Here is a 72089-nt window from a genome sequence, read left to right as displayed (position 1 = left end):
TTCCTGTAACTTTATTTAAATAGTCGAGACCAATAGCGTTTTAAGGAGAGATGTTTTAAACCGATCAAATATTGCCAGTTTGCGTAATTTAAAAGCTATTTTAATCTATGAAAAACAATTACTTATCTTGACAAATAGGCCTAATCAACCATCTACATAACTTTTCAGTGCATGTTTTTATTTATCTTATAAGACCAAACAATGCTAACTGGCTGAGGGAAAAGTGAAGTTTCATAACTTTATATATTTAACTGGCTATTTAACTTTAACTTTGTATCCCATTAGAGAGCTGACTTATATGTTTAACTGAATTGTTTACTTTATTTCTCATTGTATAGCTTATTATAGCCTGGCTACTTATACTTTTGAATGGGATATTATCAATAAAACTGACATTTAACAAAAGAGACAGGGTTGTAATTTTATATATTCTAAAATATATAAAATATTCTTTATGTTTTTACTATACATTCTCTTCACTGTGTGTAATACAATAAAACGATACATGTCTGTTTGTTAAATGTCAGTTTTAATGATCAATAATGTTTCACATTTTTAAAATGAAAACAAAAAGAAGCAGGGTTGTGTTTTATATTTCGTGTTATAAATATATGCAGTGAAGATAGTCAATGTGAGTACCTGAACCACATTTTTGTGGCCATTAATCTGTTCATGATAATATGTCCATTTATAAATTAAATGAGGCAGAGTGCTGTTTTATATGTATTTCGTTTTATTGTTGATGAAAAGAAGCAAAGTTGTGTTTTATACCATATAAGAGATAACCGGAGTAGCCGCGTGCTGAGTGACGCGATCAAGAACGCGCTATTCCATTAGCAGAATGACCGGACTCGCGTCCTCTCGTCCTCGGGAGTTCGTTCTCCGAAGTTTGCGTTCTTGGTATTGAGAAACGACCAATATTGACCCGCGTTCTGTTTTCTATCATACGACCGCAGCAAACGAGCGAGCAGTAGCCTGACATGCACTTCTCAAAATCTAAGACTAATTGAGTGAACATGGAGCAGTTTTTCCGTGAGCGGGAATTGAAAAACCGGAGTGGACCATGAGCGAAGTGATTACAGAATGCTTAGAGTGGAGAGAGGAACGTGCTTTCGCTCCACTCCAGGCTTTATCACATTCCCCTCAGCAGGGTGAATACACATCGTCTTTCCTTAAAAAATAATAAGCTGTTTAAAATATATCAACTTACCGTGTGGTTTTGAGAAGCATCGCGCGACGCGGAATCATGAATTATTCTACTACAAGCTGAAAGATTATGATTTGAATTTTTGAGTGACAGACAATTAGAAGGGTGGGGGCACACTGGGGGGCCAATCAGTTTTCAGGAGGGGCCAGTGCCCCCATGGCCCCTCCCCTGGCTACGCCACTGAATTCAGCAATAATAAAAGCAATGCATTACATACTGCAATACAAATTTAGCAATGTAGCAGACAAATTCTCCATTCCTACCTTTCTTATACTGTCTGTTCCTACCATCTCATTAGCTCCAGAGTCGTCTCCACGCACGTTGTTGTTGGTCAAAGTCGTCTTTGTCAACGACAAAACTTTAAACCACTTTTTACTAGCATAAGCTTTGCTGTAGCCAGGCCTACAAAACCGTCAGAATTTGATTCTCGGATCTCATACTGTATGCTTATTGTAATTTGAAGAAATAAAAATACTAACACAAAAATAACAAATTGAAAGGTCTGCTGCTGGAGACTTGCCATTGGCTGTTGAATGTGAATAATTAATGAGGCAGGTCTTTGCAAGGTTTGGGTGCTGTTTCGGGATGTTTTAACAGTCATTTATGAAAACAATTATATTTCAAGTTACGTTCTGTGTAATAATGTGTTGAATAATGAATTTCTAAATAATTTCTGAAGATAATGTATTATACATTCCTACCGTTGTAGAGCTTACCGTTCCTGTGAGATAAGTTCTGCATAAACAACTAATCTCTATTTGATAATTGTTAATATAAACGTTAAAATGTAGTATCAAACTGATATATGGGTGGGCACAGTGAGTCAATTGGGAGAGCATTGATCCCCCTTGAGGACGGGCCTGGGCTCTGATCCGGCAGGCGTGACTTAGGCTGAGAGGATACTGTGGGTTTGTGTTGTTCCTCTTCAGTAAAACCTACAGTAAAATTTGAGCCACTTAACGAAAGGACATAGTCAGTGTATTCCTGTAGGGAAAAATGAATTTTCCCCCCATGCAGTTTATAGCACAACAATTCATTTAATCCATGATGGAAAATGTCCTTTAACGCTACTTCATTAAAAGTCCACTTGGTTGGAGATTTCCAGAAATTCAAACACATTGTTCTCAATAGTTCTGTTACCTTGACGTAGGCAAAGTAGGGCAACTGCTGGGTTCATAGTTGCGGGTCAAGTATTCTGTAAAGGATCCACTAGAGGCAAGTCTAGATGAGAACCCAAGTGCAGTTTATTCAAAATAACAGGTAACAAGATCAAAACATAAACCAAAGCATGACATGGCATGAAACCGTGTGTAACCCACACAAGGTTACTGATGTGCAATACCTTTTTTAAGCCACCAGGGGGTGGGGCGTACACTCCAGGGAGTTTAAAAAAAAAAGCAACGACACATCTTTCTTTTATTAAAGACATTGTCCGAACGCATCAACTGGTATGGAAATATCCTTTGAGAAATAGAAATTCTAAGAGAAAACTTGTACTAAATTGTAATGTTATGTGTCCATAAGGTTGAAAGCTGTGAGAGAGAAAGTTAGATCGTACGACTTTGCAAACTCCTCAAGATATATCTCCGGTAAGAATATTAATGTTGATTTGAGTGTTATGCTGGCCGTGTTAGCTTCAGCATAGAAAAAAATACTGTTCTTATAAAACCAATCGGAGTTCTGATCCTGATTCTTACTATCTGATATCATATAGACGCAGATTCTGATTGTTTTATGCTGTTCGAGATGTGACCCATGTGCTCGTAAAAGATCGCAAATCGCGCTAGCCAAGTGCTAATGATTAGCATTTACAATGTGGATTCGTCCTGATTTTAGCTCTGTTGTTAGCTCAGCTAAACTGGTAACTATTAAAGCAGATCTTTTATAGTTTTCCCAATGTTAAGTGTGTTAACTGTTGATTTAAAATTCATTTGATTGAGTGAGTATTCATTTTATTACTTGTTATCTGTAAGATAAGGGTGATTTAGTTCATTTAATTGCCAACCTACATATTTGCACTCTATATGAGGAACATAAGATCATATTAACTGTTAAAAAGAGTGAATATATTAAAATGTGCTGTTAAAATGTTATTAAGATGCATAAATAGATTTAATAGAAGTTAAAAACAGAAATATCTGGGTTCAGAGATGTCAATATAATATTTCATACTGTGAGATGGAAGTACAAGATTGAATTATTGATTGTTTATTGTAACTGACCTATTTTATATGGTGTGTTGTGTATCTATTCATTTCATATAATGATTAGAGTATTTATATCCTGTACTAGGGCTGGGCGATATATCGCACGATATTGTTATGCGCATCTAATCAGTAAAAGCCGGTTCCTTGATTAGCAGTAAATCACCTTCACATGCTTTCAAATGGACGATATGAGTGTTAAAGTTAATGAGATAATTAAGTGATTAATTTAGTGATGATTGAGCATTATTGAAGACACCTGATGATCACAAGCAGAATCGCTGGGACAAAATCACAAATTGTTAGTCACCGTTATGGAGATCAGTGTCTGCTTTAGTTGGGCTCTTGACACTTATACTTTCACTTTAAATTTTGTGTCTTTGCTTTATTATTGATTAATAGCAGTCAAATAAGACATCTTTGATCTTATAGTGTTGGTTATGTTTTGACATAATCATGCTGTGATCTGTAAAATGAAACTTTTCAGATGGTTTGGCTTAACTTGTTAGCAAGATTTTAGTGATTGTACTGCATATCTGTACTTTTCTTTAAACATAAATTAATTAATAAACATTATTCTGATCCAATCACTTTCATGCTTATTTAGAAACACAGAGATGAATAATCAGCCTGTCTATCTCAACTGTGGTGGCGAAATTAATCATTGTTGCCACCAATCACAACTCATTAATGGCTCCCATCATGCATTGCGGTTTGAATAAATTATGATCTGAATTGTCGATGTAATTAACTTTTCCTACTTGAATATTCTACTCGTCACCGTTGTAGAGAAGCATTGACTGAATCTTGAGGTCTGTGTGTGCCTAAAGGAAAGGTTTTTTTCTTTTAAGCAACTTTTGAGAAAACTGTCTATTATAGCCTATTTAACATTCTGGACATTTATTCAGAATCTAAGTCATACACTAAGCATCAGAATAAATTATGTTATAAATATACTTTATTATACATTATATATATATATATATATATATATAATTATATAATTTCAAATGATAAATGTCATTATATGACCAAAATCATTTTATTATTGTTTATTTTTGTTCATCTGATAGATATAACTCAGATGCAACAGCAAATTAAAATATAAAGTTAATTATATAAGGGTGAAGAGCCCAACTAAAGCAAACACTCATCTCCATAACGGTGGCTTAAAATTTTAGATTTTTTCCTTGTGATTCTGCTTTAGGTGTCTTCAATAATGCTCAATCATCACTCATTTAATCACTTAATTATCTCATTAACTTTAACACTCTTGAGTGTGGACTCATATACACTCCCAGGTGTGTTAGTTTAACACGGGAGGTTTTGTCCTGACGAAGAGCCGTAGTTCACTGACCAGCTGAGCCATATCGCATTAAATATCGATATCGATATGTCCTCGATATTAACGCGATTTGGCTCAGCTTGTCAGTGATCTACGGCTCTTTGTAGTGAATGCCACTCCATCTGAAAGCAGGTGAAGGTGATTTACTGCTAATCAAGGAACCGGCTTTACTGATTAGATGCGCATAACAATATCGTGCGATATATCGCCCAGCCCTATCCTGTACCATTTGGATATATATTGATTTGAGTTGAATGGATTTAAGTTGAATTGAATTTGAGTAGAAATGAGTTAACAGTAACTAATGTATTGTGTACTGTATGCATAGATTGGTTTTTTGAGAGGATTGAATCATCTGAATCTGACCTGCGGTCAGTGGCGAGCCAACCAAAGAGACTACTGAGTGAACCGAGAGCCTGGTGTGGCCAGCCGTGGCATCTTCGGAACCATCTTCATCTTTTTCCTCCATTATACACAGATAAGAGCATACATAAACCTACCCGGGTAGTGAAACGAACATACGTCGATACTTTGAGGAACACACATACACACCAAATACTGTTACGGACTCTTTATTTTATTTGAGTTTTATTTTGGGTTCAGTGTGCGGATGTGCACTCAGGAAGCCGGCTTAGATAGGCAGGGAATGTAAATAATTGTCACCAATTTGTACGATACATCTCTTGAGCTTCATATGTATTGTTTCTTTTATCTATTGAACTAACTGTTATTAATTTGTTCAATACATCTCTTGAGCTCATCTGGGTTGTGTTCTCTCTTTCCTGCTAACGTTCCAGGCTCCGTAGTCGTATACCTAGAACTCTGATATTGGCCAGTTTGACCTATAGCTGATTAGATTGGTCGTCAGGTCTACTCAAAACCCAAGAGAGGGTTACACGTGGCCATAAACTTACACAAGCAGTGATTACAGGAAACAATACTTGACAGAGACACATGGAAAACATGAGGGTTTAAATACACAGACTAATGACAAGACAAGGGACACCTTTGAACAATGAACAGACAATTAACCAATGACAAGACACTTGGCAGGATCACATGACAAACAGGTAATCACACAATCAGACATGAAACATGACATGAACAAACCAAAACATGACAGAGACCAGACTAAATTGTGACATTATAGACTCCTGGGGTATTATGGACACATAAAATAATGAAAATATGTAATGGTTAAAAATTCACTAATTTGTTAAAACTCATTTACAATAATACATTTGTTTTTATAAAGGTATATCATGAATTGAGAATAAAAAAAAAACAGTTATAATATGGCCATTTTGTAAAAAGTTATAAGAAATAAATCTTTAGGTAATTAGACAAAAAGGGTCCTCCACATTCAAGTATCATAGGATGCAGAAATAATGTAAAGTAAAAGCTATGTATGTTGGTAGTTGGCAAAACTGTCAAACTGTTATGTGACTGTCAAACATAGTAAATTACTTTTGCAGATATTGCAGTTCAACCTTTTTTTGTCATTGTTTATTTACATTACAAGTCATGAACCTTAATGTCCTTTAAAGCAGTGGTTCCCAACCTTATTTTGTCTGAGACCCCCTTCTCCCCAAGAAAACATTTTAGGGCCCCCCTTCACATTTGATCTCATTATCGCTCTTGTAAGCTTGCAGTAAGGATGACGATTTTTTTTTTTTTTTTCAAACAAACGGTATGTTTATTACTGTAACCATATATATTTATGGAACAATTAAAGACATACTATTGTAACTACAATAACAAAAACATCAGTAGGCCATTTTCAATTATTTATTTACTCCTATAGCCTATAAATTGGCCCTATTTGAAATAGAAAAAAAAAATGAATATAGGCTATTACAAAATGAATGCTGTCTGGGACCACAATACTTGTATGTTTACTGCATGTTATTTGTGAAGCTTTGTCAATCAGTGTGAGTAATAATTTGGTCAATACGTGGAGAGATCTTTGACAAAGCAAGACGCATATCATCCTCAAGGGTCAGTCTGGCCCTGTGTTTGGTTTTAAGGGCTGTCATGGTTGAAAACCCAGCTTCACAAAGGTAGGTGGTGCTGAAGGGAATCAACACCTTCATTGCAGCTGTGTGACAGACTGGGTGTTCTTCTGCAATTTTAGACCAGAATGATTGCAATGGGACCTCACTGAAACGGGCTCTCAGGCTGGCATCAGAGGATATTTCTATAAGCTTTTTCAGAAGTCTTGATGGCAGAGTAGCTGGAAGCTTTGCTTCAATTTTCTCAGTGAAGGGGTTTCTGATCCACAGAAAATCAGCTGCTTGTTTCTCAGTTAGAGCGGGGAAAGAAGGATCAAATTTCTCCAGGACCTTTGAGAGATGCACTGTTATTTGATGTTGAATGGTTTTAAAATTAAAATGTTTTTCTGCAATAAATGCATGGGTGTGCTCGAACATGTCACTGATTCCAGAGGAGACACAGGTTTTCCACTTGTGTAGTTTTCTTTTGAAAGCCTCTACTCGTTCATACTGCACCACAGTGTTTATTTTGAACCTTGCATATCCCTACGTATGGGTGAGTTCATATGGATGAAGGCCTGTTGTGTTCGGTCTCTTGGTTTGTGATAGTGGCAGCTATTGTGAAACTCACCTTTGTCATGTACTGAGTGTGGATGGCATCGTTCCTGAAGAATCACAGGGTCAAATGATATCTCATCTGGTGACAAGAGCATAGTAACTTTAAAAACTCCAATGATATCTTTACCCCCTGATAATGTATTGCGGATATACATTCAAACATTTAAAGGCTAAGAGTATGAGCATGAGTAAACTAGACAGATATCTGTGAAAAATAACTTGTGTGCCTAAAGTTGTCGACCCCCTGAATTCAGCATTTAAAAGTAAAAAGAATTTCAGTATTTATCTGTAAAAAAAAATACATATAAATAAATGATTAACTTATTGTTGGACAGTATGGTGTCTGTCTCATCATGGGCCAACATAATTAAAAACACACCTAGAGAAAAATAAATACCGGTCAAAAGTTTTAGATCGTAAGATTTTTTATGTTTTTAAAAGAAGTCTCTTCTGCTCACCAAGGCTGCAATTATTTGATTAAAAAAACATGATCCTTCAGAAATTATTATAATATGATGCTCAAGAAACATTTATGATTATTATCCATGTTGAAAACATTAATCTCTACATAACAGTCACTAATTCAAAAGTTTGGGGTCAGTAAGAATTTATTTTTTTTATTTTTGGGGGAAAGAAATTAGAAAATACTTTTATTCATCAAGGATGAGTTAAATTGATCAAAAGTTACAGTAAAGACATTTATTATGTTAGAAAAGATTATATTTTAAATAAATGCTGTCCTTTTTAACTTTCTATTCATCATAGATTTTTGGGGGAAAAAATGGTACACAACTGTTTTCAACATTGAAAATAATAATTTATGTTTTTTGAGCATAAAATCAGCATATTAGAATGATTTCTGAAGGTAATCAGCAACAGTAATGATGTTGAAAATTCAGCTTTCAAAATACATTTTAAAATATATTAAAATAGAAAACAGTCATTTTAAATTGTCATAATATTTCACAATATTACTGTTTGTCATTTCTTTTCTTCATCAAATAAAGCAGCCTTGGTGAGCAGAAGAGACTATATTTAAAAACATAAAAAAATCTTACTGATCTAAAACTTTTGACCGGTAGTGTATATACCAATGACCATGATATTGTCACCGGGGCGGAAGAATGATGACGGAGAAGCAGGTAGAAAAATACTTTCTTTAATCTAGCGAAACTCAGGAACAGGTAACAGGTGCGACAGCGTGTTGAACACAAACAATAGCGGACAAAGAAGTGAAGACAGGCAGGAACTTAAATACGCGGGAGGTGATGAGTGTCCATGGCAACAGATGAGGACGGAAAACTCAGACGAGGGGCACACGTGGCAAATCAAAACACACAGACAGTCCAAGGATGGTGACAGATATCCTGTTATCATTATAACGATGACCGTTATAACATTATATTTGCCAGATATTATTTAGCCTACAGGCTTCTCAAGGACAATATCACTGAAAAAAATGGGGTTAATGAATTTAAAGTGAGAGACGTCATTCAAAATACATATACATAGCTTTTTCATATGCAAGCGTGTCAGCCAATCACAGCAGAGGCCGGATTACACACAGCAGACACGCCCCTTCAAACAGAGCGTTCAAAGCAGAGGCTAAAATCAGGCTAGGAAAAATGCCTTTTATTTCTAAATTATGACTATTTTTGATCTAAAAAACATAACATTGCAGGAAATATTATAAAATGATTTTAAAAAACATTCTGGGGCACCTTTAACATTTAAACAAACAATAAGCATCAAATGTTAAAGAAAAGCAGACTTCAGTTTGTCACCAGCGCAGAGAAAGCCTGTAGCTTCAATAGGATCAAATCAATGTACTTTCATTAACTGCTAGAACTGGTTATTATGAAGTGATGATTGACTGGGCGACACTGAAATAAAACAGTGATTATAACAGTTTATCTGATCTAATAACCAGTAAAAACACTACTCACTGTTACCTCTGGCTGGTTTAGTGAAGTGATGATGGTTCTGTCACGTGGTTTGCGTGAGATGTGCAACCTCTGATCCAATAACCAGAATCACAGAGGACATAAGTTAAAAGGAAGATTACACCACTTTATATATTATTAATTATATATTGTCCCACATGACTCTGTGCTTTGGCAATAAGAGAAATCTTTTTTTCTGATGTATTGACTCATTTGCTCCATGAAGTGATTCATTGATTCACTGATTCTCATCGCCACTCTGGCGACTCCTGCTGGTCAGAACTTTTACTAACAACTGATAATGTTTCATTGAAACTGTAATCCGTTTTTTGCAATTTACAAATCATACAACATCATTAAATATGAGGGATCTTTATAATACGTGATATTATATTAAATTGTAGGGTTTGTATTGTTTCTTTTATGGAGAGCTTGATTAATCAGTCCAACAAGAGACTTTTAGGGGGCTTAGAAAACAGAACGTGGGTAAATAAGCAGAAGTGTGTGTTTTTTTTAATAATTCGCTGCTATTGTGTGCAGTTGAGTGAACAATACATGTTTACTGTGCGTGTGTCACATAAGGTGGACTTCTGCTGCTTGCAAACGGACTCTTTTGAGGAGACGTGGATTTCCAAATGTGGTGCCCTGATTTCACACACAATGCACGAATACACCGCAGGCTCACTCTCACTCGTACCCAAGGTAAATCAACAACACTATCATCCCTTACAAGTGTTTTATTTAACTGAATACATCACAATAAGCTAAAACACATGCGCAGGATACTTTACTTCCTGATAAAGTGCGCGCCCGGATTAATCCGTGCTGCTTTCACATTCACGCGAACCGCGGCACGGTTCAGGAGCAACCGAACTCCAGGCAGTCTCGGGTTCGGTACCGCAGTGCGCACCCGGGTCCCATGACAGCGTTCACATTAGCGAACCGTGCCCCGTTACCAACTAAACTGCCCCCTTAAATACAACTCTTGCTTTTTATTTCACAAGCGTCATGAAATGTGTTTTGGAGAAAAACAACCTTTTACTCTCACAAGACTGTATTATCCAGATCATTTAAACGTTACTCTCAGGAAACTTTAAAAAACACTGGCTGATGAGGTTGTTGTGAATTGTTCATGTGTTAATATGGTCACAGTTTAAAGAGACATCGGGAACACTTTATAATATCTGCATGCTATTAATCATTAGTTAAGCATTAGAAAACAGATCATTCATTCATAAAGCATTCATAGACATTAATAAGCTGTTGTTTATAAATACAGCTATAAATGATTTATTCTTGATTTATAAGCAGATTTATGTGTTTAATAATTGTATTTTCATACTTTATTAATGATCAAATAATAATTTGTAAATGAAGTATAGCATTATTTACAAACCAGTTATTTAAGAGTTGTCAGTCACTTAGAAAGTGTAAGTGAATGTAGTTTAGTACTGGGTCTTATATTTTTCAATGCACAGCAATATTGACTATGCATGTCTATATTGCATAATAATACATATTACATAATTATAAATAAAGACAAAAATACAATTACATGTAAGGTTTATCCTTTATTGTCTACAGATGCCACATACAGTACATGTGCTACAGTTTGACTCTTTGTTTCCCCCTTTTTCTTAGTGTTTTGGTTTAGTCCTATTCAGTTTTCCCGCTCCTCGTTTGTCCTCAGTTTATTCACCTGTGTTTAGTTAATTATCTTCATCCATTTCACCTGTCTCCTATTCATTATTGTCATCAGTACTCTGTATTTAGTTTCCCTCAGTTCATTCAGTCTTTGTCGGTTCTTGTAAATGTTTTGGTGTTGTTGCAAGTGTTCCTGCCCGTCTTCCTGCCAATCTGTACCTGTGAGAGTTTTCTGAAGTAAACTATATGAACTCATTGGAGCTTTTGACTTTGCCGTTCTTCAAACATGAAAAGAGTTACCACAGATTTTCAGTTCCCAGCATGCTTTGCTTCTGACTGTTTTAGGAGAGCAAATGTTAAAATGAGTTATTTGATGTGTTTTGCTCAATATTAATATACAGGAAGATCTGGTAGTGTTTAATGGTCTAGTATTTAGGAATATAAAAGGTTTTGTGGTATATTTCTGGAGTTTTTGGGGTTACCACTGTGCTGAAGAGTTGAGCCTGTGGTTCGGTTGAAGAGTTTTTGAGGTCAAAGTCTGTATCCATTACTTTATTAAATACATCTGTGAATTATTTTACACAGGTATATTCACTTTGTCTCATACTTTTATCTATTCTAGTGTGCTTTAGTGATGGGAAGCTTGGATCATTTTTACTGACTCAGATCTTTGAGTTTCGATCAGTAAAATGAATGAATCATTTATCTAGTCGTTTCATTCATTTCGGTCATTTCATAATTATATAATTAAAATGTTACGTTAAAGGACAACTCCGGCGCAAAATGAACCTTTGGTCTAATTACACATTGCTACCTAGTCAACTGTTATCTGAGTTTTGTTTTCATGATTGCCGAATGTAATTAGTTTTATCTCTAAAAACAGTTTAGCCTATAATGCTAGTATAATGCTAGTATATAGGGCATAGAGTAATGACAAATAAAAATCGCTTGTTATTGCCACTAACAAGGCTCAAAATAGCCCCACACCAACACGGCAGCATAATAAGGGTCCCTACATTCAAACCGAAGCATTGAGAACTTTGTCAGTGTCCATACAGTTTAATAAGAAGATATTTTATACACACAGTCAACTTCGAGAATACAGGAAGAAGCCATCTTTGAAAAATAGTCTCTACCAATCGATCTACGAACGCCGATCCAAGTGCGCTGAACTGTGCAGAATCTCATATGGTCCGTTGTTTCCAGAAGAAACACAAACACAAACCGTTTTCTTCTCTTCAATATGTACACGTAGTATTAAGGAATGTAATGTTTGAATAGGTAGGTGAATGCTCATCCACTACGGGGCTCCGACAAGAAGCGTGACAGGAGACAGGGAACCGTTAAACTCTTTATAGGTTTGAATATTCACACACAATGACATCATCCAGCTGTACTGAGTTCCGAATTGGTACAAGGTATTGAATGTGGTTTTTCTAGAATAAACAGAATACAAAGATACATCAGTGTGTGTCTAATAACTTTAAGTTACACAAACATAAACAGTCACTCACTACTGACACGTTATTTATATATATATATAACAACGTCACATCGGATTACAGCTGCAACCATATACACGTGAATCACTGCATATAACTAAACTAAAGTTCGGTTGCACTAGCTAAATACTTGAATACAACAATTTAACAAACATTCATCAGTTGTAACTGCGTATGAATAAATAAACTTACATTCAATCACGCACATTAACACCTGAGGAAAATGACGGAGCAAACGGCTGCTGAAAGTGAAAGTAAACACAAAGGAATAACGGAAACTAATGTTACCCAGCAGCGCGCACAGCAAAACATGTCATAATAAAAGTCCTTCTCGAATACTCTTAGAGGGAATTTAGAACAGCCGCCCCCAGATTAGCATAGCTAATATGTGTAAAGATGAATTCCCTAGTCCTTGGAATCGGTAACATCTCCACCTGGAAGTGCAGGAAGTCTGACAAGTTTGGCCACGGGTCGTAAGTATAGGCGGTCATTGACCTTGATTTGAGCTGACCGAATGTGTCCATCATCACTGGTAATCAACTTGACGATCCTACCAGTTGGCCATTGAGCTCTGGGCAGCTGCGGGTCCATAATCATTACCACCATGTCCTCAGTTATATCCGGAGTTTCTCGCTGCCACTTTTGGCGAGTCTGGAGGCTTGGGAGGTAATGTCGAATGTAGTATGACCAGAAGTGATCCACAATGGTCTGGGAGTGTCGCCAGCGGCGCTTAGAAAGAGGTTCGGGAGTGTAAATCACCTGGGGAAGTGAGGCATCTCGCCGCCCCATAAGCAGCATATTAGGGGTTACCGGGTCTATGTCCGCAACATCGGACGAGACGTATCCCAGTGGCTTGCTGTTGAGGATGCCCTCTACTTCGATCAGTACTGTACGTAGTACTTCCTCTGGAACTGACTGGCTCCCGATAACTACACGCAGGGCAGACTTTACTGATCTAATCTCCCTTTCCCATGCGCCTCCGAAGTGTGGTGCGGCGGGAGGATTCATTTTAAAGTTGATCTGATGACCAGCCAACAGCTCTTGCAATTTAGGTTCCATCACTTTGAAGGCTTCCCTTAGCTCGGTCTCAGCTCCTCGGAAATTGGTCCCTTGATCCGAGAGGATCTCAGATGGGGTACCTCTGCGGGCTATAAAGCGTCTGAGTGCCAACAAAAATGAATCCGCATCAATGCTGTTAAGGAGATCGAGGTGAATGCATCTGGTCGTCAAGCACTTGAAGATGACTCCCCATCGCTTTTCAGTGCGACGACCAATCTTCACAATGAAGGGCCCAAAGCAGTCAACTCCAGTAGAGAAAAAAGGCGGTTGGAACAGTCGCAGGCGAGCTTGAGGTAAGTCAGCCATGATTGGCACGATCGGCTTAGCTCTCCACTTCTGGCACTCCAGACACTCTCTCTGATGTTGCCTGACTGCTTGTCTACCTCTCAGGATCCAGTAGTGGCGACGGAGTTCAGCAAAAACCCTGTCAGATTCTGGATGGAGAAGGCGTTCATCATAATGCTTAATGAGAAGTTTAGTCACTTTATGGTTTGGGTGTAAAACCACTGGGTGGATCTCTGTTTGACTTAAGCCATCCAGTTTCCTCAGCCTTCCTCCCACACGAATCAATCCTAGCGTGCAATCCAACTCTGGTGCAAGTGTGTTCAAACGGCTGGACGCAGGCACAGGTTTTGCTGCCTTCAAGGCCTTAAGTTCCTCTGAAAAGGTCTCCTCCTGACATCGACTCAATATTAGTGTTTCCGCACTCTGGTAATCAGGGTGTTGCATACTTATGTCTTGGGCAGCCGCCCCGTGAAGAAACTGGTAAGCAGCATCAATTAGGTCCTTCCAGGAAGTGTACTGGGATGCATCTGGAATGCCAGAACCTTCATCACTTACAACTAACCCACAAAGGACAACTTTCTTCGTCTCTGATAGATCATCTTGGGCCTCTATCAAGGGTGTGATTGGCCAGTGATCTGGTGGTTCACAAAGAAAATCTGGACCCTGGCTCCACCTGCTTGGGTTCGCCAACTCTCTAAGTGTCTTCCCTCTAGTAATATCATCCGCTGAGTTGTTGAGAGAATCCACATACCTCCATGAGTGAAGCTCCGTCAACTCTTGGATTTCCGCCACTCTTGTCCCAACAAAGACTTTATACCTACAAGACTCGGACTGTATCCAAGTCAGGACAGTAGTAGAGTCAGTCCATAATGTCACTTCTTCTATGGGGATAGTTAATTCCTGGCGGAGTAAATTGGCGAGCTGTGCACTGGTCAGAGCTGCACAGAGTTCGAGACGTGGGATTGACAGCTGTCGTTTGGGGGCTACACTAGAGGGGGCCATGACAAAGGAGGTATGAATCTCTCCATGCTGCTCAACAAGGAGGTAAGCAACTGATCCATAGGCCACCTCTGATGCATCACCAAACACATGCAATCTAAATTGTGATGTCTCCACATCAAAGTTGGAAGGGATGTAGCATCTGTTAAGCTTGATCTTGCTGAGGTCAGTCAACTCCTCCTCCCATATTTTCCACTGCTCTAACAAATCCGCGGGAAGGTTCGGATCATCCCAGTTCCTCGGTTTGGCCCAAAGCTTCTGGACAAGAACCTTGGCCCGTGTGGTAAAGGGAATGAGAAACCCTAGAGGGTCGTATTGTGACGCCAAAACCTTGTAAATGTGTCTCATCGTTGGAGGGTGCTCTACCATGGCACGATGCCGGTAGCCCAGTTGATCCTCTAGACAGCGCCACATCAAACCCAGAGCTGGTTCCATGGGATCCGAATTATACTGCTGCAACCACAGCTCAATGCTTTCTGAACGAGCTGTTGATGGTAAATGTTGAATGACGGAAGGCACATTAGAAGCCCACTGTCTTATCTCGAAGCCCCCAGAAGATAGAAGAGGTCTCATCTTATCGATCAATTGCTTAGGTTCCGTAGCAGTGGGAAGACTTTGAAGACAATTGTCAACGTAGAAGCTTCGCTCTATAGACTGCAGTACTTCTTCGTTTCCGGGCTGCTGGCTGCGCACATGTGTCTGTAACGCAAAAGTAGCGCAACAGGGACTACAGGTCGTCCCAAAAGGCAAGACTTGCCATTTGTAGACGTCAGGCGGATCCTCCTTTCGCATGTTTCTCCAAATAAACCTCAGCAGGGGTTTATCTTTGGGTAGGAGTCTCACCTGGTGAAACATGCCGCGTATGTCACCACTAATGGCAACGGGATACTGCCGAAACCGAAGGAGAACTCCCATCAATGAGGCACCGAGGCTGGGACCAGGAAGCAGCTGCGGATTAAGGGAGACACCCAGATGCATGATGCCTTGCCATTGTGGTGCACAAGGTGGTGTGGTATGAACCATGACTCCTCATCGGACCGCAGATTCTCCGGTAGTACCTTCACAACATACCCTGAATCAAGGAGTTTCTGTATTTCACCTTCATACACCTGAGCTTTCCCTGCGTCTTTGCTGAGATGCTTCTCAGTATTCCTGAGGCGGGATAAGACTGCCTCCTTTGTTCCTCTCAAAGCTGGGCCATCCCGTGCACGAAGGAGTGGAGTAGCGTAACGCCAGATGCCATCAACCTCTACACGTTGTGTTCCAGTCTCTAGCATATTCACAGCCTCTTGATCCTGTTTTGACCGTGTTACCAGCTTTTCACTGCGGTATGGGAGGACGTCCAATTGCCACAGTCGCTCGACATGTTGGTAAACAGGATCTCGAATTGGAGACAGGGAAGTGAATAAGCACTGTGTTGAAGGTACCTGATGTGGGAGGAGTCCATCTGGTCCCTGGAGAACCCAACCGAGCTGTGTACGTACAGCTGCCGGTCCACCAACTGATCCTAGTCTGATGGGCTCCTTAGCTGTTATCAGGTTCGGATAGTCAGACCCGATTAAGAGAAGGGGCTGCACCTTATCAAAGGATGGAAGATGAATTCCTCTGAGGTGGCAATAGCATCGTTGAAGCCTCTTAATGGGATAGGTTTGCTCAGCTAACGTAAGGAGAGGAGCTGTAAACACGTTTGTGAGGGTGTACTTCACCTTTGGACTTGACTGTGTAGAAATCAGCAGATCAATTGTCTGTCCCCTCAAATGTGTGACATCATGTCGGATGGTGCGAAGGGCCATAGTCTCTTCCCTACCCGCAAGTCCTAGCTGCTGAACTGCTGCTGGAAGAACAATACTCCGTTGGGCCCCATCATCCAGGATAGCATATGTTGATACAGACCTCTTGCCTTTCCACAGCAGTACTGGCACAACTTTCAGGTACACACGTCCTGTGGAGCTAGGGGAAGTCAGATATGCTCGATCGGCAGACATCGTAAGTAACACAAGGTTGGGACCCTCTTTGGCGATAGAATGCAGGACACTGAGGTGTACGCTGCCACATTCCTTGCAAGGTTTCTTCAGCGTGCATTCCTCACATCTATGACTGGTGCGGCCACATTTCCAACATCTCTTGCCGTCCTTTATCCACTTGAGAATCTGTTCAGTTGAGCGCTCAGTGATTTGGCTACACTGTGACAAGTAGTGCTCTTGACTTTTACAGAACAGACACAGACGTTTCAGCTTCTTGACTAATTGCTGGCCATATGCGGGCTCTGAATGGGCATAGTGTACTGTACTGACCTCTTTGGCTTGATCGCTGCCATGATAAATTGCAGTGAGTTGAGTTTGGGCCTTCGGCATGGATTGACGTTCTCTCTGTGGGGCTTGAACTCTCTCCATCTGGTAGCGCTGTACCATTTTAGATGACAGACGCTGAGCCTCTGCCTTCACTTTCAACCAGTCAGCGAGGTCATGGAGGTTATACGGATTGAGGCTGTCGGTGCTCAGTCGGCCTCGTAACTGGAGGTGCTCGATGAAACTATCTCTGTACTGCTTGGGTAGCTTACTGAGTAGTCTGTCGACATGGCCCGTGCAAGTGAGTTCTCGTCCCTGAGGCCCCTCAATAGACATCAACATGCCTACTAACAAGTCAACCTTGAGCGCAAAACTTTGGAAAGCCTTTGCATCCCCTGCTCTGATATCAGGCGAATTTAACAGAGATGCAATTTCACTTTGTGCCAGCTGATGAGGTTGGCCATACTGTCGTTGCAATGCTGTCATAGCTGCTGCATAGGGCGCAGGATAATGTCGACATGATTGGGCTATTAGCCTGGCTTCCTCCAGAACTAACTGTTCCATTAGTACTCTGTATTTATAATGTTCAGTAAGCTCAGTGTGAGGATTGAGGAGATTGTCCAAAGCCATCTTCAGATCCGTAAACTCTCTCTCACTATCATTCACAAGCTTCGGTAATTTGGGGATTGGAACTGGCTGGAGTGGAAGTGCTGGAGGCATTGGCTGATAAACAGGAGTTGGAGGTGGTGACGGGTACATCACTGGAGTGTCATACCAGCTCTGTCTTGGAATATGTGTAGAAGGCTGAGTGACATAATACCCTGGGACCGATGATGGAGGACGATTAGGGTCTGGCATGGTGAATGGCTGCCGTTGTGGTTGGCATGGCGCAGCAGTCTGTAACTGATAGACAGGTGGCACACCAGTTGTGTTGGCAGCTGTAACTAGAGGCAACTTCACTGAGGTAACAGTACGTGGCAATGATGAGGTAAGCTGATATGAAGAACGGAAATCTGGCGTACTGAATAATGTCTGCTGGTGCAAAGTTACACATGGTGCAGGTAAATGCGAGGCACTCAAGTATGACGGAGTCGTACCATATGTGGTATTTGTCATTATTTGTGTAATGTGCCATGGGGCTGACTGTTGAGAAATGTCTCTGTTGACAATAGCAGCTGGGAATGTCTGGTTTGTATACTGAATTGGGATAGATGGCGCTGCAGTAGCTTTCAGTCTGACCACAGGCGGTGACATAGCTCTAGCCTGTTCTTCATCTCGAAGTGAAGGCGAAATAGAACCACTGCTGAGTAATTCACTTGCGGATTGACTGTAATATTCTCTTTGGCCTACCGGTGAACTAGAATGCATAAAGGATCTCTCAGCATCTAACTGTCTAGCAAGAACGGATCCATTATCAACACTGCCCAGGTGACATGTGGCTGGAACTGCTCCATTCTGCACCAGAGATAACTCACCCATAGGAAGCTGATCCACAGTCGAGATAGGCTCAGCCCGTCCACTGAGGTTTAGCTGTGCTGTTTGGTGATCCATCCTTGGCTGGTGGTATGAAGTGTCATGCAGCGCATGGTCTGGTATGAGGGATTTAGGTAATGCAATGTCATAAGCTTGCAGACGTAATGGAAGTTGACGCGCTCTGGCCTGTGGACGTACAGGATATGTGGTATCAGGAGAGTTATGTTGACTCTGTTGCTCCATGTCACCGTAATGAGTGTAGCAATCCGGCTCGAAGGACCAAATATTAAGGAATGTAATGTTTGAATAGGTAGGTGAATGCTCATCCACTACGGGGCTCCGACAAGAAGCGTGACAGGAGACAGGGAACCGTTAAACTCTTTATAGGTTTGAATATTCACACACAATGACATCATCCAGCTGTACTGAGTTCCGAATTGGTACAAGGTATTGAATGTGGTTTTTCTAGAATAAACAGAATACAAAGATACATCAGTGTGTGTCTAATAACTTTAAGTTACACAAACATAAACAGTCACTCACTACTGACACGTTATTTATATATATATAACAACGTCACATCGGATTACAGCTGCAACCATATACACGTGAATCACTGCATATAACTAAACTAAAGTTCGGTTGCACTAGCTAAATACTTGAATACAACAATTTAACAAACATTCATCAGTTGTAACTGCGTATGAATAAATAAACTTACATTCAATCACGCACATTAACACCTGAGGAAAATGACGGAGCAAACGGCTGCTGAAAGTGAAAGTAAACACAAAGGAATAACGGAAACTAACGTTACCCAGCAGCGCGCACAGCAAAACATGTCATAATAAAAGTCCTTCTCGAATACTCTTAGAGGGAATTTAGAACACGTAGCCTACTGTTCGCGCTCACCTTATCACCTTATTCACATCTCACCAGCGCACTTAGATCTGCGTTCTTAGATCGACTGGTAGAGACTATTTTTCAAAGATGGCTTCTTCCTGAATTCGCGAAATTTACTGTGTGTATAAAATATCTTCTTATTAAACTGTTTGGACACTGACAAAGTTCTCAATGCTTCGGTTTGAATGTAGAGACCCTTTTTATGCTGCCGTGTTAGTGTGGGGCTATTTTGAGCCTTTTTAGGGGTAATAACAAGCGATTTTTATTTGTCATTACTCTATGCCCTATATACTAGCATTATACTAGCGTTATAGGCTAAACTGTTTTTAGAGATAAAAGTCTTTACATTCAGCAATCATGAAAACAAATCTCAGATAACGGTCAACTACGTAACAATGTGTAATTAGACTAAAGGTTCATTTTGCGCCGGAGTTGTCCTTTAAATATCCCAAAACATCTAGTACTTACGAAAATCTTAATTACATTTGTAAAAATAACATAAATAATAGGGTAATGCAGCCAAAGCCAAATTAAAAGCAACTGAAATAACTGTATTAATAGAGGGAATGTGCATGACGTCACCGTCGGCCGGCGTGCCTGCAGTTCCTCACAGTGAGTGGCAAAAAGACTGAGCGGCTGTATATGTGTTCAGCGTGAATACCGCGAAAAACAAACACAACACACACAAATAAAGTGGGAAAGAGCTTTGCGATTGACTGTAGGCCTACAACTAGATTTGACAAAACATCGGAGGTATATTTTTACAGACTGCTATAGAAAGAGGAGCAAATGGATTGCTGCAATTCACAGAAACAACTGGACTCCAGTCAGCCAAAGGTGGATTTGCAGTTATCATTTTGTGTCAATATGCTGAATTTAGCTGTAAAACCATACCCGTATATTTTGTATTGTTATATACATTAACAGCTCATCAATTAAATATTTATCATTGCATATTCTGCATTATTGGATGTTTTTTTAATAAACACTGACCAAAAAACGTATAAAGTTTTAGAGCTGGACGATATGATATATATAGGATATAACACTGATATAAGTGATCACCCGGATTTAGACCTACCTATATTATATTTAAAGCGTTCACAGGCACATTTGCTTTATGTTTAGGTCTTGCTTTTATTTCCCCGGTGTCGAAATCAGGCAATAAATGTCAGGCAACACGATTCCTGGCTGCATGTCAATATCCATGGATCGTTGGATCTTTAGTAAGTTGTAAGGAACACTATATTGAGTCCAACATTTAGTTTAAATTGATCAAATTGTTCGATTTAGTCGCATTTCCGCAGTTTTCCCCTATTGAATCCAGTCACGCAGCAGATCTTTTGCCACTCGGTCAGGCTGAGGGGGGTTGTCACGCGGGAAAGTCACGTGTCAATGCATTCCCTCTATTAGTTGCTGGGTCTCAAGTTCAGGCTATTGCCGTCTGATTCTGTTAGTTCACCTCACCTCCTGATCCGAGATCAGGTTTGTTCTCCTCCTCTCGTGTCGTTAGTTGTTGACTCATCAGTGTCTGACTCTGATCTGTGCTGTCTGCTGGGCCGTGCCGTGCGATATAGCAGGACTGGAAAGATTAAAGATTAGTTCATCTCTCGAGTCTCGAGTTCGGGTTCGGTCGGGTCCGAGTCTTTCGTTCTCCCTGTCAGTTCCATTAAAGGTGCCATCTGTAAAAATTGAGGTTCAAATTTCCCATAAATGAGCTACACGCATCAAAAGAATGAGAAGAAATAAGGTTGATGATGTCATTAAAAAAATGACAAGTTATAGTGCTGCCGAGATATTAACCTGAATTAGCATGCTAAATTACTAGCCCCGGCCCGGCAGGTGTCGTAATACCAGTTTCGGCCATGGGAGGCGGTATGCGGACGGGCAACATTACCACCAGCCAAACTGCAATAGACGAGTAAGTCACGCGGCTTGTGTGTCCTTGAACCTGATGTCAGTCGTGTGGAAATACAGCCCACTACTACATTTCAGTTCAGGGAAGAGTTAAATAAATGATTGATGGATATTATGCATGAGGAAGACATTTTGGTAAGTTGTAACATACTGTATCTTTCAACAGTGTTCGTGTTCTTTTACCATTAGCTAGTAGAGATGATCGGTTCACGTGCGTTAGGGATCTATCGTGTGAAGCGCCAAAACTGTATTTATTGTTTGAATTGTGTAATAAAATGAACAGAATCTGAGCTGACATCGGTCTCCGTGTCCTTTTCTGTGCATGACAATATTGATGTGTGGCGTGAGAGTGTGTGAAAAGTGTTGTGAGAGTTGGCCGCTCTGAAAGACGCTAGCTTGGTCCACATCAGGGAATGCTGTCTGTCAAATTAATTAAAACTCATGATAAAAACGTAATATGAACAAAACGAATATTATAAAACTAGAAATAATAGCCTGGGCTTTAATTTTCCCATATCGTCGAAATGCACCGGCTTGTCTATGAGACGGCCTTTATAATTTAGTAAAAATCTCCAAATGCTCCTCGTGAAACTGCGGCCTTCCAACCTTTTACTATCGTGTCAATTGATTTGATTAATATGCGCGAGGGAGACAGAGCAACTCAGCGCTCGCCCGTGTTGTTTGAAGACATGAGAGTGTGTGTGGCCGTGGAGGTATTTCTGGAGGTATACTGCCCCCATCTGGTATGGAATATGGTGTATGATTTGATTTTTTTATCCCAGAGGGCACCTTTAAGTCTATGCTGTCAGTACCGGAAAGGGGAATGATTAGTTCATTTGAGTCTTCAGGTTTGAGTCCGTCGTTCTTTTCTCACGTGGCCACTGGTCTCGCATCAAATACAACATTATATTCATATTATTGACTGCGTCTGAATGTATATTGTGTTATATAGGCATTCAAATACAAAATATGTTCAATAAACATTATAAACAAAGGTTCCATTATTATTATTATTCCTTATTCCTTATTATTGTCCCTGTCAATCTCTTTTCTATATTATGCATCTGTGGTGTGTTTTATTATATTTTGTACATTAATTAACTACTATTATATTATACATCATCTACGTGCTTGTTTGTAAAAGGTTTGTGAATTAGTTTGTAAAAAGTTTGTGAATTTGGCTATTCAATACGGTGACAACTCACGTGACTAAAGAACGAAGGACTCAAACCCGAAGACTCAAATGAACTAATCATTCCTCTTTCCGGTACTGACAGCATAGTCTCTATGGGACTGACAGGAAGAACGAAAGACTCGGACCCGACCAAACCCGAACTCGAGAGATGAACTAATCATTTCTCTTTCCGGTACTGACAGCATAGTCTCTATGGGACTGACAGGAAGAACGAAAGACTCGGACCCGACCGAACCCGAACTCGAGAGATGAACTAATCATTTCTCTTTCCGGTACTGACAGCATAGACTCTATGGGACTGACAGGAAGAACGAAAGACTCGGACCCGCCGAACCTGAACTCGAGAGATGAACTAATCATTTCTGTTTCCAGTACAGATTCAGAATCCATATGTTGCGCATGCGCGGGTAACACAACATGAACGAATCACTCCCTGAGGCAACTCGGTAGTCCCGAGTCATTTTAAAGATTCGTTCAAAATGAACGAATCGTTCATGAACGACACATCACTAGTGTGCTTGTGCTACTGTTGTCTAGCTTGTAAATACGGATATAATGTTTAAAATTATAAAATATTAATCTATAGGTGTGTTTATAATTTATGTAAAAATATATGCAATATATTACACATGCAGTACTGATCACATATGAATCTATATATTATGAAGTGTATTTTTGAATATAAAATGACATACATTAGTAAATATATTGTCACATATTTTTCAATATATGAAAAGAGCAAATTCATTATCTTTATTGTGGTCCCGAGAGTCTTAACATTCAATATATTGTAATACTGTATATTAAGACTATATTTTCAAACATACTGTTATTTCACTTAATATAATGATCATTCAGATATTGGGAAAATAAAATATATTTTCTTTCCGTAAGGGCAGTCCTCTGCCATAAACCAGTGTGCAATGATGGTTATAAATGTGCTGCAGGAGTGAACGTGATTTTAAGCTGATAATAGGTGCGTGACTCTCAATTCCTGGCCTATTATCTCATATAGATTGAAATTGCTCACTGAGGTTGAAAATGACCCATTAATTAGCACATAAGATGAGGGATCTCTGTATAATCCGTAATTCGTTTGTAATTATGAAATGAAAATACTGTTTTTCTGTTTTTTGTTTCAAATAGAAAAACCAAATAACCGTTTTTGGTGTCAGAATCAAAAAACGCAAAAACAATTAAAAACTGCCCTTTTGGTCAGGGGATCTCTGGATTATCCGTAATCCGTTTGTAATTATAAAACGAAAATACCGTTTTTCTGTTTTTTGTTTCAAATAGAAAAAACAAATAAACGTTTTTGGTGTCAGAATCAAAAAACGAAAAACAAAAACTGCCCGATTTTCATTTTTTGGCGATCATTTTATCGTTATTCATTTTTGAACAAAGAATGAATTGAGTCTTGAGCTTCTGTCAATTCGTTTTTCGTTTATAAACCAAAAACGGAAGTCACGTGGTCCATTCCTTATTTGGAAGCGAATGTAACCGGAAACACTTTCAAAATAAAAGTTACTACAGTTAGCGAGGTAATGGTAGACTAAAACTGAACTAATATAACTTTTTTTAGTACAACTAAAGTACCACTGGGTGTGAGTAAGACTTTAGTTAACTGAAATAAAAATTCAAACAAATAAAATAATAACTCTGGCTGTTAGGGAGAATTAAACATTTGTAAAACCATTGGTGAATAGCTTTTGCCAAGCGTGCCAGAGGTTCTGGGTTCTAATTTGTTCTAATGACATTTTTTTTTCATCAAAACTGATTATGTTTATCAGTGGTTGTATATCAGGCAGAGACGAAACATCTTCAGAACATTTTGTGTTTTAATTTCACCGTAATGAATAGAGTCTCTCCACAACGGATTGCACGTCCGAGTGAAGACTGTGCGCACCACATTTGGAAATCCACTGTCTCCTCAAAAGAGTCCGTTTGCAAGCAGCAGAAGTCCACCTTATGTGACACACGCACAGTAAACATGTATTGTTCACTCAACTGCACACAATAGCAGCGAATTATTAAAAACACACACTTCTGCTTATTTACCCACGTTCTGTTTTCTAAGCCCCCTAAAAGTCTCTTGTTGGACTGATTAATCAAGCTCTCCATAAAAGAAACAATACAAACCCTACAATTTAATATAATATCACGTATTATAAAGATCCCTCATATTTAATGATGTTGTATGATTTGTAAATTGCAAAAAACGGATTACAGTTTCAATGAAACATTATCAGTTGTTAGTAAAAGTTCTGACCAGCAGGAGTCGCCAGAGTGGCGATGAGAATCAGTGAATCAATGAATCACTTCATGGAGCAAATGAGTCAATACATCAGAAAAAAAGATTTCTCTTATTGCCAAAGCACAGAGTCATGTGGGACAATATATAATTAATAATATATAAAGTGGTGTAATCTTCCTTTTAACTTATGTCCTCTGTGATTCTGGTTATTGGATCAGAGGTTGCACATCTCACGCAAACCACGTGACAGAACCATCATCACTTCACTAAACCAGCCAGAGGTAACAGTGAGTAGTGTTTTTACTGGTTATTAGATCAGATAAACTGTTATAATCACTGTTTTATTTCAGTGTCGCCCAGTCAATCATCACTTCATAATAACCAGTTCTAGCAGTTAATGAAAGTACATTGATTTGATCCTATTGAAGCTACAGGCTTTCTCTGCGCTGGTGACAAACTGAAGTCTGCTTTTCTTTAACATTTGATGCTTATTGTTTGTTCAAATGTTAAAGGTGCCCCAGAATGTTTTTTAAAATTATTTTATAATATTTCTTGCAATGTTAGTATGTTTTTTATATCAAAAATAGTCATAATTTAGAAATAAAAGGCATTTTTCCTAGCCTGATTTTAGCCTCTGCTTTGAACGCTCTGTTTGAAGGGGCGTGTCTGCTGTGTGTAATCCGGCCTCTGCCGTGATTGGCTGACACGCTTGCATATGAAATAGCTATGTATTACATGTGAAACTCTCCCGAATAATTTTACCACAGCTTATACGTTTTTACTATTACAGCTATCGAGATGAACTAATCGTGAGATGTTTTTGAAGATCTATTCCCATCAAAGTGTTGCTGCGATGATCATTGAGCAGCAGAGGACAGTCTGTCGATCGCGAGGAGGATATTATCATGATTGTAACGCAGTTTCTCTCTGCTTTCACCAATGCAGACACGATCATGTAAATACAGTAAGAGCTCGTTGTGCAGTGTAACCCCTAGTGAAAAAAAAGTATGCTAAGTATACTTGCAGCCAGACTAATTGTCAGTATACTTCAAGTGTGTTTATAATTAGTTAACTTGAAGTGTGCTATTTTGGATAATTTTTTTTATACAAAGTGTATTTAAGTTATAATTAAATTATATTAAAGTATAAATTTAAGTGTATTTAGTGTACTTTTTGATGCTAAATTGAGACAATTTCAAGTATACTTAGTACACTTTAAGTACATGCATATTTTCATGCTTGAGTAGTGATATTAAAGTGTACTTTTTGTATTACAAGTACATTTCAAATTAATTAAGAGTGTATTCCAAACAAACTAGAAATATACCATAAATATATTGTTTTTGACTAAAAATATACTTTCTTCCCCAAAGCTGAATGCACTTGTCCGGGTCATTACAATAAATAACAATACCACAGATACACATAATGAACTCAAACTGTGTTTATTAAAGACTCACATGGTAAGCATTGAAAAACAGAACAAAATGCACCATGTTAAAAAAAAGAAAGCAGAAAAATAATAAATAATAATAAATTAAACATTAAATAATAATTTAATAAATAATAAAATAATAATAAATAAAATAATAAATAATAAAAAATTAAACATTGTGAAACAGCAAGCAAACTTCAATTTTTCTTGCTAAATTACTCATTGTTGCACTTGCGCCTTATGGTCGCTCGCACTTCAGACGGAGTTGTGTTCGGAAACTCCAGAAGAACAGTGTCTGTTAACAAAGTAAAATAGGGAAGGTCAGAGGGCATGTTCATACAACTTTTACTTTCCACTACATCAGACAGTAAACATAATGTATTACACCCAAAATACTTAATAAAAGTACATTCAGTACAGTAATCCTTAAGTTAAATGTACTACTTTTTAATACCTTTTTTACTACCTTCAGAATTTTTTTTAAAACCATCATGACACTGAATTGCAAGTGTTAACCAACGACCTTTCTATTACACAGATTTTGACATTTATAACATACAAAAATGAATAGATTTAGAGCACGCATTCCATTTTTATGTTTAGTGGATTGCATTTGCGACGGAAGTGCATTTGCTCCCATCCAGCTGACATTGATGTTTTTTTACACACCAAACAATAGAGGGAATGCATTGACATCACTTTCCCGCCGGTACAACCCCCCTCAACCTGACTGAGGGGCAAAAGATCTGCTGCGTGACTGGATTTAATAGGGGAAGCTATTAAACGAAAATGCGACTAATACTAACAATTTGATCAATTTAAACTAAATGTTGGACTCAATATAGTTGGACTCCTAACAACTTACTAAAGATCCAGTGATCCATGGATATTGACATGCAGCCAGCAATCGTGTTGCCTGACATTTACGTTTGCCTGATTTCAATAAAAGGGAAATAAAAGCAATATATAGATCTACATAGGCTAAAGCAAACTTGCCTGTGAACGCTCTATATAAATACAATATAGGTAGGTCTAAATCCGTGTGATCACTTATATCAGGGTTATATAGCCTCTATATATCGTCCAGCCACTGAAAATGACGTCAGCATCAAACTTAGACAGAAATGAAAGATCTTTGATTGTGCCCAGATAAGCTAAAGCCCACATTTATACGGACTAACGCAAACACAAAATAGGACACCTGATCGTCTGAAAAAAAAATAATACCTAATTTTTAAAAAATAATACCTCTCAGACTACATTTAACACTTTTAATAACCTTAAATTTGACAATTTTGATTTATCACTTTTTAATACTTTTTAAAACCCCGCGGACACCATGTGGAAGAATGTGGGTAACCAAACACTTGATGTACCCCAGTGATTTCCATAGTAAATTTTTCCCTATGGAAGTCAATAGGGACCAGCAACTGTCTGGTTACCCACATTCTTCAAAATATCTTCTTTTTTGTTCAGCACAAGAAATAAATTAATACAGGTTTGGAACAACATTACAGTGAATAAATAATGACAGAATTTTTATTTTGGGGTCAACTATCCCTTTAAGAACAAGCGGCTGCATTTATTATTAGGGCTACTGTCACTTTAAGACCTGTACGCGACACGTCTAATATACACGGAGCATTTGACAAGCAGATTTCTCTCAATTTTCTCGGTTTGCTTTGAGTTTAGACATAACCAAATGTTCTTATGTAAACCTTGTGTGTATTTGAGAGTATAAGCGAAATAATACTCGAAAGATAACTTAGTCCAGCAACAGGCGCTGTTAGACAAGCTTTTAGTGCATGTGCACGTCGGGTCTTCGGGCTCAGAACAGCGCATCAGCAGTGAATGACATGTTTAACCGGCAAGGCTTTAAAGCACATGCACATTAACTTTTGTGAACTCGCTGAACTGATGTAGCCGTTCCTCTGCGTTAATATTGCGAGTATTTGTCGCGTTGTACACTAATGCTGTTGAGACGGAGGTGTCAGATAACGATATAGCTGCTACATATTTCTACAAAAGCAGTCAGCAGCTTGCTTGGAGCAATGGATCATAGCGCAAATTTGAAAAATATCGATATATCGCCCAGCCCTGATGACCTAACTGTCAACTGACAACGATACCAGCGCGAGAGCGACTGAGATAAGAAATTGAGCAGGTGAACAAGCTGAACCAATTAGACATTCTCTGGCTGAACGCAAATACGTCCTTGTTGATACTTTGAAAGGAACTTTCTGTACGCACGTCAGCCAGTTATGGGTTATGACCTCATATTCTCCCCTTTTCACTCCGGCTGCAGACACCCGTCCCCCTCTTTTTTTTATTTATTTTAATTTTTTTTTTACAGATCTGCATGATTCACGTAGTTCACATTTTCAGGTCAGAAAATCCGGGTTCCGGATTAATCCGGAAAAATCACATCCCTGGGTTATGCGTATTTGGCGTGCTGTCCGTGTGAGGGGGAGGGCTCCCAGCTCGGAAATTGTGCCCGAACCCAGAGTACTCCCCCCGTATCTCTGTTTAGGAAGATAATCAGGCAAGTGTGAGGAGATGGGGTGGTGGGAGGGATGCTGAAAACTGTCGAGAACTATGGGTGAGTCGACTGCGAATATTTGTAGGCATATTTGTTGACAGCCGGCTGGAATGACTTGATTGATCATTAGAACGTGTTCTTCCCGAACCTTGTTAATAAAACATTAATTCTTGTTTTAAAAAATGAAGATGTCAACATGTTCTAGGAGACGCGAGCACAACCTATTTACGGTGGTTAATGGAAATGACAATACTGTTCTCTTTTGTTGTTTGTTAACACTATGTATGTAGCCTAAATCGCGCAGTTGGGGGTTTAATTTATGTTAATAACACGACAGGAAAACATCCTGCTGCGATCTGTGACACATGCAATCCTGCTACTGTACAATTAACATTTAAAGTAACAATTTTCCGGACACAAAATTAACTCAAAATTGCAAACCTGTTATGGCCTGAACTTTTTCAACATCCAGCTGTTTTTTTTGGGGGGGGGGGCCTCTCCCAGATTGTCCTGTTAGGGTGGACTCTGCCAGCAGTTCCTTTGTGAACAGCAGAACAGCTCTTGGGCAAAAATGCTCATCCGAGATCTGTTCAGCCGCTGGTAGGCCCTCTTCAGAACACTCACTGCACTTCCAGCCAATGAGTGCTGTATAAAGAGCAGGAGGGAGAGAGAAAGAGAGAGACTTAATTGACAAATTAATATATATTAGGGAGATGTATCTATAGCCCCTTTCACACAGCGAGTTGATCCCAGGAAATTGCCGGCAAATTGCCAGAACGCCTTCTGTGTGAACGCAAACACGACCTGGGATTGCTTCTGGGATTGATCCCAGGTTGGGGACCTAATAACATATGCCGTAATCAGTCCCGGAACGCGCGCTGTGTGAACAAAAGCCAGGACCAATGCCGTAAAGGGTGTGTCTTTAGTGATGACGCTCGTGCCATCGCGCGACTCTGTTGCTCTTAGAAGAAAGTTTGTGTTTGTCATCAACAAAGAAAGGACGAACAAATACCTACAAACTAGGGCTGCACGTTTTCAAGTTTTTCATTAACCGTTAACCGAGGCCCTTTCGGTTAATAGCCTACTCGGTTAACCTATAGTGTGCGCGCGCAAAACCTCGAGATACAGAGTTAATTTTTAACACCTTTAATAACTGGTTGGACCCCATTTGAAACGAAATTAATTTATAGAAATAAAATGCAGGGGTAAGTTCAGAGCAGTTAAAGTAGGCGCGTTTCCATCACCCTTCAAACACCCTTCAAAGTCATAGCGCCACCTAGTGGCAACAGGAAGTGACCTTTAACGAAGCAGCCCCCGCCGCACCTTTGACCGACATGTACGAAATTTCTGTGGTACATCTACCATGACCAGACGCACAAAAAAGCCTCAAGAACCCATACCCTAAACTCGACAGGAAGTCCGCCATTTTGAATTTGGCGACCGATTTGGGACGATTTACACACTCTGTACTTTAACGAACTCCTCCTAGGGATTTAGTCGGATCAACTTCAAATTTCTGCTGTACCTTCTAAAGGCATTGACGATGTAAAGTTGTGCTATCTGCGCGTTTTCGTCGATGGGCGTGTCCGTGGCGTCGATGATTCGCCATGAAACAGGAAGTTGTAGTAACTTGGCTGTAAATGCCCAGATCTGCACGAAATTTTACACATTTGACAAGAGTCCCGCCCTGAACAAATCTACATGCCGACATTCACCCACAGTCATAGCGCCACCTAGTGGCAACAGGAAGTGACCTTTAACGAAGCAGCACCCGCCGCATGTTTGACCGACATGTACGAAATTTCTGTGGTACATCTACCATGTCCAGTCGCACAGAAAAGTCTCTTGGAGTGATGCCCTAAACTCAACAGGAAGTCGGCCATTTCGAATTTTACTGCCATTTTTGGATGATTTACTCATTACGTACTTTCACTAAACTCCTCCTAGGGATTTAGTCGGATCAACTTCAAATTTCTGCTGTACCTTCTAAAGGCATTGACGATGTAAAGTTGTGCTATCTGCGCGTTTTCGTCGATGGGCGTGTCCATGGCGTCGATGATTCGCCATGAAACAGGAAGTTGTAGTAACTTGGCTGTAAATGCCCAGATCTGCATGAAATTTTACACATTTGACAAGAGTCCCACCCTGAACAAATCTACATGCCGACATTCACCCACAGTCATAGCGCCACCTGCTGGCAACAGGAAGTGACCTTTAACAAAGCAGCGTAGCAAATGCACAGCCGCACCGGCTGAGCTCCAGAATATACAACGTGGCCGCCTCACACCCCGACGCGCTACAGGTGCGAGGGCCCGCCCATCGCTGCTTGCAGCTTTAATTTTTCATTTGTCATTTTTCAGAATGCAGAAAACATCGTGCCCAGAAAATATTCCTGTACCAAGGCATCGTGGACAGAAGAGTTAAAAATGTGAGTAATTTTCCCTTTGTTCCTCTTGGTCTTTTGCCTTTGTGCCGACAAAAGCCATGGCAGGAGACACTGGGTCTCATTCATGAAACATGAGCAGAACAAATTTGTGTGTAAATCGTGTGTAAAGTGGTTCTGGCATAAATTTTCAGATTTTTCATAAATCGTCTTACAAAAGCTCTAAATGCAACTCTTGCTGCTTTCTGAACTAACTGTAACTTCTCTCTATATGTCTTTGGTTTCAGGGAAAAGAAGAAGTCAAAGTTATGTGGACCCCTTGCTCAATATGGTAGGTCTTAACCCTCCTCCTACTTAACCATCCTAGATGAAATAAAGTGGCGTAATGGGCTGCAACCAGGTTCATACATTGACAATGCAGTAGTAACCACCATATTTTCAATGAGGTTATTTGGATAATCATGTTAAGACAAAGATTTTAGTTGTTTTTAGGATATAATTCTGTACATGTGTAGTATGACAAATAAAGACAGAGGGCATGTTTCACATGTTATAGCTGAGGTTGTTCTTTTAAATTGTATTGTGTGTTTTCTTCCTTTCGTTCCTGGACAGTGGCAAAGTGTGGAATGACACCTGGGAACCAGCACAACAATATTCATGACTCCATGGCAACAGCAGCATATGCAGAAACTGGGGGCTTCGACAGTTTTAGCACAGTTTCTTCTTCTAAAGAGCATGCTGTCATTTATAAATTGTTTCTTCATCATTTCATTGACGTTCACTTTTGAAATAAAGTTGTTGTTTTTTTTTTCATTAGAATGGAAGTGTGCTGTTTAAGAATTATCAGTTTTGATAAGATGATAAAACACTGCCTGTGCTTTTTTAAGCAAGATATGTCTTCACTGCCAGTTCGAAAACAGCTCACAAACACCCTGAAATAAGTTTTAGAAAACATGTTACATCTACCGCATTTCAGAGTTTATGTGTTATGTTTTTTTAATTTGATGATTTTCGCCAACTTATCATTATGCAGATACATGCAGGTAAATTGCTGTTCTTAAATGTATTGGTCTTAAATGTATTTGTATTTTGTTCTTAAACGTCTCGGTTACGGATGTAACCCTCGTTCCCTGAGTAGGGAACGGAGACGTTACGTCAGAAGTGACGGAGAATGGGGGTTTCGCATGAAAGCCAATCCTCTTCGAGTATTTAACAACGAGCCAATGGCATGAAAATGCCTTGGGGCTGCGGAATTTGCATAGCGTATCTCCGCCCCACGCAGTGGGTATAAAAGGAGGAAGTGAACGCAACCGCAGTATGTCTTCGCTGAGGAGCCAAGACTGAACTCCGGCGTCTACCCAGCGATACAGCTGAAGTGGCAGGGAGACGTAACATCCGTAACCGAGACGTTCCCTTTCGTAGTCACTTCGAGTTACGTCAGAAGTGACGGAGAATGGGGGTCAGTGCCATCACGCCATCTTCAAGCTGTCTTCCAGTGCCCTGCGAAAGTCTGGACCCCTGCACCTTACCCTTTTTTTTTTTTTTTTAGGGATCCCACTTTGACACAGGATTACCAAGGTACACTGGGAAACATATCCCGGGAGGGACATGCTACCAGATGCCTACCGAAGGAGGACTTACAAAAACACATATGGCCGCATAGGAACGCATGGCTACTAGAATTTAACTCCAGGGGTAACAGATGGCTTGCCAAGGGAAGACACATGCTCAGAGAGGCTTACAGTGGATAATACTGTATGGTAATAATATGGTAACTGTCTCATGTCAGTTACCATAGGGAACCGTGCACATGGAGGCACCTAGCCGGCAACCAGAGCAAACAGTGGTGCCCGCATCGTCGGTGCTGGAGGACTCAAGGCTTCAACGGAAGACACTGAGGAAATATCGCACTTATCCAATCCGAGGAGTGGAATGGCGAGCAAGCGAAGACACCTAAGCGGGTCCAGTACTGGCGGAAGCGAGTGCGTGAGAGGACACCGGCTCAATTCGCAGATTATAGAATCTGGCGAAGGTGTTGGGTGTCGCCCAGCCTGCAGCTCTGCAGATGTCTGTTAGCGAGGCGCCGTGCGCTAGAGCCCAAGAGGAGGCCAAGGGGGCACGGATGGCCTTGCTGCTGGTAAGACAAAGCAATGGCGTCCACTATCCAGTGAGACAGCCGTTGCTTTGAGAGAGCCCTTCCCTTCTGGCTCCCCCCATGACAGACAAAGAGCTGGTCTGAGGTCCTGAAACACTGCGTCCTGTCGACATAGGTGCGGAGAGCACGTACCGGACAGAGCAGTGCCAAGGCTGGGTCTGCCTCCTCCAGGGGCAGCGCTTGCAGGTTCACCACCTGGTCCCGGAAGGGAGTGGTGGGAACCTTGGGCACGTATCCAGGCCGGGGTCTCAGGATCACGTGAGAGTAAGCCGGCCCGAACTCCAGAAACGCTTCGTCAACGGAGAATGCGTGCAGGTCCCCCACCCTCTTGATGGAGGCCAGTGCAACCAGGAGTGCTGTCTTCATGGACAGCTGGACCGTCTGGGGATGGAGTCGCCATTCGCCGGAGATAGGGCGGATCCGTGACAGCTCGTCGGCTGCCAGGTTCCGGTCTCCTGGAATGTTTACTGCACGAAGGGACCTTAGGTGCTTCTGACTCCATAACAAGAGGTGGCGGGCGAGCTGCGACAACCGGCGTGAGCGTAGACCACCCTGGTGGTTGATGTACGCTATTGCAGTGGTGTTGTCTGAGCGGACAAGTACATGTTGACCCCTGAGCAGCGCTCGAAAGCGGTGCAGGGCCAGGCGTACTGCCAGCAGCTCGAGGCAATTGATGTGCATGAGGCGCTGGGGTCCTGTCCAGGAACCGGCGGCTGCATGCCCATTGCACATGGCACCCCAACCCGTGGTAGATGCATCCGTGGAGACAACGAGATGCCTGGAAACTCGCTGAAGAGGGACACCGGCCCGTAAAAAGCTGAGGTTCGACCACGGGAAGAAGGTTCGGCGGCATGCTGGAGTCACTGGAACTCGAAGCGAGCCGCGATGCCATGCCCACCTCGGGACTCACCAGGCCGTCCTGTGTCCTCGAAGATGGTGAGGCCAGGGTGGGCTTCGAGCACAGCACAACGAGTAAGTTTGCATCACCTGTTTTTATATATACCTGTTAATATAGAGATTTTTAGGCAAACATTTAGGCTTAAAGTACATTTGGATACCCATTTCTGATAATTTTAATTTAAAAAAACTATATACATTTTTTTTTGCAACCAGGAAGATGGGTCGGGGATGAAATACCGCTCAGACATGAGATGCAGTTACCCCATGTGACCTGGGTAATTCGGTGATCGCATCCCTTGCTTATTGCAATAACCCTGTATGCAGGGATCCCAATACAGGGAATACACCAGGCCATCCTGTGTCCTCGAAGATGGCGAGGCCAGGGTGGCCTTCGAGCACAGCACAACGAGTAAGTTTGCATCACCTGTTTTTATATATACCTGTTAATATATAGATTTTTAGGCAAACATTTAGGCTTAAAGTACATTTGGATACCCATTTCTATTTTGTTTTGTTCCAAAATGTTATTTAACCATACTTTTCATTATCATTCTGTATGTTTCAACAGGCGCTTGCGTTCGGAGGATCCTGTGCCAGACAACTGGAGGGATCTCTGTCTGTAACAGATGCACTGTTTAATGTTTAAAGTGTCTTTCTGCTTTTTATTGTGTGTGTGTGTGTGTGTATAGTTCTTAACTTGTTAAAGCTTCAATTGAGTTCATCTATATATTTCTTTGTTGTTTCTGTATTAATTGTGTATGTAGTTTTTACTTTGCTTTATTGTAATTTTAATAAAATACAGTTTGCTTTGAACAATTGTTTGATTTGATCACAATACAAGCTAAGACGTCATATCCCAGAGGGCTTTGCATCTAAACAAACATGGCTGCACCCTCAATGTTACAAGACACACAAATATCTCTGCAAAACCTCGACAGATTTGGAAATATATTTCAAAAAATGAGAAGAGTAGACCATAATGATATTTATTTAAAATAAATTATAAGTCCTCCATCTCTTCATTGTTGGCACAATACTGTAGAGAAATAAAAATCAAACGAAAAGTTGCAACAGAGTTTGACAGCTGTCTGTAAAATACTGTAGAAAAATCAAAATCAAATGACAAGTTAAAGTTATTTTAGTCCTATTTTATCTCAGTCACTCTAACATTTGGTGAATGTAGGGTCACAGACAATACTTATACTAATAAAAGATTTTTAACAGGAGATTATTTAAATCGAAAACCATAAGCTACAGCATAATCAACAAACAATCATAATGCAACAATAGGTTTGTGAAAATTATTTTTTATTAACAATATAAAAGAGCACTCCAAAAGAATATGTACACTGCATGTTGTTCACACATTTTATAAACTTGACACCATTATATATAAATGCACAGCCTCATCACATGTTTTACAGTTAGCGATTAGAGCTTATTCAGTTGTTTTGAATAGAGATCACTGTATTCTAATTTTTAGAAATCCCTTCCTGGGCATCTGAGAATGTGTGGAAGAAGATGCAGGCCCCGTGAACACTCCCGTAAGGCTCCCACTGTTAAAAGAATGATTGAATTCAGATTAAGGGAAATTATGTTTTTAAAACAGAAAAGAAATATGCATAGCAGCTTTAATTCTAATTCTTATTCGTATAGTTCTTTACACAATAGTGCAATTCTGAATTGTCCATAGAAAAATACAGTTAGTTAATCATGTATTAGTTTATGGGAAAACACATCACCGATGTTGAGTCGCCTCTTCACAGGGGTCGAGTCGTCTCTTCACGGGCGTTTGGTCATCAAATCAGAGGCGTTGGGGCATCTGAAGTCTCCGTGACACGCTGGATACAAGCTGGACCTGACGAACCCCGCTTGTCCCGAGATAACAGCAGAAAGGCAGATGGGAAATAATTAGCATAGCTGATTCAGCAGTAGTATAAAAGGTGAGCAATATGTGAATGAATGGTTAAAGAGATGCGTAACTTTATGGAAATTGTTCTCAGGTTCTGGCTCGCTCTCAGCATCCCTCAAGGAGCTCTGAGGAGCCGACGATGGAAGGAGACACTGTCCTGGGATGCCCGGGTAGAGTGCGTGGTGCCCTCTTCAAAATCCTGCTGTGGTAAACCAAAAACAGAGAGGTTATTTTACTAATGTACAGTGAGCATAAATTAATGTACAATACTGTTCAAAGTATTTACAATACACTTACAATAAGTACTTTACTCTACTTACAATACAGTCTGTCTGGGTTGTCAGTTCACAACGAGGCTCCATTTAAATTTGTCACACATGGTCTGTGAGAGGCAAGCAGACGTCCGGCAAAATCACAGTCTGAAAAAATAGAGTCTGTCCGGGTTGTCAGAGATCCAACCACTCCAGCTCCAGGACGTAGATCAAACTCAATTATTTCATTGGTCACACTGAGGCTCCTTTTACATGAAACTACAACGTTTAGACGCTACTGAGGCTCCTTTTACATGAAACTACAATGTTTAGACGCTATTGAGGCTCCTTTTACATGAACATCAAGTCCATACGCAAGCTCCCAATTTTGTCCAAACATTGATAGTCCATGCGCAAGCTCCCAATTTTGTCCAAACATCTATAGTTCATTCGCGAGCTCACAGTTGACAAACAAATCATTGATAGTTCATAGTCTTGTGTCATAAAATGTGACACAAATTGTAAAGAATCAAATGTTCAGCCACTCCAGCTCCTCTATCTCCCCACGAAAAGTCCTCTTCTTGATGCCGTGGTCGAAGCAGATCTTATCATCTTTCTTAATGTCCGTGGTGGCCTGAAAGAGCAGGACGTGCCTGTCTCCCCCCTGAAGCTTCACTATGCAGTGGCATGGCTGCACGTTGCACTTCTTCTTTGAGTGTGTAATTCATCTCCCGATGGTTTCCAGAGACGGGTGGCACTCACAGGGGAAAGTCTCCGCATCGATGCAGATTTCGTCAGGGCCATGTTTGAAGAAAAACAGGTTTCCCAGCTGGTCCTGCGTCTCTGCCATCTCCCTGCCCTCAGCACCTGTGATCACCTTTCCGTGGAAATCACACAGGATGGAGCCCTTCCCGAAGGCCTTGGTTGCAACAACGCCTGTGGTCAAAAAGAGGGAGTCATTAATGTGCTGTTCAGTTATTATATTCATTTTATTTATGGATTTTACTGTGCTCATAAGACAGTTGTACATACCTTTCTGCTCCCCAAAGGCCTTCACAGCCAGACCCGACCATTTCTGCCTGGTCACCCCCTTGATGATGCCCGGGTCACTCTCCGCCTGTGCTCTGCTGAGCGGCCTCCACTTCGCCATGATGTCCTCTGGACGAGGATGATTGGCCGTCCAGCCCTCTGCATCTATGACTTTGGCCACCATCGCTGCAGTTGGGGTACGTCTTGAGAATTTTGCTGTCAAAGAGAGCACATTTGAATTAAAATTCAGGTTCACATACTAGTTCTAAGTGTTTCTGTTGGAGCAAATCTAATCATTGGATCATAAGGAAGTATATACACGTACACAAAAGATGTTGCTCCCGAAGGCTGTACTGCAGAGCCCTCCACTTGTCATAAAAGACTCTGTCGCCGGGGAACCCAGCTTTTTCTCTCTGGGTCTTGTTGGGTGGTTGGCCAGTGATTCCCACAGGGAAGGCCTGCAGGAAAGCATTAAAGTCCGGGGCTGGGCTGCCAACCTCTTCTTCCACCCGCCTTCTCTTCACTGCCTGGGTGCCCTCTTCACCAGAGTCGTAAGAAGAGGAGCTGCAATATCAAAAAGGTTTGGAGGTTACAAACTAACGAACTGATGGATGAGCGTTGAGAAACATTATTATTATAACAGATTTATAACATAATTATATTACAGATAATTACATACCGTGTCAGGGAGCTGACAACGGCTGCTTCAGAGTGGCCACCGGCTGCTCCAGAAGGTTCACCCGCCGTGCTGGTGGACGCCTCTTCTGAGTCCAGGTCTGCCTGTTCAGGAGCATTAGCCACAAAAAAGTCTCTTTGGCAAAGCTCTTTCAGAAGAGCCAGTCTGGATGGTCTGTGGGGGTAACGTTTCACCATCTCCTTGTAGTCCCAGTTCCTGGCTTGCCGTGTCCACGCCTTGGCAGACTCCTTTGCCCTAGTTGTTTCCTCCATCCGTTCTTCGGGTGTGTTCTTTTTCATACACACTCTGCTCAGATGCGTCGACAGCATCTCCTGTGGTTTCCCACAAAGCAAGCAGTGAATGATGCGACGGTCGTATTTCTGTCTGTGAGACAAAGCAGACACACCAAAACTTACAAATCAAATGAATGAAGACAGTGAATTCTTAAAACAGAGGCCTAATATGACCCTTGACCAGCAAAACTTAAAAAAGAGATAAAAACTTAAACCTTAAACTCTTAAGTATGCAGCAGAACAGGGCATTGTCCTATTACCATTGAAATGGAGCTCAACAGAAAATACACAAAAACACAAACATTACCTCTTCTCAGCTTGTCCTTCCATTTCAGCAAAATCCAATTCAGATTGTCTCAGCAGATCAGCAGAGTAGATAGAATCCAAGTGTTCTCAGCAGATCAGCAGAGTAGATAGAATCCAAGTGTTCTCAGCAGTTCAGCAGAGTAGATAGAATCCAAGTGTTCTCAGCAGATCAGCAGAGTAGATAGATCCAAGTTTTCTCAGCAGATCAGCAGAGTAGATAGAATCCAGATGTCCTCAGCAGATCAGCAGAGTAGATAGAATCCAAGTGTTCTCAGCAGATCAGCAGAGTAGATAGAATCCAAGTGTTCTCAGCAGATCAGCAGAGTAGATAGATCCAAGTTTTCTCAGCAGATCAGCAGAGTAGATAGAATCCAGATGTCCTCAGCAGAATCCAGGAGTCCTCAGCAGATCAGCAGAGTAGAATCATTTGAAGAAAAGTGATTTTTCTAGCAGAATGCTTCCCAGATAAACCTCCTGAGTGTCTCAAACCAGCCAATCAGATCGCAGTATTATACAATGGGTGTCTGCCTCTGCGCAGACCTGATAATGGGCCATCATGAGATAGCTGAGCCATCAGTGAGCCATCAGTGAGCCATCAATGAGCCATCAGTTTTACTGCCTGAGCTTGTGAAATGAAACTGATTAGTTCTAATGGTTTTTAAATGGGCAATCATATTTACTGCCAGGGATACTTAAGTGTTTGTTGGCTTAAGAGATGGAATTAATTTAAGTCCTGAGGGAAATAATCTTTCTCAACTCTTAATCTTTCCGAACTCACTGATTAATTTGATGCTAAAAGCAGAAAGAAAGCTTGAGATTTGAGTTAAATAAAGACGTTTTAGCACAGCAGAAACAGTAACGACAAAGGCCTGGGGTGAGTTCAGCGGTGACAGCCGCAACTTTAGTCTGTATTATCAACTCCCTGAACAAGATACAGATAATTCAATGCAAACACATTAAAGTGCAGGTCTCAAGCTTTCAATAGATGTGCAAAACTTGTCTGTAGCATAAACAATGACTGAGATGCGTTCATTTTAATAAAATAATCCAAGTTGAAAACTGGTAAAGTGCTCCCAGATTTTCACCACGGCAAAGAGGTCAGCTAACCTGACGACTCTCATTCTCTCTATGAACATGGTAAAGACAAATAAGTGTTGGGGTATGAAAGCACACATACCCCTAGATTAGTTTTATATTAAATAATAATATCAGGCTGTTTCATGTTTTTCCCAGCCTGAGAGAGCAGGGGTCAAACAGGCCTCGAATTAGGCCTCTGAGCTTTACAGTGACTGCACTAAAAACGGCTGTACGAATTTGTTTCTGCTTATTGCTGGTCAGAGAGGGGAAAAGATTATTTCCCTCAGGACTTATATTAATTCCATCTCTTAAGCCAACAAACACTTAAGTATCCCTGGCAGTAAATATGATTGCCCATTTAAAAACCATTAGAACTAATCAGTTTCATTTCACAAGCTCAGGCAGTAAAACTGATGGCTCATTGATGGCTCACTGATGGCTCAGGTATCTCATGATGGCCCATTATCAGGTCTGCGCAGATTCTCTTGGATTCTATCTACTCTGCTGAACTGCTGAGACAATCTGAATCGGATTTTGCTGAAATGGAAGGACAAGCTGAAAAGAGGTAATGTTTGTGTTTTTGTGTATTTTCTGTTGAGCTCCATTTCAATGGTAATAGGACAATGCCCTGTTTTGCTGCATATTTAAGAGTATTTTATTTCTTTTTTTTTTTACTTATGTCTCATTCTTTCAGATCATAGTTTAAATAATTGATTCTATATCATGTAATTTTGTTTTTAAGGTCCGCTGATCGCACCGTTGTCCACTGCTTGCAGTGCCACAAACCCCAGGAAAACCTTGCTGCTCACCTGGCCAGAGTCTGCATGAAGAAACGCACGCCCGAGGAGAGAGCGGCCGAGGTTCAGAAAGCCAAGGCTTCGAGCAGAGAGTGGGTTCGGATGAACAGGACCTGGGACTACAACCAGATCTGTGCGCTCCTGCCTCATCACCGCTCTCGCGTCATCATGTTTCTTCAGCGTGGTTTTTTTATCACGAACCAACCCCGCGAGTCTGACTGTGATGAAGATGATGCTTCTGCTCCTTCATCAGATCTTCCTCAAACGTAAGGGGCAAACCTTAAACGTTTTAAATGTAAATTCTTTTCTCACTTTATGTTATTGATAACTTTAATAGTCTTGTCTGTTATGTTTAATCCAAACAGCCGGTTGGTTCAGAGGGCTCCTGGCATTAAACACTGCCAGAAGATCGTGAGAGTGGCGAAGCCGGACGTGCTCAGGATCCAGAGGGACCTCCAGGCGGGCAGAGAGCTCTCCAACACGGACCAGACGCTCTACCGCTACTACTGCGAGGCGCTCTTGGTGTTTGTCCACATGCAGCGTCCCAGAGCCGTGGAAGCCTTGACGGTAAGTTCACTCTGTACACACTCTGTATGTGCTTTAATATTGGCACACTTGTGCATTTGTAAATAACGCCTTTTCAATATTTTCCAGGATGCCGAGTGGGTGAACAAGACCAAGCTGGGTGACAGATTTGTGATCGGCGTACAGAGGGAGAAAACCTCGAGTATGCAGATCGCTCTGAGGAGGAAGCTGTAAGTTTTACTGTACAAACTGTTGATTTCTCACCACCATAGTTTTAAATGGAATAACTCATCTGTCTTTTTTCCGTAGTGCTTGGAGCTGTACTTCAGACGAATCAGGCCTGAGAACATTCAGCCGGAGAAACTCTGCAATAGTTTCTTTGTTTCGTCATCCGGCGTGGAGGTTCAAAGTGTCTCTCGGGACATGAATCGGCTCCATAAATTGTAAGTGCCTTACACGGGTCCATGTGTGTGTGTGTGTGTGTATGAACGGATACACTTCTTTGTATCTTGCCTCATCACAGTCACATAACAATTAATATTTCCTTTTTGTTTCTGCAGGTACAAGCTGGCTCCTTTCTCTGCCCAGTGTGTGCGGAGGGCTGTTGAGGAGGCTGCAGAAAAGCTCCCGGCGCAGCAACAGGAGGCGCTCCACCATTACCTGTCCATCAGCGCTGGTGCGGTCCGGCCGCAGGATGTCATCAACGCAGCTCTGCTGCTGGAATCATTAGTCAGGTATACATCTCTTCATCCAACCATGGCATTACTCTTCACAAACAAAGTAACGTCATTCTGTCTTTCAGCACATTTCACAGTCCGCAAGCCTTCAGCCGCAAAGGTGGCACGGCTTATTACACAGGAGGGGTGGAAGGTCAACTGTCCCAAGCCGGAGGACATCGAACGGCTGTGGACACCACCTTCGAAGGCAGATGTTGAAGATGACAAGTTCATCCTTCGCTGTGTGTCTGAGCAGAACTGGTCGGGCATGGCCATAAAAGACTTTGGTGATGAGCGTGGTTTTGGTAAGAAAACCTTTCATTTGTCTTGTAAGGGCAGAAAAAAACAATAATGTAAAATGTACAATTTAGCAGCCAATAACTGCAGCAAGAACTACATTTACATTCTGAACTGTTTGTCTACATGTAATTGTCACCAGGTGACAATTGGGCGGAACAATGAACGTGGTGTTGTTTCCATGGGGAGCTAATTTAATGTAACACCCCGCCGGTTGCCCCATGAAAAACAGTTCGGCTGGATTCCGCAAAGGAGAAACGAGCGGCAGCTGTGAGATGGGCGGAGATTGAATCATCGCGTTCACGAGGGGGATCATAAAAGCAGATGTTCGAGTGAAGAGGGCAAGCGGCAGGGGACAGAGGAATCCACGGCAGGGAAGGAGCCTGAAAACAGCAGTTCAACCCGGATGGAGAAGGAGAGACAGCAGTAACAGTAAAGTGCCATTGGAGATCCTCATTATCTGACTCCGGTCTACCGTATATAAACGACCAGTGAATTTGCCCTGGATCTTTGTGCATTCTGAGGTTGCCTATTGAGGTCTTCTGTTTGATATTGTGGTAACCTTTTTATGGCAGTGGTGTGTGCGTAGTATACTCTCCATACAGTGTGGACACGCTGTTCCATCCAACCTGGTCTCACAGGATTCCGTGAAATGTCCACGGGCTAGGGCTGGGCGATATATCGAGTATGTACGATGTATCGTTATATTTTTTGAAACGATATGGAATGAGGCAATACCGTTTATATCGATACAGTAGTTTGAAATGAGCACATCTGAAAAATAGCTGCTGCAGTGAAAGTAGCTAGGCTACGTAGTACAATTTGTCCTAAACATGACACAAGCTTATATTAATTGCGTCAAAATCACTTTGATATAGTTAACAAGTTTAAGGCAGCTTGCCGCCCTGTCAAATGCTCTGACAGACACTGTTGCTGACTGACAGATATACTTGCGCTGTTTAATGCGTTTGAGATGTGGTGCTTTCCTCAGTGCTCAACTTACATTTCACATATTCTCCATCTGTAAATGTTAGAAAGTAAAGCAAATATGTCCATTTCACAACAAATATGTCCATGTCAGAAGAGGACGAGCTTCTGCAAGTGAATCTCCGCTAAAATTCATGCTTCCTTGAACGAGCGCCGGCGCGCGCATGCGTGTGAATAGTACTACGTAGTACGCAATAATTCTGACTAAAATAAACATATTGCTAAAATATTTGTTGTTGGAGAAAATAAATGTGCCATATGTGGAATTTTAAACCTACAAGTATATATTTTTAATGAAAGTGAAAGTGATTATAATGGGGTAATTAAAAGCAGGCTAATATAATTAGTTTGTGCTTTTGTTTTTGTTTTTATTTTCATTTTTAGTTTAGCTTTTAGTCAATAATAAAAACAAAAGCTTTTTGCACATAATATATTGCATAGCCTATATTATATTTGTTTCCATATCCTTCAATATCAACATTGTTTGTAGGATATCATTGGGCCGAATGTGAATATACTGTATATATATATATATATATATATATATATATATATATATATATATATATATATATATAATATTTATTTTTTTATATATATAAAGATTTTCTTTATCTAAATAGAAAACGTAGAAAGTACCGAGATATATATCGTATATCGCCATTTGACCAAAAAATATCGAGATATGATTTTTTGGCCATATCGCCCAGCCCTACCACGGGCCCTTAACTCAAAATCCGTGGAAACATCACGGAATCGCCGCGAATTCCGTGATGCGGCCACGGATATAACTCCAACGCAAGTCAATGACACTCACTTTCCGTGGTCCACACACGGATACCCGTTTGAATGACGGAGTACAGATCTCACCCAACGGACGTGCTTTCTCATTTGGAAACGCAACATTTGAAGTGTTATAGTTTCTTTTCCAACAATAAAAGCCATAATGACGTTAACCTCTTTATTACAGCTATTGCTCTGTCCTGCCGTCATACAAATTCAGTTTGTTTCAGTTAACCGATGTCCCGTGATGGCACCACGGACCTCAACAACCTGACCTCATGGACGTTGTAATGTGGCTGGCTTGTTTAGAAACTCAAGCTTTATGTCGACTCTATTACAATAATGGCATGTAATTAACTTGACGTTTTGTCTCGTCCTCATAAAATCCAGTTTGATGGCGTTTACACCTATTTCTCGCTTGGCTACGGTCAGAACTAAAATCTGTGATTGCGGCACGGAGTGATCCAGGTGAAAAAGACGTTGTATTAAATGTATTAAAAATATATTTGAAATACAAATAGTGTGTTTATAATACATTTGTATTTACAACATGCTTATTTAAAGTGTACTAAAAATGTATTTTATTGCATTTTAGTATATTTCTAAAAAGTATACTAGAAGTACATTGGTAATAAATATATATTTAATTACACTTTTAAGAAATGTACTATAGAAAAGCATACTTTTAATGTATTTATAAAAAGTATATTAGTAATATATTGGTAATAAATGTATGCTTTATTATATTTTTAATAAATATGCTAATGATAATTATACTTTAAATGTATTTCTAAAAAGTATATTAGAATTACATTGGTAATAAATATATGTTTAAATACACTTTTAAGAAATACACTATAGAAAAGCATACTTTTAATGTATTTCTAAAAAGTATATTATTAGTACATTGGTAATAAATGTATGCTTAATTATATTTTTAATAAATATGCTAATGACAATCATGCTTTAAATATGTTTCTAAAAAGTGTACTAGAAGTACATTGGTATTTAATTACATTTTTAAGAAATATGCTAAATACAAACATATTTTAATTATATTTAAAAATGTTTTACTAGAGACGCAATGCTAATAAATATACACTTAATTACACTTTTAGAAATATGCTAAAAACAAACATAGTTTTAGTGAAATTTTAGTGTATTTACAGAAAGCATACTTGTTGCTAAATTAAAGTATTTTTTTGTGTTTACTTTGTGTGTATAGCAATTTGTAACCTTATAATTTATTTAACCTTGTAGAGGACTAGAGCAATATATTTTTAATATTTATGTTATACTGTAGCATGTGCTTCAGCCCTGCTTTAAAAAAATATTGTGAAAAACAAATGAGACATATATATAAAGTTTAAAAATTACAAGTAATGCACTTCTATACTTCTGCATTAATTAATCAAATAGTCTTTTCCACAAAACAAGTGAATACCAGTACTTGCACACATCAACATAAAAGATCAGGTGTACATACTAGAAAAACAAAATAAATTTGTTAAAAGCTTGACTCTTACATTTGTTTATCCAAAATGAATAAAAAACCTGTTTATAAAGCATGTTATGTTTATATTAACAGAGTTGTTTCTTTTTTTGTGGCCGTTAGTTAGTTAGTATTTCCAGTTGCATTCATTTGGACCAATCAGAGCCAATCTTTTCAAAACAAGCTTGCCGGCAATTGTCCAATCACACACTGCCATTTGAACTTACATGTTGGGCGGGGCGCGGACAACGGATACTGACTGTCTGTGCCGTGGTATATATTCCATTATAGCTTCGGATATTTCAACAGAAATCATGTATTTTCCAAATTTTGCTTTGTTATTTCACTGACTCGGACCTAGTGAGTGTGGATAGCACCGATCTAATATTAAGAGAACACACGAGCAGATTACCAGGTCGTCAGCTCCCGCGAACAATTTAGCAGTGAAGAGGACAACGCAGAGGTGCGCCGCCACGACATGGACAGAGCAAGATACTGCCAGAAAAGATCTTACTTCTTGGTGGTAAGTTTATTCATTTAAGTGATTAGTATAATTGGCTGTATTCTCACTTTGGGTTTAGAAAATATTTTCAGAAGTTGATGACGATGTTCTGTGGTTTACTGGCGTTTCTGTTGATTTGACACTAAAGCGAGTTAACGTTACGTCTATCCATTGACGTTTATCAACTTAATTGTTATAGATCTAGGCAATGACATAAAACAACTATAAAAACATTGCACACTGTGTTTGAAGAAAAAAAGGTTATTACTGGTGATTACACGACAGGCTTGATTGTCCCCAAGTAACTTCTTGTGTTTTAAATATTATAATATATTTTAAGCTCTAATAAAACTTACACATTTGTGATATTTAATTCATAGTAAAATCTAATTAATTATTAGTAGGCTGTCAGTTTTCATGTCAATTCGATAAATAAATTAAGTTGTAATCACCAATAAGCTCTCACAAAACCAATTATTAAATATCTTGCACTGAGAAATTAAAACGATGTTAAATAATGAAATAAGATATTTTATATTTAATATTTAGCCTAGCCAAGGAATTTGCACATTGCAAGACATTTTTTTTATTAAACCTGTGAGTAGATGAGGTCAAGTCGAGTAAGTAGTAGTTGATCCTCTTGATTTGTAACTTTTTGTTGGTGAAAAACAACAAAAACAGTCAATAGTGTGTCATGTAGCAGCTAAGTAGCTAAGTGACCTATTATATATTAACACGTATTTGAAAAATTGCGTCCCCCGCATGAATATGTATTTTGCCTGATTATGCATTGAATTAGGCAATCGCATAATCGTGTTTTTCTCGAAGGACTGATTTATATGATTTTATGTGTGGTATTCAGCTTTTTTACATTTAATCAAGTCGTTATCAGCTGTCACCAACTTGTAACTTTTAATAGAATGTTCTGTCTTTATTAATAATGAATAATTACTTTAATAATAGGGTGGAAGTTACAGTAATGGTTCATTAAATATGTTTTACCATTGAAACAAAATACAAATTATATATGAAGAACACAAACTAGTGTTTGTTCTGCCCTAACTTTGTATAACATGCGACTTTATTTTTTCTTGTAGAGCTGCAGGGATATTATCATCTCTCAAAGAGGCCCTGGAGTCCATGAAACGAGGTTCATTCAGCTCAAGCCCAAGATCATCTGAGCTGTGTCTTCCTGAAACCTCAGAAATGGTTAGAAAATTCTTTATGATAAAGAAAAATCCTATTTGTTATATTAATTATATCTGACTTTTTGTGCATTAATACTTCAGTAAGTGTTCTGAATTAAGTAACAAAGTGACAGCTTTTTATTAGAATTATAAATGAACAAGTTTATACTAATGCTTGTTTTTTTTTATTCTTTCCAGATTTCCCTCGGTGGTTCTGATGTCCCCAAAAGAGTCTATGGCAGACTGAACAAGTCACAAACTTCTCTTTTTACTCACGACTTGGCCACTTTACTTTTTGCTATTGTATTTCACTTTGTTTGACTTAAAGGATTAGTTCACTTAAAAAAAAAAAAACTTTTGCTGATAACTTACCCACCCCCATGCCAAGATATCCATGTCATTCTTTCTTCAGTTGAAAAGAAATTAAGGTTTTTGATGAAAACATTTCAGGATTTTCTCCATATGGACTTCATTGGGAACCAAACGGTTCAAGGTCCAAAAGACAGTTTCAGTGCAAACTGTTCAAAGGGCTTTAAACGATTCCAGACGATGAATAAGGGTCTTATCAAGCGAAACGATCGGTCATTTAAAAAAAAAAAAAACAACATTTAAGTTTTATAAGCTCAAATGGTCGCCATGCTCTGTTCTGTTATGCATGTTCATAACTCTCCTATTCAAACTCGTTCATCAAAATTAATAAATCTTTTTCCGAGTCATTAGGTTCATTCAACGAACGAAATGAATGAGTTGACTTGAAAAAAGATTTGTCAGGGCTGCCAACTCTCAAGCATTCAGCACGAGACTCTCGCAATTGAGCAATTATCATGCTTTCACGACAAATTGACTGTTAGCCATTGGACCCTGAACCGTTTTGTTCCCAGTGAAGTCCATTATATGGAGAAAAATCCTGGAATGTTTTCATCAAAAACCTTAATTCCTTTTTGACTGAAGAAAGAAAGACATGGACGTCTTGGAAGACATGGGGGTGAGTAAATTATCAGCAAAAGTTTTTTTTTAAAAGTGAACTACTCCTTTCAGTTAGTTTATTTATTTATTTATTTTTTGTTCTGTTTAATACCTCTGCAAATCAATGCATTTTATGTTAATGTATTTTGTTTAGTTTACATAATGCTTTACTGATGTAGTGCATTAAAGTTTATCTTTCAAAGAGTGTTTGTGTGTTTTGTAGAAATATTTTTTTACTGGGTTTTGTTGAATTAAAATGTTTAACTGTATTTTTAATACATTAAAATATATTATTTTTATATTAAATGGTTTTTGGAAAAAATATATTTTTAATATGTTAATAGTGGGTCCTATAGTGTTCTACAAATACATTATTAATAAGCTGAAATTATATTTAAAATATACTTAGAACGCATTAATGTGAAGCTAAAATATACTAATACTGTATTTCTAAAGTCGATTTAAAGTGTATTAAAATACACTTTAAATAAGTGCTATTATATTACATTAAATGTACTTAAAATGGTTCCATTTTAGCACAATTTAATATAATAAAATATATTACTATTACCTTAAAATTGAACTTAAATACATATTAAAGTACACTTAATATACTTGAAGTTGTTTCAATTTAGCACATTTAATACATATTTAATACGGTGCACTTAAAATACATTAAGTATATCAAAATAAGTACAATTTAAATACATTTCCTTTTCACCTGGGGAGTCTGTGCTGATACCACGGATAACTCCAGCGCAAGTCAATGACTCATCTTCCGTGGTCCACACACGGATACCCGTTTCAATGAAAGAGAACAGATCTCACCCAACGGACGTGCTTTCTCATTTAGAGACGCAACATTTGAAGTGTTAGTTTATTTTCCAACATCAAAAACCATAATGACATTGTTATTGTTGCACTGTCTTGCCATATTCAGTTCATTTAGCCTAACCGATGTCCCGTGATGGCACCACGGACCTCAACAACCTGACCTCGTGGACGTGAATGTGGCTGGCTTGTTTAGAAACTCAAGCTTTATGTCGAATCTATTACAATAATGGCATGTAATTAACTTGACGTTTTGTCTCGTCCTCATAAAATCCAGTTTTGATGGCGTTTACACCTATTTCTCTCTTGGCTACGGTCAGAACTAAAATCTGTGATAGCGGCACGGAGTGAGTCTGTGCTGATACCACGGATAACTCCAGCGCAAGTCAATGACACTCATCTTCCGTGGTCCACATGTTACACCCCTGAAAAAGGGGAGAAATAATCACGAGAGTGATACGAGTCAACTTTCCTCACTGAAAACTTTTACTGTTATCAGGAAAAGACCGCGATTTCCCCGGAAACTTGGGTGGAAGACAAAAGCAATCAATCGCTAAATTAGGCACAACAAAATTAATTAATCACTCGAACGTTTACATGTTGCTCTATTAATTTTAACCCTTTGAAGACATGTCAGATGAACTTTTTTACACAATTATGTGGACTGAAATTATGAATTGTTTCATTATATAAATTGTTTCAATCCCTATTACTACAAGAATACTGGATGCATTACCTTTTTAATCTTAGATATTTTTAAAATCCTCACATCCTATTAATATTGCAGCAAGTATTTTTATAAACTGTCACACACACACGGATACCCGTTTGAGTGACGGAGTACAGATCTCACCCAACGGACGTGCTTTCTCATTTAGAGACGCAACATTTGAAGTATTAGTTTCTTTTCCAACAATAAAAGCCATAATGACGTTAACCTCTGTTATTGTCCTGTCATCATACAAATTCAGTTTGATTCTGTTAGCCTAACCGAAGTTCTGTTACTCAGTGGAATCTGGATGTTTTAATGCGTTTGCTCATTTAATCATTAAATAATTAATCAAGTCTTCAGGTCGACTGTTTGGTATAATCAACATTTGCCCCGTCATTGAAAAATCCAATTTGATCACGTTTTCCATTTAGCCAGCCTTGATATCTTTACATTTCAGAGAAATGCTGTGCCTCTTGCGACATTACCACTGATCTGGAATGGATCTGTGGTGGACCCTTGGTCAACATGGTCTTGCTTTTGATGTTTACTCATTAAACTTGAATACTTCAGGTCAACTGTCTAACAATGGCGCTATTGCACTGTGCTATAATTTATTCAGTTTGATCATGTTAACCTTCCATGGTCGACACACAGATTCCCTCAGTAGCCTGATCTGGATGTTGGTTTATGTTGTCTGCTCATTTGGAAACCTAAGGCTTCAGGTCGACTTTACAATCGACCTGTCAAAATAAAATCCAGTTTGATCATGTTTTGCAGCCATTTATTTGAATAGATTAAAAGTGAATTTGTAATGCCACCACCGATTCATCCGTGGGGAAAACAAGGACTACAAACTCCGGTTCCACTCAATTAAAAATTATTTTGTTAGTGAATTTCAAAATAATTAATTTTCATGGCGTTACTTTTTTTTATTTTTTTTTACAGAAATCATGTGATGGACCCATGGACCCAATAGGACTATAAAGTCACCGTCTAAAAAAGGACATTGTTATTGTTTGGGTTCATGGATTACCATGAACATTTAGTCGGCGAAAGAGTGACCCTAAGCCTATGCACAATCCACATTAACAGAAAACAGGCAATCCATCCATAGTCATATACCTGATCTGGTTAAAGTAGGCAACATTAAAAACATGGAATGCTTGTACAAGGGATTATTATTTGAGCAGTAATGGTAGTGTGCTCATCCCCACATGTGCGGTGCCGGGCAAAAGGGGGCTGGATAACTTAAAATAATGAGATACCCGCACTCTGCTATTTTTCCCATAAATACTGTGCTGCAACGTTTTGACCCTGCATTTTTGCACAATAAAAGTATGAGAGAAATAGCAGAGTGCGGGCATCTAATTTTTTTAATTTATTACTCATGGACAGAGTTGTCAAAAATACACACTTTCCATACTCAAGTAGGAAGACTTTTACATTTCTTCTGAGATAACGGGAAATCATATTCAAGGTGGATTTTCTATTTATTTCCTTAAGACCATAACAATTTATCCTCTATACAATTTCCACAAAACATCATGTGAACTAGTCAAGAAGGAACGAACTTACAGAGAAACAAGCATTGTGATATACAAAGTAGACAGGACAATAATGCAGTGTAGACAGAAGTATACAGTTGGTTTACCGAACATGGCTTAGAATAATGAAAATGAACTATAAATGTGTGCAGTGAATTAGCGGTTACCACATAAGAGCAGAATATGGCTATGTAATATGAACAATGCATGAACAATACGATATGTGAAAAGTAGTATCTGTAACATTATAATAGTAGTAAGAATAATGTGTATGCAGTGTAACAAAAACAAAATAAATATGGATATTCAGTATGAACCATATAGACATATGTACATCTATGTGCAGTGTGGTAACAGTACCATTGTAGTGCAGAAACATTATGAGTAGTAAGAATAAGTGTATGTTTCAGGATGAATAGGATGGAGAGCAGTAGAATATGGCTATGTATAAGTGTAATTACAGTGTAAATGTACATTTGAAGAGTTCAGATGCAAAAGCCTCTAAATGCCATTTCAAATTTTCTTCTTTAATGATGATTTTTTATCAAACTTGTATATTTAAGTTCAGTAATTTTACTTAAATAACAATTAATAGGTAATCACCATTGCCATTTAAGTGAAATCACTGAACTTAAATATACAAGCTTGATAAAAATGATCATTCTAGAAGAAAATTTCAAATGGCACTTAGAGGCTTCTGCATCTGAACTCTTCATTTGTACATAAACAGAACATAATGGGTCTCATTCATGAGACACGAGGAGAAAAAAAAATTGTAAATCGTGTGTAAAGTGGTTCTGGCGTGAATTTTTCGTAAGAAATCTACACCTGCTCCCTGCCACGCGTAAATAGTGCGTTTAACATTAGAACGTTTTGAAAGGCATCATTTTAAAATTCACCTTAATCGGGTACATGTTTACACATCATAAAAAAAAAAAAATATATATATATATATATATAGTAATTACGTACGGATTTTCTTTTTACTTTTATGATGAGAGCCAGTAATAGCATCTGCAAATGGAACACAAGTCCGCAAGTCTTTTTTTATTATATTAAAAAAAAAAAATATATATATATATTTATATATTTATATATATTCAAGCTGTTTATTCAATTTTTTTTAAACTAGTCTGCAAGTAATAAGTGTTGCAGCCAAGCTTCATGTCGAACCATTTTCTTTTCACTTCTGGGACTGTTCGATTAACAGATGAAACTCCATTAACTGCATCTGTAATGTGCTGCAAAGCATTTTTACATTAAGCACTAAGGTAAAAGCATTATTACCTCAAAAAATCTTTTTTTTAGGACCCGATACACCACTATGTACGCTTGAAAATAAAATGTGGCGTTTTGAATAAACTTCTGATAATAAAACGCTTTTGACGTAACATTGAAATCCTTCCTTTGGTGTCATAATATGATGCCCATATATAGTTGTCCGCAGGATTTATGGTAATTGAGAGAATGAGCGTGCACGTCCCATTTACAACTGATTGGAATTCATTAACACACACACACTTCTGTGTAAGCTGATGTTTTCAAAGTAGTTGTGAATCAGGAGAAGAATTGTCTGCAATGTCTCTTTACGCACAAATCACTCACATATGTACTTGTATATTTACGAACGTTTCATGAATGAGATCCTATGAGTGGGATTAGGCTTTAAAAAAAAGAAAAAAGAAAAGAAAAAGGAAAAAAAAAACACAAAGTTGACAGATTTTAAAAACAAAACATAGAGTGGTCTCTTTCCTAATCTTCTGACTCTGGACTACTAAGGTCATACTCGTCATCAATGTCCGTACTGCATTCTGTGTCCTGTATCTGGAGGTCGTCAACTATAGCCCTGTACGTGCTCACAGCATTTTGGAATAAACTCCCCAGTATGGAGGACCTCCGCATGAGGACACTTTTCCAACCAGATGCAGCATCCTCTGACATGTCACCAAAATCTGTAACATACATAAACATAAGAATTACAAGTACCAAAATCATAGCATGTAGAGCCACATAGAGAGAAACATTTGGTTGTTTGTTGCATGAAATCTTAAACAAGTGAAACAAGGACATTTAATTGTCATATACTGTGGTTACTGGGGGGTGGGGTTGAGGTGAGGATAGACCAAACAAAGTGTGAGGGTGGAGTATGACTAATATGGGTGTGATGGCAGTGGGACAAAACTAAACAAATAGACTGGTACCAGCTCAACATGACTTTTTAGCACTCTGTACCTACCACTTTTGGTTACACCTCTGTTGAGGTTCCAACGATGATATGTAAATATTGGAGATTGCTAAGTTGTCATCGTTATCAGCAGCATCGTAATGTCTGAGCATGCCCTCAGCAGCTATCTGTCAGTGTTAGCACGGACAGGACGGCTGATAAGGCATAAAAAAAAAATGTGTTTGTTTCCGGTTTCCGACCGACCCTGTCAATTATTACGACCCAAATTTATTTTATGAGCTTGGGGAAGAAATAATAAAAATTAAATAAATACACAAATAAAAAACTTTGAGGCGAACTATAAATTTACGTTTTTGTACAGCACCGTCTTTTTATATGCATCTTGTCCTCCAGCAATGCTATTAACAAACGAGGCAGATATCGTTCGTCAAACTGAACTATAATACATATTATACAAGTCTTTTTTTTGTCATTTCTGTCTTTTTTTGCCGGATTAGAACATCAATAACAAACCAAAAAATAACTAGGGAATCACTTAACCGAGAGAATGATTCTGATTTTATTACATTTATTGCAAGTTGCGATCGATTGTGGATAATAAATGTAGGCCTACTGTATTACTGATGGTAAGGTTGCGCTGTTGACGCTCGCTCAGAGAAATCTACACACATGAGCGGAGCACAGGTTTGACCTAAAAATATCAAAATTGAAAATACTGTGGAAACAAAAACACCTACATCTTGGATGCCCTTGAGGTAAGCTAAAACATCTTAAAAAATAATTTTGTGAACTATCCCTTTAATGTCAAGCCCTGAATAATTTCCTACCCATCCGTTGCTGCCACTGAAAAAAAAATTATATAAAAAAAAAAATCCCTACCGACCCATGACCTGAACTGACAATCAACCGGAACCAAACTTTTTTTTTTTATGCCTAAGAGTAAATATTGCCATCTCCCCAAAAACGTGCCTGTATTGTGATGAATACAGAATGCTGTTGATTTTATCTGCTATAGTCATTGCTGTTACCATCTTTTCCACGTTGGTGATGTTTACTTCAGTGTCGCTATAGCCACCAATTACATTAAATGGTACTTTTATGCAGTGGTAAACAAAACGTCTGTAACCAGAGAACCGTAATTTCCCAACTATTAGCCGCAGTTTATATTGATTTTGCAAAATTTCTTCAGCTATTAGGTTAATACACGGGGGCAGTTAATATGGAAGTGATATGGTTTTGTTTCTTTTAACTTGCATAAAACACTGTCCTGCGGCTTATACACAATGTGGCTAATACACAGGAAATTACTGTAGTCAAGTTGAGGTGAGTTGAGCAGTAGGAAAGGGACTAATTTAGTGAGGAAAAAAAAAAAAAAATTCAGAATTTCACTTACAGCCCATTCTGATGTTCTCTTGAAGCTTATCCACTGCCCCCAGATAGCAAACTGACATTGAATCAACGTGGAAACGACGTCTCTCATGACATTGAAACAATGTTGATTTTGCTCATCGAATTAACGTTGAACCAACGTCAGACGCGGCATTCTTCAAAGCTAAATGAAAATCGAAAATTGGTTTGCTTTCATAACGTTGAAACAACACGTTGATTTCAAGTTGATTTTCCGTTAGTTTTGAAAGAATGACGCGTCTGACGTTGGTTCAACGTTAATTCGATGAGCAAAACAATGTCAGATCAATGTTGTTTCGATGTCATATTTCCACGTTGATTCAATGTCAGTTTGCTATCTGGGCCTTTATCTCCTTTCGTAGAGACGTGATGTGCTGAGACATCTCCTTCACAAGGATGCTCTGCTCTTCCTCAAGCCGTCTAATTAGCATTGTTTGGTCAAAAACAGACCGTTTTAATCTGAAGGAGTGGCCTATGGGTAGAGGGAATTAATGGAAATATGAAAAAGTGATTTAGTATTCACAATTAAGTTACAAACACAAACATACACATATAGATAGACAGATTGAGAGATAGAGAGAGTTTGTCATTGCTATACCATAGGCATGTAGGCATACATTTTGGAAAACATGTCAAGATAGGCTAACATACCATCCTCACTTCTCTCCCAAGGCAGGATGTAGTCCTCTGTCAAATTGGAAGCCAATTCCCCATCAATCGTATCCTCTGCAATAGTATTGTAGAGTACAATCTTTTGTCTTAGTTTGCTTTTTAATTCTCTTATTTTTCTTCTCTTTCTTTGTCTGGTCTGGTTGCTATCTGCAAAGTGAAACAATAAAACTCTAAGGAAAACAGAGTTTTTGTTTGTTTTCATTTGGAATGTGCCATTTCAATATTTGTCAACCAACCATGCTGACGATAGAGGTCCTGCTTCTTGCGTAGCAGGGACACTATGATACTTTCTATCTCAGCCCTGAGATCCTCTGTTGCTCCCTGTTGTGTTGCGCTACCTGGCTCTGAATAGGTAACACAGTCAAGCGATAGTTTCATTTGAAAGATTCTGATCACCTTATGTAGTTCATATTTGAACAAAGTAACTAACAGTTGTATTTCTGAAGAGTCCGAGCACTGTGCATGATTTACCTGTGATTGCCCACTCCTGAACATCGCACACCCACTGCTGTGCTGTTTGTTCAGTGATGCCCTTTCTCAGGCTGAAATCACTAAAGCTGGCAGCTTCCACCTTTGCCCTCTCTGAGATCTTTAATGAGTCATGAGATTATGTAAGAGATTTAAGTAGTGTATTACATGAGTAGCTCTCGGCCTCTTTCGTTTTTAAAAAGTAGCTCTCAAATGAAAAACTGTTTGAGATCCCTGCTATATCTGAACACAATACGCATGACATCATCATTTTCAGAGATTGGCGTTTTTGCTGTTTACACAGAGACCGTTTCAAAAACTTGATCCGTTTTTAGTTGGAAACGGTGTCGTGTAAATGGACATCTTAGACTAAATGTATGGTTAATAGGCACAATAATGAAGTGTAGGTTAAGACGAGTGTTCCCAGCAAACATTGGTCCGACGGCGACGTCGTGTCCCTGGCCAAAAATAGTTGCAGCCAGGACGTCATAAATCGGTAAAAATATGTAACACAGAAAATTTCCTAAAAATGCATTCAGATGCATTTGTACATGTCTACAGTTGCATGCATAATAGTTATTTTAAGTTTTAGGTACGTGTAGTTATATACAGTTTATCGGGTGAAAGGACGTCACTTGGCGACGTCTTTTACACGTGCATTTATAGTCCATCATGACCCTCTATGAAATCCTTGTTAAATATGCAAAAGCTGCGCTTAATCCTCGCATGGTTTATACCGCAATAATTAATGTAATTGCCGAAGTAGTTTTTAAGAGGTTGTGAAGACGTCCAATGGCGTCCTTTACACGTCTAGTCTGGCTGTGAATACGTCCACTGGCGTCTTTTGCACGTCTAGCCAGACAGAAAACAATTATCCGGAATTATCTTTATGAAATACACGATTTGTATACAATGTAAATTATAATCACAAAATGCCCAGTGTAGTCAAGTGATTGCAAAGCCACTGCATTTATTCATGTTGTGGATCAGTTTTAAGTTGACGTCCAGTAGGTGACGTCCTTTACACGTGCATTTATAGTCCGTCGTGACCCGCTATGAAATCCTTATGAAATATGAAAAAGCAATATGCTTACACCTTGGCTGATATTGCAGTAAATAATTTAAATGCCCCAAATAGTTTTTACGAGGTTCTGATGTACAATTACGTCCTCAACCTTTACACTTAACTGTGCTACCGAGATTTGATAACAAATCCCGCGATATGATTGATTATCTCGCGATAAAGCAACTACGCAGCCAATTTCCTGTTTTTTCTTCTTCAACCACGACGAGGCGAGAAGGACTTGATGATCGGGGGCAATTTGTTGTACAAAAAGTTGACGAACTACTACAAATCTGCTGTTTGGTAAGTACATTTTGTATTATTTTATAAATGTGATTTGAGTTTTGTAATTTGACTCAGGAACCGGAATAAATGATGCGTACACTTTCAACTGAAAGGTTTGAGTTTGGATAAAATTATTTTGGCAGAATTTCAGATTGCAACCATTTCTCCGCCGGTGAGACCAGATTTTGTTATAAGTCGCGCTTACGCGACCGCAACGTTGCAAAAGTCAAACAAAATGAAAGCGGAACGAATCTTGCGCTACTCCTGCACGGACCCTTTATTGGTTCGGACCATTAAGGATCTTTCATAATATTTCAGGTCCAAGTCAGGTTATGTTTTCCATAAGTGTTAACATAATATCCCAAAACGGCTCTGTGATTGACTGTGTTTATATCTTACACTACAATAAAATTAACTTTTTGTGCAGGTGAGGTAATGCACAATGAAAATAGGCACATATCTGGATGGAGACTATCTGATTCCTTAACCATGGCCTCAGCTTTAAATGTAAAGTATTGACTGTACATTTTTGCACATTTGATTATAAATACTGTCTGTATGCAAAGAATAAATCTTATGTTTTTGATAATATCTGGAATGTAATGTGAGTGTATTATTGTCACTTAGAAGACAGTTAATGTACTCTCTATAAGGCAGTTTTCCAGTTTTGCTCTGTTACAAGTCTCTAACCATACTCTAAAGATTACCAATTTTGTGATCACTTTTGTGAATTTTATTTTTCAATTTGTCTTTCAGGGTGACATAACGAACAGCCATCTGTCAGACGTAGAATTCAGGAATCCTTCTCCAGGCCATCTGGCAAAACCGAAAGAGGCATGGCATTTTTCTTGTTTTATGTCCTTCACAAAGTTTTGTTTGTTTGTTTTGTAATGGTGTTTATTGATTAAGGTGTCTTTACTTACTTAAAATATTTTTCACCCATTTGTTTTTAATGTCTATAGTCACCAGTTCCAAATTCTGCATTATCATCCCAGTCCCAGAGGACACCCCATTGTATGTGAGAACTTTGCTATTTGCATCTTATTTTTTTACACAATTTACATTGAATACAAATATAGAGCCTATGTCTGTCATTGCTCAAGAAAAAGCTAAAGTACAGCCAGCTAATTTCATAGTATCTAAGTCATTATTACACTGTTAAGTGAACATTTGAACAGCAGTCTTATTACACAATTTAAAATATGCGCAGACCAGGTGTAGCCAACCCTGGTCCCCGAGAGCCACTACCCTGCTTGTTTTCCAACTATTCCTGCCCTTGCAGCTTCTGAAAACACACCTAATCCGTTAATAGTCAGCACTCAGCAGTAGGACAGGGATAGTTTGGAAATAGCAGGAGTGAGGACCAGGGTTGGCTACCTTAGATTTAGTCATTATGAATGATCATTATATGGCTACAATAGTTTACTAGGTAGAATTGGATAACAATATGTCTAAATCCTTGCTACATCCACAAAGTAGGCCTAGTTAAAATAAAACAATATTGTTTACTGTTTTTTTATTTATTATTTATTAAACTACTATCTTAATTAAGTCTGTGTTATGTTTTCATGAACAGAATTTCCTAATGTTGTCTTGCCTCTTGACCGCTGCATTCGGGAGAGAACACAGAAGTGAGGGTATGTACGTTAATGTTTTTTTCCAGCCATGGGGTTGTCCTATCCAAAACTGAATTTACATTTTACAAATATTTATTTAATACATCTCTTGTTCCTTAATGTAATTTTATTTTAATTATTTCACTCTTCAAACGCATTTAGTCCAGAACATCTTTTATTGGCATAAGATTATTATGCAGAAAAATAACATTGCTATTTTCAGACATTTTCAAACACCGTACGTAATTAACCTAAAAATTAGCCTTTTTTTAAACCGCATTCTCTTCCCTCAGATGCTGTGATTGTGACGAGGTGGAGCCCAAACGCCACAGATTAAGACGTTGATGCAGCAATGGCGAACACCTGAAGCACACTCAAGAAGAGCTGGATATAAAAATAGCCATAAATAAAACCAAAACCTTAAAGCCATAAACAAATTTCAAAGACTCTAAATAATTTTATTTATGTCTGTTTAACAGTAATGCAAGACTGAAGTAACTGAAAGTTAGTACTGCCACAGCTCTGACTTCTATTTATCAATGGTGGAATATTTTTAGAACGACTTTTCTGTAATATTATAGAAAGTGTTGACTGTTCCTGTACTTTTGTTATATTCTGGTTTGATTAGTGGCTGCTTAACCTTAATGTGAAACTGTCAGAAAATGTCATTGTACTATTTTTATTATTATTTTTTTTTAGCAGTTTAACAACTGGAAGACATTTCAAATGTAATATTCTCAATAAAATGTTGTTGTAAATTATAACTCTTTTGCTTTTGTCCAGAAGTAATGTGTTGATGTAGACGTGTTTAAACCGTTTTATAGACGTCCAGGTCTGACCGGACCGATTTTGGACCTGTTTTAGAACCTATAAGTTCAGATGTGTAGAAATATCCTGATTGATTGACTTTCACGAACTTATACAATATGGGTGTAATTATTTTATATGCAGGAATATACATAAAAAATAAGCCCATTTAGACGTCCGTGGACGCGCAGAAAAGACGTGCAGTTCACGGCCAGATGACGTCGAAGACGTCGGTTCAACTTCCATTTTGGAACTATTTTTCAACCATGACGGGACGTCTCGGATGGACGTCTTTTCAACGGTCAATAAACGTCAAAATGTTTGCTGGGTAGCTGCTATATCAAAGACCTTGTTTAACTTTTTTACCTATAAATGTTATACTGTCTATATAATAAAGTACACAGCCAAGCAATGACAAAAAAATTAAGTAAGACTGTAACTAACCTGTCGCGGAGAAAGCAACTTCAGCGTCTCTTCTGAAATCTTTCTGCTGCATTAGCTCTTTCCAGCTTGAAAACGCTATCCCGATATTTAAGGCCATTGCACACTGAGTACGAAATTTTCGTATGCGTATTTTCGTGTTTGTCATCAGCCTAAAAATTCGTCACGCATAGAGACCTTGCACACCGAGTCCGTTGCGTATTTATTAAACCTTTGCGGGGAAAAACGAAAAAATACCAAATGGATTCGTCAAGCAGTGAGGATGATTTTTGCCCTCTCTCATATTGAAAAGAGAAGAAAGAGAAATTACGTCCATCCAATCCTGAAATTGCGCCGAGAGGAAGGAGAGTTCCACCTTCCACTAATGCTGTTGAGACGGAGGTGTCAGGACTGCAACTGACAGAATGCACGATATAGCTGCTACATATTTCTACAAAAGCAGTCAGCAGCTTGCTTGGAACAAGGAGCATAGCGCAAATTTGAAATATATCGATATATCGCCCAGCCCTGGTGACCTACTGTGATGTTCTTGTCAACTGACAACGATAACAGCGTGAGAGCGACTGAGATACGAAATTGAGCAGGTGAACAAGCTGAACCAATTAGACATTCTCTGGCTGAACGCAAATACGTCCTTGTTGATACTTTGAAAGGAACTTTCTGTACGCACGTCAGCCAGTTATGGGTTATGTCCTCATTTTCTCTCCTTTTCACTCCGGCTGCCGACACCCGTCCCCCTCTCTTTTTTTTTTAACAGATCTGCATGATTCACGTAGGTCACATTTTCAGGTCGGAAAATCCGGAATTCCGGATTAATCCGGAAAAATCACATCCCTGTAAAGCTATTTGCCTGTTTTCAAATTGCCTGTTTTTTTTGTCTTGATCGAACTAACACCTTTGACGATAACAACATTTATTCATTTATTTTTTTCAAAGTTCTAAATGTCACCGTTACAAAAACTATAAGGCCAAACCTGGCATGTTTGGTATCATTGGACTTGTCAAGGATTCAGGAGTGTGAAGAGGGGACTCCCATGAAAAAAACGCAGGGTTGAAAATTCTCAGGCTCCTTCAGGGAATTGTGCCGATGACCTATACTGAGTTTTTTGAGATACACCAATGTTCTCATAGACTATAAAGGTACCCTGGACAAACAGACTGCATGCCAATTTTTATTTGACTAGTGGTTGGTTGCGGTAATGGCCATTTTCATGACTTTTTTCCCTGTTATTGTGCCACCAAGTGGTCAATCATCGCGATTTTTTTCATGTGACCTCAGAATGAGCTCATGAAAAGGTGTCCCAAGTTTAGCAAAAATATCTCATTCCAGTCACAAGTTATAACCGTTTTAGTAAAAGTGGCTCTCGTGCCATCAAACATTTTGGTTCCCCTTAGCAACCGATAATTGAAATTGTGAAATTTTTTAATGATTATAGACAGTGAGACTCCACAGAACATTTTTGCAGTGGTTTGGTTCAGATCGGGCCAAAAACCTAGAAATAGTTCTCAAAAGTTTGTTTTTCAAAAAAACGCAATTTACTCGAAATTGTCGACAAAGAGCGAGCCAATCCGAGGCATGCATCTTGTCCGACTGGAGCCAAGGATTCCAACGATGTAAGACACTTGAGCCTATGCCCGACGGTTGAGGAGTTATGAGCCATTTCGTACTTTTGCCCGCTGTAGCGCCCCCGCCAGGCCGATCGGGGCGTGCCTTTGTGACGCTGTCGGCGGATATGAGTACTACCAGCCCACAAAGTTTCAGGTCTCTAGGACTTACGGTTCGTCCTGCACGATCAGTTTTACATGGAGAATGTTGCATTATGGGTAAATTAACAATAACAATAGGGTTTCAGCACTTCGTGCTTGAACCCCTAATAATAGGGGCTAAAAAGGGACTAAAAAGGCCTATAAAAATAAAACCGTTGGGTCTACGCACTTGGACCGACATCCATAAAAGTTTCCAGGCCTCTATTGGGTCAGTTGACGCATGCGCACGCCCGGTTTTGTGAGGTTTTATGCAAATCAGGCAGGTAGAGGGCCGCTTTCATCCATTTCATGGGATTTGCCATAGAAATACATCATTTTGGCACCTTTTTAACAGTTATAGCGCCACCAAGTGGCCAGTCGCCCCGTCCTTTTTAACGCAACCACAGAATGAGCTCTCACACAGGTGCGTTGAGTTTGGTGCAAATATCTCGTTCCGTTGACGAGTTATAGGCCATTTAGTCAAAGGGGCTCCTCCCACTTGGGACGTTTTGGCGGCCCTTAGGGACCGTGAACCCAAATTTCAACTTTTTTTTGATAATTATTGACATTCGGACTCCATAGAATCTCGCCGCATTGGTTTGGTTCCGGCCGGGCCAAAAACCTAGGACTAGTTCGCAAAAGTAGGTTTTACGAAAAACGCAAAATACCCGAAAATGTACCTGGGTGACAAGCCAATCCGAGGCATGCATCTTGTCCGGCTGGAGCCAAGGATTCCAACGATCTAAGACACTTGAGCCTACGCCCGACGGTTGAGGAGTTATGAGCCATTTCGTACTTTTGCCCGCTGTAGCGCCCCCGTCAGGCCGATCGGGGCGTGCCTTTGTGACGCTGTTGGCGGATATGAGTACTACCAGTCCACAAAGTTTCAGGTCTCTATAGGACTTCACTAGTCCTCTAGGTTCGTCCTGCACGATCAGTTTTACATGGAGAATGTTGCATTATGGGTAAATTAACAATAACAATAGGGTTTCAGCACTTCGTATACACATAACGTAAACAAAGCAGCGCGTGCTAACTATTTTGAATATATGCGGGCATCCAATAAGTTAACTTTTAAAACACAAGCTAAATTAAACAGTTTAAATAACAGGAAGCATTGACTTTGCCTTGTCAACATGTCGAATCGGGCGAAACAAAGCCGACGAGGACTATTTTGAGCTGAAGGCACGGAACCGTGCGTATCACACCGAGGAAACTAAAGCGCTAAAACCAGCTGTCATATGTTTTTGCACCACTCCCGGTTGCTGAGCAACGCGCGTGAGTTTGACAGCTGCCGTTTTTTAGGATTGTAATCTTGTAAAAGAAATGGACGAATACAAGCAGTGTGTGGACAATGCACAGTAAAAGTGTACAGCGTGTGCCCAGCTTTCATAGTACGAATCATTTAATTAACTTTTTTTTTTCAATTCTGCAATTTGCGCCCCAGGCGGCTGCCTGTGTCAGCTGTCGGCAAAGCCGGCCCTGATCCAGTGTGGAAAGTTTTAATAGGCTTGTTGCATAAACAGAACGTTCGATATTTCCGGGTTGTAACGGTAGGCCGGACGACTTCCGGTTACTCCTGTCAGAGCGAGTCTGACAGCGAGCAGCTGATTGTCAGAGCAAGAATGCTAACGTTAACTTGAGTTAGTCCAAACCGTTGGTTCGCGGACAAAAGCCCATGTTAAAAAGCTGCCATTGGACACATAATGGCCCGAGGGATCGTAGGAGATCGTGGGATGCCCGCTCCCCTATAAGCTTGGTGAGGAGAGGGCCTTTTACGACTAACCCCCTTTTTACCAATACGCATGGATTTTGGATGATTCGGGCTCCTATAGTTGGCGCTAGAGTGCGAAACCCCACCACCCCCCCATCCCACGGACCCACTATTTGTCCAATTGTCCACTGTGTTGGTGGGAGTTTCACGGGATACTACCCCACCCACTCCCAGGCCACGCCTCCAGTCCCACGGACCCACTATTTGTCCAATCGCCCACTAAACTGGGCAAACGTGCCGAGGCCCGCCCCCGGCCACTCCCCCGTCCCACGGACCCACTGTTTGTCCAATCGCCCACTAAACTAGGCAAACGTCCCGGGACCCGCCCCTGGCCACTCCCCCATCCCACGGACCCACTATTTGTCCAATAACCCACTATATTTACCAAAAGTGCCGTAAGCCCACACCCCCACTCCCGGGCCACGCCCCCATCCCACGGAACCACTATTTGTCCAATAACCCACTATATTTCCTGAAAGTGCTGTAGGCCCCCCCACACCCCGAAACTCGGTGGGCTCCGTTGTCTAGGGACCTCGAGTGGGGCCCCCGAGTTTGAGGGCCCTGGCTGCTTTCTAAGCGTTTCGTAGGCCCCGTTTGCAATGAGCCATTCATTGTGGATGGTGACTGAAAAGTGGCCCCCGTACACAGACGGAGGGTCGTGGCACCTCGAGACTTCATATTCCGAGTCTCTGGGGGCCCCCGTTTATATGTTTAATTAGCATTATACTCGGGGGCCGTTTATATGTTTAATTAGCATTAAAAAAGGCGTCCGCGGAACCACATTTTGGCGGGAAAAATAGGTTGGAAGTGGGATGCTGTCGTGTTTCCTCCTCCCGTTATTTGTGGCGGCGGTCCCCGTCGATTAAACCACCTCTACCGTACTGAGCACGCTCGGCCGAACACGTGGCGCTGTTTTCCCGAGTCGTTTGAGTGTTTGATTGCCACAAAAACCAGTGTCCTCGAAGACACGTTTTGGCGGGATTTTTTTTTAAGTCAGTCTGTGGGAATATCTTGGTGAAAACTTTTTTAAATGTGATATTCTGACTGTCTGGGCCATTGTGATTGCAAAATCAAACTGTTTTGTGAAATTAGTCATGCAACAGGCTTTGTAATTAGGCCACACCTACGGTTTGGCTGTTTAAAAACAGCGGGTTCGTGGACGCTTTGGCGTTTGAGCTTTGTCTTTCGATTTTTTTTGATGAAACGAGTTTGTAAAGACTCGGAGAGATCCTTTGGTGCGGGCGGAAAAGTTCGGGGGCCCTCGGACCTGGTTTAGGGATCGAAAGGCCGAAAAAGGGACTCTCGTCCGCAAAACAACTATTTGTCCAATAACCCACGTCGCAACGCCCGATCGATTAGGGGGCGCCGTTTTCCGACTCGCCACGGCCCCCCGGGCGGGCGGAGAAGTTTGGGGGCCCTCTGAACTCGTTAGGCGGCCGAAAGGCCGAAAAAGGGACGCCCGTCCGCGAAACCGCTACAAAACAAAGTGGTCTGTGGGACGGCCCCCGTACGGGGTCGAAAGGTCGTGGCGCGTTAAGATTTGAGATCTGGGCCCTCCAGGGGCCCCCGACACACGGCCCCGAAGGGTGAAAACCTAGGACCTTCCTGTAGCATCCCGCTCGCCCATTAAATGAATGTATTTTGCCATAGTGGTTTCGTGGACGCCGCTTCGCAATGGCCTATCAACTAGGGGACGCCGTTTCTCCGTTACTCACCGCGGGCCCCTGACGCGGGCGGAAAAGTTTGGGGGCCCTCGGACCTCGTTCGGGGGTCAAAAGGCCGAAAAAAACACGGCCCATTTCAAATACGGTGGGTTATTGGACAAAATGGTGGGTTATTGAACACATGTGGTCAGATCGAGCTAAAATTGTGCATTTACATTCGCAAAAACTCAAAGGATACTCCCACCAATGGGCTCTTTGGAAGCGTCTATTTGAGCTGAAAAGAATGGTATAAATTTTATCAAATTTGGTCCAGTTTTCGCGGAGATATTGGCCGAAAACCGTCGACCACGTGTCATAATGGCTCACGATGATGACGTCACGGTCCAAACCCTTCACCAGGTCAATCTTTGAACGCGAATAACTCCAGAACCACAGCGAAGTTTGGCTTCAAACGTTGGGGTGTTGGTGTGTGGGAAAGGACCAGTGGGCCCTCCGAGTTTGGAGTTCCAATTCGGTTCGGTTCCCGAGATACATCTGGTCAAAATTTGACAGGAAGTGCCCGTATCTCGGAAACGGAAGGGCCCAGGAGCTCGAGACTTGGAGGTCTGAAGGGGACCCCTAGGGGCTCCCCACACCCGGAGTTTTGAGCTCCAACTCGGTTTGGTTCCCGAGATATACCCGGTTAAAGCTGGACAGGAAGTGGCCCTATCTCGGAACCGGAAGGTCCCAGAAGCTGGGAACGGTGGGGTCTGAAGGGGACCCACAGGGGCTCCCCACACCAGGAGTTTCGAGGTCCAACTCGGTTTGGTTCCCGAAATACACCCCATTATATATAAGGAACTTTTGGACCAAACGGCCAATATCTCGGAAATGACGAGTCCCAGCGGATCGTCCTTTGGGGTGGTGAGTGGCCCCTAGGGGCTCTCTCAGACCCCAGAGTCCTGAGGTCCTGGGACCCTTCCTTCTGAAGTGACCCCTTTTCTGTTGGGCCCCATATCTCGGCCCGTGGGGGCGCTAGAGCCTCGGGCTATGGCCCGTTGGATAGGGCCCCTAGGGGCCCCAAGTTGACCCAAGTTTGGTGCATCTGGGTGGCTTGGTCCCAGAGTTATAGCAGTTCAAAGTTCAGAGTGTATGTATGCTCACTTGCCATGAAACATGCTGCAATTGGACACATAGTGGGTACGTGGACAGTGGAATTATGGGATGGCACTTGGTTCTATGGATTCAGGGGCCCCAGCTGAGTGCAGATACATGGTTGTCACCATGACAGGAACTTTAATTAATTGTCTATCAAACACACATTTCTGATGAAAATGACAAAGGAGCAGCAACGTAGCCTATTATTTTTTTTATGAAGCCCCACTTGCTCCTAGGGACACCAAATTTGAATCTCATTTAGAGCGGGCTGAGACCTTTCCGGGGAGACCACCTACGGCCCCGTGGGCCGCCAGGGGCCAGAGCTAGAGATTAAAACGTGAATTTCTATTGTCAGAAACTCAACGGATCAAGCCGTGGGTGGGCTCTTTGGAAGCGTCTATTTGAGCTGAAAAGAATGGTAAAAAAACGCTCCGTTTGGCCGCGTTTTCACGGAGATATGAGCCGAAAACCGTCGGGCGAGTTCTAAAATGGCGGCCGCCTAATCTCGGGACAAAATCGCCCGTATCTCGGGGACCCGGGCGAGTTGGACATCGTGGGTGGGCTCTTTGGAAAGGCCTTATCCGCCACTCTATTAAAGTTTGGAGAACGTGGAGAAAGCGGCTCCTGAAAAAAATGACCTTTTCCCCTCCACCATGTGCTTGGTGACTGTAGTTTTCCCCTCTACTGTACTAAGCACACTCTATTGAACATCACACTAGTTTTGATCATTGTATTTTAATCAAAATCCACACATTGATGTACATTTGCAGCTAAGGCTGGGGTTAGTAGGCCTACATTGAAAAATAGTGGGTTATTGGACACATAATGGGTTCATGGACAGTGGAATTATGGGAATGCACTTGGTGCTATGGATTCAGGGGCCCCAGCTGAGTGCAGATAAACAGTTTTCATCCAAATATTTTGAAAGCTAAGCTTAAAAACCACTGTCCAAAAAACAACTATGTGTCCAATAACCCACTATTTTTCATATTTACTAACCCCGACCTTCATGCAATAAGCTGCAAATGGACAGAATCCTGCCTGCAATCAGTTCAATGGGGATTTTGGTGTGGTTTTTTTTTTTTTTACTTTTTTTTTACTTTTTTTTTTCATGATAAAAACTATATTACTGCACTCAGGGGGGCCCCCTGAGTCCACGGCACCAAGCGCCGTCCAATAATTCCACTGTCCACGAACCCACTATTTTTATAATGGCACAAATGCTGCGTAGGATCTCGATATCTCAGCTCTGGAAGGGTCTAGAGCCTCCATTTTTGCACTCAGGTCTAAGTCCCAAGGCCTCTATCTGAATACAGAGTTTCAAGAAGATCGGAGAAACTTTTTTTTCGGTCCAAAAAAGACGACAGGGGTACCACTGTCGTTTTCTTCAGCTCAAAATTTTGAGTTTCTCTGATCTTCTCGTGCGATATCGAGATCCCACGTAGCATTTGTCCCATTATAAAAATAGTGGGTTCGTGGACAGTGGAATTTGGGGACGGCGCTTGGTGCCGCGGACTCAGGAGGCCCCCCTGAGTGCAGTAATATAGTTTTTATCACGAAAGAAAATGGTAAAAAAAAAAAAAAATCAAAAAATACCATACCCAAATCCCCATTGAATTGATTGCAGGCGGGATTTTGTCCATTTGCAGCTTATTCCATGAAGGTCAGTGTTAGTACATTTGAAAAATAGTGGGTTATTGTACAAATAGTGGGTCTTTGGACACGTGTTTTTAAGCTTAGCTTTCAAAATATTTGGATAAACTATTTATCTGCACTCAGCTGGGGCCCCTGAATCCATAGCACCAAGTGCCATCCCATAATTCCACTGTCCACGAACCCACTATGTTTTGCAATGGAATAAATGGTATGTGGGTCATCCCACGAACACACTATTTGTCAAATAACCCTCTATATTTGAAAAGTACTAAACCCGGACTTCATGCAATTGACCCCTGAGTGAGGTCCAATTAGCATCAAAAAAGACAAGACAAGTGAAACTTTTAAAAGATTTATTTAAGAACTGATTGAATGAACTGATTGGACTCCTCCTCCGCCTCCTATTATGTTTAGGGCGATGCCCTCTGTTTGAGTCGGCTTGTCCTGCAAAAAAAGAGAAAGAGACAAAGAGTCAGCAAACCCCACACCCACTCAAACAGACCCACCAAAAGATGTACTTACTTAGTGGGACACGTCCTCTTTTCAAGCCTTCTGGCCCTCGCCTGCCTCCGGCTTCTAAATTCCAAGGCCCTGAGGACCCGCAGCTCCCGGGAGCCCCCGTTTTGTGTGAGAGGTGGCAGCGGTTAAGAACTGATTGAATGAACTGATTGGACTCCTCCTCCTCCTCCTATTCCGCATAGGGCAATGCCCTCTGTTTGGGTCGGCCTGTCCTGCAAAAAAAGAGAAAGAGACAAAGAGTCAGCAAACCCCACACCCACTCAAACTTAAACAGACCCACCAAAAGATGTATTTACTGAGTGGGATGCATCCTCTTTTGGATTCTTCCGGCCCTCGAGTGCCTCCTTCTCCTGAACTCGAGAGCACGGAGGACCCGCGCCTCCTGTGCGCCCACGTTCGGCAGAGGTGGAGGTGGCAGCGGCTCCTGTTGCCGCCTCTCGCTGAACCTCCTCAGGGCCGCGTAGCGTCGCCTCATGGTGCTGAGGGCCCTTCGGAGGTCGGTCACCTCCCTGATCATCTCGGCCACGATAAACTTCAGGTTCACCGCCTGGTCCTGGTGCTCCTCCTCCTCCTCCACAATGAACACACATGCACACCGGAGGAAAGAACATTAAAACTTTATTTAAAAAAACAAAAACTCAAAAATAATCAAAACCCAAAAGAAAATCAGGGAGGAGGTCTTCTGAAAAACAAAACAAAACATTGTTTTAGTGGAAGGCTTATCGAGTAACCGCGGAAACATTAAGAATCGTGCTGACAAACGGACTCTTACCCGTTTCCACGCACTCCCTCTGCTGTGCCAGCGCTGTGGCCCCGACGGCGGTCAGCTCCGCCCTTCTGGGAGTGTTTTCTTCTGAAAAACAAAGCGTCGACTTAGTGGACCACTCGTGTATTATGTGCAGCGCTATCAGAACCGTGATGACACGGGGGATTCATACCTGTGATGGTGGCCTCCAGGTCGTCGGGGGTCCACAGCGCTGGCACAGGATTTACGGCGGAAAAGAGCTCATCTGAAAGACAAACCGTCTGTTTTAGTCATCAACAATCATCGATGATCACCGATATCAGGATTGTGACGATCGACGGATCCATACCGATGAGGTCCTGAATCTCAGACTCGTGCCCAGACTCGGGTGGCGGCACCTGAGGCAGCGCCGGCTCCAGGGACCGGATCGGCCTGGCAGAAGTCGGGGACCATGGGGACGCTGGGTTGCTCAACCGCAGCACCTGAAGCTTCCCCACGGTCACCGACTTCTGCAACGCCCTCACTGCCCTCAACCTCGAGCTGGTCTGAAATGTAGAAAAACAGACGATGGCACTCATTATACCAACGACAAACATACAGCCGTATCACACACCGATTTAAAACACGGGGTCAGTTTTAACGCAGACTTACCGTCAGGTCCCTGTGACCCTTAAGGAGATGTTTCTCCGGGTACCTGACGACCTGGCCGCAGAGCAAACAAGCCAAATCCATCAGCTTTACTCTGTGGCGGGCATATTTCACCACAATGCCCCCTCTGCTCAAGGTCGAGCATGGCGTGGACGTCTCTCAGGTGCTCGCTGATGTATGCCATCCGAGCTGGGCACATGGGGCATTGAACATCTGTGAGAAAAAAATGTGCCAAAAAAGTTAAAACACATACAAACACACACACATTTTAACTATTTATTTAAGTCCACTTGAAAGAAATGATTTACAGGGACAGTAGCACACACACGCACACACACACACTCACACAGCTTATGACACAAAACTGATGTGTAACAAACCATTTGTAACATTTTGCCATGGCCAACATGTCAACTTACCTTCTCTTAAACTTTTCTGCATCTTTAAAGGATGAAAAAAAAAACCACACACTTTAATCAGCTAAAATCATTAAAGACAATTCAATCAATAAAAATGACCGGCCTTCGGGGGAACTTGGCCTTAAATAATTTCCCTGGACTGATCAATTTAGGCCCGAAAAAGAAACTAAAAAGTCATACACTGGTAACAAGGCACAACACAGTAATGTACAGTACAATATCATGGCACAAAGCAATTTAAATTACAATTTAAAACAATTCACAAGTGCATAAGCTAAAATATCAGAGAGCAGGTTAGAGAGACTCACTGTGTGGTTGAAATTCAGCAGATTTGATCAGTTTAGTGAAATGGTGAACTTTTGACACTTCTCACTAACAAATCAGCAAGCTCGTTAATCGCCTTGACGAAGTGGTAGGCAAAAAAAAAAGCACTTTTCAGTCACCATCCACAATGAATGGGCTCAACACAAACGGGGCAAGAGAAATGCTTAGGAAGCAGCTAGGGCCCTCAAACTCGGGGCACCACTCAAGGTCACTAGACGACAGGACTCGCCGATTTTGGGGGTCCTGCGACCTTCCAAGTTTGTTACTTTGACCTTTTTGACCCCTGTCAGTTTCAAAATGTGCTTTCCTCCCCCTTTTCAGGGATTCAGACTGTTTTTATGATAGACATTTTGCAATTAAATATCCTGTCACGATGAAAACTATTTTACTGCACTCGGCAGGCCCCGCTGTGTCCATAGCACCAAGCGCCATCCCATGATCCCACTGTCCGTGAACCCCCTATTAGTCCAATAACCCACTGTATTAATGGACATTTTAATTAAAAACCACTGTCCAAATAACTACTATTTGTCCAATAACCTACTATTTTTCAAATGTACAAACAGACCTTCATGCAATAAGCTGCAAATGGACAGAATCCCGCCGGCAATCTATTCAATGGGTTTTCGGGTAGTACATTTGGAAAATAGTGGGTTATTGGACACATAGTGGGTTTGTGGACAGTGGGATAGATTGCAGGTGGGATTCTGTCCATTTGCAGCTTATTACATGGAGGCTGGGGTTAGTACATTTGAAAAACAATGGGTTATTGGACACATAGTGGGTTCGTGGACAGTGGAATTATGGGATGGCGCTCGGTGCTACGGACTCGGGGGCCCCGGCTGAGTGCAGATAAATGGTTTACATCACGACAGGAACTTCACTTAAAACGTCTATCAAAAAAAAAAATACTGCCCGAATCCCCATCCAACAGATTGGTAGCGGGACTGTGTCCAACTGCAGCGCTTCGAACGAACTGCGGAAAATTTTTAAAAAAATATAGTGGGTTATTGGACAAATAGTGGGTTCGTGGGACGGGGGCATGGCCCGGGAGCGGTCCCAGGATGTTTGCTAAATATAGTGGGTTATTGGACGAATAGTGGGTTCGAGGCCCGGGGGCGCCGTCGACCGGCCCCCCAAAAATTTCGCGCTCTGGCCTGTTATAGGATCATAATAATCTGTACAGTATTGTGAGCACAGTGTATATCGTTAGCGAGTGTGTATCTATAAGCACGTCTCTCACCTAAAAGGCACCTGTCCTGTTCTCCAGTTTCTACTCATACCACAACTAGGCATGTGCCGGTATCACATTTTCATGCTGCGATTAATTGATTGAACTTTTATCACGGTATACGGTATTATCACGGTATTTTAATAACACAAGAGAAACA

General features: G+C 40.5%; 2 protein-coding genes, 4 long non-coding RNA genes and 1 pseudogene across 8 annotated transcripts; 5 read left to right on the top strand and 2 right to left on the bottom strand.

Moving 5' to 3' along the window:
- Nucleotides 1-2518: 2518 nt before the first annotated feature.
- On the top strand, nt 2519-5516 carry LOC148997635 (uncharacterized). The gene is made up of 3 exons (XR_016147471.1): nt 2519-2655; nt 2732-2796; nt 5085-5516. It is a non-coding gene; the product is annotated as an uncharacterized LOC148997635 (long non-coding RNA).
- Nucleotides 5517-31116: 25600 nt separating this feature from the next.
- On the top strand, nt 31117-31976 carry LOC120479210 (uncharacterized). Its single transcript, XR_005622871.2, has 3 exons — nt 31117-31229; nt 31472-31515; nt 31797-31976. It is a non-coding gene; the product is annotated as an uncharacterized LOC120479210 (long non-coding RNA).
- Nucleotides 31977-37361: 5385 nt separating this feature from the next.
- LOC148997634 (uncharacterized) lies at nt 37362-38730 on the bottom strand. The gene is made up of 5 exons (XM_089120236.1): nt 38708-38730; nt 38111-38491; nt 37757-37995; nt 37435-37647; nt 37362-37369 (listed from the first exon to the last, which is right to left on the bottom strand). Exons 1-5 carry the CDS (start codon nt 38728-38730, stop codon nt 37362-37364), a joined length of 864 nt encoding a protein of 287 aa, XP_088976362.1.
- Nucleotides 38731-40325: 1595 nt separating this feature from the next.
- On the top strand, nt 40326-42769 carry LOC148997633 (uncharacterized; annotated as a pseudogene).
- Nucleotides 42770-45677: 2908 nt separating this feature from the next.
- LOC120473456 (uncharacterized) lies at nt 45678-47565 on the top strand. The gene is made up of 3 exons (XR_016147515.1): nt 45678-45903; nt 46980-47091; nt 47268-47565. It is a non-coding gene; the product is annotated as an uncharacterized LOC120473456 (long non-coding RNA).
- A 5293-nt stretch (nt 47566-52858) lies between these two features.
- Nucleotides 52859-56119, bottom strand: LOC148997632 (uncharacterized). The gene is made up of 7 exons (XM_089120234.1): nt 56111-56119; nt 55858-55975; nt 55623-55730; nt 55366-55533; nt 55060-55186; nt 54701-54738; nt 52859-53074 (listed from the first exon to the last, which is right to left on the bottom strand). Exons 1-7 carry the CDS (start codon nt 56117-56119, stop codon nt 52875-52877), a joined length of 768 nt encoding a protein of 255 aa, XP_088976360.1. The 3' UTR covers nt 52859-52874.
- Nucleotides 56120-56339: 220 nt separating this feature from the next.
- On the top strand, nt 56340-59659 carry LOC148997631 (uncharacterized). 3 transcript variants are annotated; one of them, XR_016147491.1, is made up of 6 exons: nt 56340-57220; nt 57630-57709; nt 57959-58036; nt 58165-58216; nt 58779-58839; nt 59112-59659. It is a non-coding gene; the product is annotated as an uncharacterized LOC148997631 (long non-coding RNA). The 3 variants fall into 3 exon arrangements; XR_016147493.1 differs by lacking the exon at nt 57630-57709 and having other exon boundaries at nt 59112-59658; XR_016147489.1 differs by lacking the exon at nt 56340-57220 and having other exon boundaries at nt 57449-57709; nt 59112-59658.
- The last annotated feature ends 12430 nt before the right edge of the window (nt 59660-72089 follow it).

Source organism: Pimephales promelas, chromosome 2 (genome assembly GCF_988280905.1).
Source record: "Pimephales promelas chromosome 2, fPimPro1.hap1.1, whole genome shotgun sequence".
NCBI classification, from domain to species: Eukaryota; Metazoa; Chordata; class Actinopteri; order Cypriniformes; family Leuciscidae; genus Pimephales; species Pimephales promelas.
The sequence above is the reverse complement of the archived record's forward strand: the minus strand, read 5'-3'. Positions and strand labels throughout refer to the sequence as shown.

Coding starts and splice junctions, on each gene's coding strand:
- LOC148997634 (XM_089120236.1), bottom strand. CDS start 38,730: ATGGAAGGACAAGCTGAGAAGAG. Junction 38,492..38,707: donor GAAGGACAAGCTGAGAAGAG/GTAATGTTTGTG, acceptor TTTGTCTCACAG/ACAGAAATACGACCGTCGCA. Junction 37,996..38,110: donor GTTGTCAGCTCCCTGACACG/GTATGTAATTAT, acceptor TTGATATTGCAG/CTCCTCTTCTTACGACTCTG.
- LOC148997632 (XM_089120234.1), bottom strand. Junction 55,187..55,365: donor TTGGGAGAGAAGTGAGGATG/GTATGTTAGCCT, acceptor CTCTACCCATAG/GCCACTCCTTCAGATTAAAA. Junction 53,075..54,700: donor AGAGAACATCAGAATGGGCT/GTAAGTGAAATT, acceptor TGTATGTTACAG/ATTTTGGTGACATGTCAGAG.